The sequence below is a fragment of the Cupressus sempervirens genome, chromosome 8 (assembly GCF_028749045.1).
Source record: "Cupressus sempervirens isolate cs-2001-9-10 chromosome 8, ASM2874904v1, whole genome shotgun sequence".
NCBI lineage: Eukaryota > Viridiplantae > Streptophyta > Pinopsida > Cupressales > Cupressaceae > Cupressus > Cupressus sempervirens.
Window position 1 is genome coordinate 148,931,639 of NC_143125.1, and position 72,089 is coordinate 149,003,727.

The window sequence follows — 72,089 nt, forward strand, 5'->3', positions numbered from 1 at the left end:
TAACTAGAGAATTCTAATGATGATTGATGCATTTCCTAGCTCATATATGTGGTAGTTTTTTATTGTAAGTTGTGTAAAGTTAACCTTAGTCCCCTTTTTTATGGATAACTTCTATCACTAAATGTGCATTATTCATTATGATGATGTTCACGTGATATGAATTTTTTCATTACCCTTAGAAGATTGGACAAGTTCTTGTGGAATTGTCGATCTGGGCAAAGCAAAGCTTGGTTATTGAGAGTTTTTCCACTAGAGAACTATCCATCGATATCATTGCCCCTGTGAATAGCTTTAAATCCTTCTAACCCTTTCCCTTTATTTCAATTGTGTCAATTTGAAGAAGCAACATTACAAGCTTGTGGTATCTAATGAAATTTTAACCGACATCACAAAAGAAGTGAAGAGTGATTCAAATGTAAGGCCCATTGGGTTACCAGCATATCACAATGACCATTGAGCTTATCCATAAATAAAAGGAATCTTGGAATCGCATGTATGGTCCTTCATATTCTTAGCATACACTAGATTTTGTTCAAGAGAGGATAAGATGACTCGATATTTAATTTTGTGTGTTGGTGTGGTCATTAAAACACCCATCAATAAAATTGGCGCTAGGAAGACCAAGCATCAAAATTGTTCATTTCACAATTAGATTTTGTAAAAATTAGAATCATCAAGTGAAGAAATTCAGTTGGTTGAAACTAGTATGAGTGTTCAAGTGTGTTAAATGTTGAATATATCAAAAAATACCAAACAAAGTGAGAAAGCAAAAAAAAACCAAAAAAATCCAAAATCCAAAAAAATAGAAATAAGATCCAAAAATAAATATTACTCGATGAATAAGGAGGTGTTTCCTATTTGTTGTTGTCAAGACAGACTCCTTGTGAATATAGTTCAAATTTGGATGATTTGAATGAACATTTTTAGCCCAAGAGTTTGTCTCAATTTGTCATATCAAGGCATTAGATTCATGAGACTGCCAAACATAAAGAGATGAATTGGTTGACCATCTTGTTAAGAATAAGACTTGTTGCAAGGGAATGTTTTATTTTGGGATATTCTAAAGTTGGAATTATGCATAAGGCTGAATTAGGATTACAATGGAAATAATCTACTCAAGCTTTATGTTGAGAAGTTTAAACTAGGTTGAGATTGGTAATAGGACTAGAAGGTGTGTTGTGTCCCAGTATCAAATTCACAATGCAACTCACTCAAAATCCACTTGCCCAAATTGTGGAGAGATCATCAATAAAGTTAGACCACAACTTGGATTATTAGAAGTACAATGGAAATACATCTAGAACAAGCATTTTGGTTATGCAAAAAAAACAGAAAAAAAGCATTGCAATGTCATCAAGTTGAGGAAGAAATTTAGAGAAGATAGTACAATTAAATCAAGCATTCCAACTAATGGAGAATGTTCTTGTGCCACATGTGAAGAAGTTATTGGAGCCTTATCAAAGAAGTCATATAAGACCTTCAAGAAATGACAAGTTGTATTTAACACTTGGAAGCATTGGAGTATGAGGATCAAATAGTTATTACAAGTGAAGAAAGACAACCACAAGACAGAGAAAATTATTTTAGTACCTCTCATGAAGGAGAAAGTTCTTATCAACATTTGATCTTGTAATAAGAGTATCCAAAAAGGAGAAACCCTTGACAAGGAAGTGCATTCAAATGTTGTTAAGGTGATGAAAATGATGAGTATCTTGGGACAAAATGAAATATCAAATTATGGAAAAGCCACCACAATGCAAGTAGAATTGGACAACCAATTCAAATTAATGCAAGATTCAAGAAGAGATTTTACAAGATATTGTACAAGAAGAAATACTAGGTGATGAGTAAATGGATATGGTAGAAGTAGAATATGAAGAGAGATTTGGGCTAATGTTGATCCCATTACTAAAGTTACAAGAACAAATAGAAAAATGGGGGTTCTACATCCCTAAATTTCTAGTTGAGTTAGTTTTGGATCTCAACAAGCTATTATGCAATGTGAAGATGATATGCATATCTCAAATGTGAGTGGGATGCCACATCACCAACTTAGTCTTCCTAACACAGTACTTGACAACACATAAGATTTTTTGTCCAAGAATAAAGAACTCCAAGTTGTCTATCTTTGTACTCTTGATTTATAAGGTTATGAATTTGGTTATAGAAATTTAGGAAGAACTTGTTATGGATTAATCATGGTTCAAATGAATTGCCCTAGTTGTTCATCTTTCCCAAGATTTTGATTGAGGTTGAGATTTGTATTCTGAATGATTATTTTAAGAGTTTAAGGGTAAATTTGTAAGGTTTTGAAATATGATTAATGTCATGTTGCTCATGCACATCTTGAGAAAACATCTTAGAAGTTGTGCATATTTCAATCTTTTGAGTCTGGTTCATTCAAAGTTTTTGTTTTGTTAGAGTAGGTTTCCTTTTATTTTTGGTTTGCTTCAATGAGTTCCCATTTTGTGAGAAAGCTGGTACATCTCGAGAACACTCTAGCATCAGTACATAGTTATGTTCAACCCATTTGTTGGATAACTATTTATGAAGTGCTTTATAATCTGAGGTTGTTCTTTTTCGACTTTATTATTTGGTTGGGATGTTCCTTGATTTGGAAGTTTAAATATTGTGTCTTAACATTTGAATCATGCGATTACTATATCTTACAAACACAATCACTTACTCTAATCCATTTAAGTATCTTAGGGAATAGTCATAGCTAGTGAAAATTATAACATCTTACTTCAACACCACTAGAATTTTCCAAGCCCTTTGTTAGTTTCACTACTTATGGGCCAACGTGAAAATTGTAAAATAAAAATAAAAAGTACATAGAGAGAAAAATTTATGATAGGAAAGTGAGTTGGTTAGGTAGTGGGTATGCTCTCCATTGATTCTGAATTAGGTCTCAGATCTTTAAATTTAAAATATAAGAAAGAGAGAAAAAGGAGAGCAAAGAAGATTAAAACTAGCAGTCACATGTGTTTGTACATGCAGTAATGAGCTGATAAGATAAGATAAATTTATTAATGTCCAACAAGAGACCCTTATTGTACCGCTAGCTGCAAGAGCACCAACAGTGTCAGGGAAAGAAGCAAACAGGAAAAACAAGAGAAACAAAAAGAAGAAAGGAGCACAAGAACAAGGTAAGAACTAAGTGTCCTTCCTCGGTAAAAAGAAGCCAAGCATCAAAGGGTATGAAATAGGGCGAGCAGGTGCCCTAAACCACCACCGAGAAAAGTTGGGAGGGTGTCATTGATGAGCATAAAAACAATGCGGTCTCACAAATCTAGAGTGGCTGGCGATGGTGGCACTGGAAGGTCACTTTGTCCCACGAGCAAGAGATGAGGAAGAGAAGAAAGCACCAATAAGCTAAATCGGGGTCACTCTCTAGGGGAATAAGAGTTGTAAGGTGTGGTCGTGGAGCTACATACCGGACCAATTTTGTTTGGCGAGAAACCTTGCAATATATAATTTCACATATAAATATACTTACAATTTTTTGAACCTAAATTTCATTGAAACATTCATTATTACACATAAAAGAATACAAAAATCATCAAAAAAGCTCATCTAATTAAATGAAATAAAAAGTTACCAAAATAATATATATGTTTCTTGTATTTAATATCTTATATATACTCAACAAGAAATATCTTCAATATTCAAATATAAATATCTATCTTAAAAATGAAATATTAAAAATAAAAACCGCAACGACCAAACTCTTAACATATATCGATTCAACATGAATTATAGAAAAATCAGTCTCCTTCACACATTATCATCACATTTATATTACATAGAAAATCCATAAATGAAAATTCTACAAATTTAAATGAAGAAAAAAAAAAGCAAGTTAGAAAAATAGTATTATTTTAGGAAAAAGTTCAGAAAAAAATTCATAATGAGCTAACTTGTGGTTGAGGAAGAGAAGAAAGGATGCCAAGTTCTATATTTGAATATGTAATTGAATGAGGGAGCTAGTCTCAAATGCACTAAGTCTAAGAATGTTCAAACGTGACAAGGCATAATGAAAATGATCAAGTCTAAAGAACATTCCTACAAAGCACCTGAAAGTGCAAAGACCTAAAAAAGCACAAAAATAGTGAAGTCCATAAACATTTCTAAAAAGACATTAAAAGACACCCAAAAGAAAATAGGATGTTCATTAAGTATGGTTAAGTGTTGGTCCAAGAAGGTGAAAGAAATGAGGAAATTAGCTAAGTATAGCAAAATTCATCTACGTGCCTAATGTGTTCCCAAACTGGAAATATTGAAATCAAATGAAAATATGTGAAAATTCATGCAAAATCCTTATTCCAAAATTAAATTTATCAGAAACCTCAAAAAAAAATGTGAAAAAAAAACATTGATGGAAGCTTGTCAATAACTGAAATTTGGTCGAGTCTAAATATTTTTAGGATCTTCAGAAATCTATAATCTCCATTATAATTTCTCAAGACCTAAAACTACTCTCAAACATCTTAATAGTATTTATATAAAATATTACTTAAAAAGACTAAAATGTTATATTTTACATGCAAGGAGTGTTGAAAAAGACTAAATCACGAATAAAATCCACCATTGCCAAGGAATTGTGCCCAAGTAACAAAATCCTCCATTGCTACGAAATTGAGTCCAAGGGACAAAATCCTCCACAGTCATGAAATTGCACCCAATTGACAAAAGCCTCCACAACCAAGGAATTGCACCCAAGTATCAAACTCCTCCATTGGTAAGGAATTGTGCTCAAGTCACAAAATTCCCCATGTCCAAGGAATCCTCCTTAAAAGATAAATCTTCCACCCTTAAAGTGTGCCCAAGCATTCAAATGGCATGAAAGTTTAAAAAGATCAAATCAAATTAGCTAAGCATGAAAAGAAAAAATCCTTCAAACATGACTTGCTAATGAAATTTTGAGTATTTTGATGATTTTGATATTGTTGGAAATTTCTATTTTCATAAGTTTATTTTTAATAAGTTTTACTACAACCCAAATTCACCTATTTTGAATTTGGAACAACATATTATATGTGGAAAATCTATTTTTAGTAAATTTCACTACATCACAAGTTGGTTGTAATTTTACTAGCAATGGGTGACTCTAGTTGCTAAAGAGGCAAAAGAGTATCTAGTTTTATATCTAAAAGAATGATAAAGTATGGCAATTCATCAAAAAATTGTAACATCCTTTAAACTTCAAAACTAGAGAGGCATGAAAATATATAGAAATTGATAAGTTTGAAGGCCTTCAAAAAACATCAAGAAAAAAAGGAGATGAGATGTCACTAGGTGTGAAGAAAATCATCATCCACCCTTAATGTGAGCCCAAGAGAGGGAATTATCTTGGTTCAAGGGATTTCTTCAAATGAAAAAATCATCCTTACCCTTCATGTGTGCCTAGGAGAAGGATTTCTATTGGTTCAAGGAAATTCTTCAAATGAAAAAATCATTTTCCATACTCTATTTGTGCCCAAGAAGGGGATTTCCTAGGGTGCAAGATTTTTTTCTCAAAATTTCAAATTCCTTTGTGTCTCAAATGTGCTCAAGAGAACAATGAAAGATGAATAAATGGCCTATGTGTTGAAAGATTTCTCCTCAATGTCTAATATGTGCCAAAGTTAAAGAGAACATGGAAGGTTGTGAAATATGGCTAAGTGTTGAGTTATGTTGTTGAAAACATCCAAGTTTCAAAAAATCCAATTCAAAGCATGCAAGGTTCAAGACTTCAAAAATCAAAGCTCAGAAGCACGTACAGAAAGAAGGATGCAACATCTTGAACTTGGTCCAAAAATCTAAAGATCCATGTCAAGAATGAGGAAGACTTCTCATTCCAAACAATAAAGGAAAATATTCAAGTCCCTGAGATTCAATTCAGATATGAAAGGTTCCAACAATGACATAATGGTCAACAAGAACAACACTCAATCACCTTGGAAAACTAACATGTTGCATTGAAGGAAAGGAATAAATAACACGCTAATCTAGGAGGAAAGCCATTTAATGCTTAGTGAGAATAATTTGCTATTATGGATCATATTTGACCACTCTCCCACTAACTGGATACCCCTTTTTTGATTGGTCCATGTAGACCCACTCATTCATTGTAGTTTTCTCCAAGCCCTAATCCTAATTATGTTGAGTGGCAAAATGTGGGCCCTCGTTGTTCTTCCAATCTAAACCACATAGAAGGTTAGATGAGATAGATTCATAAATAGAAAGGCAAATAGACAAATAGTTAGCTCTTGCTCCTTAATTTAGAAGTAGATTACAAGAAGGGGAAGATGTTGCAAGACTTGGGGAAATAAAATCAATTTTCATTGAAGATATGGTGAATTCATATTTTTCAACTCATTGCATGTTGTCTTTCTAATTTCTCATTTGTTAGATAAAGTGCTTTGATTTTAATGGAGAAAATTAATGGTGTTTGATGAATTTCATAGCTCATAGTTTTGGTAGTTTGGTGATTGTAAGTTGTTTGTAAAGTTAGCCTAACCCCCTTTTATGGATGTCTAACTTATATCATTAAATCTGCATTGTTCAGTAGATGGTGTTCATCATGATATGAAAATTATTTGCATAACCCTTAGAAGGTTGCACCAATTCCTACGGAATTGTAGATATTCTAGGCAAAACAAAGCTTGGTTATTGTGATTTTGTCTACTAGAGCACTATCCATTGATATTGTTACCCTTAGGATTGGATTTAGATCATTCTAACCCTCTCCCTTAAATTTCAATTGTCTCAATATGAAGCATCACAAAATTGTAGTATTTGATGAAGAAGTCCCATCTAGCATCGTAGAAGTGAAGAATAATTCAAACGTAAGGCCCCTTGGAATACCAGCATATCACAACCACCATTGAGCCTATCAATAAATAAAAAGGAACCATGGATATGCACAAATAACACACATGGTCATCACAAAGGAACCTTTTCTATCACTTTAATTGAAATCACAACTCCCACTTTAATGAGATTATCTAGCACAAATAACACACTCAATTTGTTGCCTCTTGAAACAACCAAAGCTCATTTGGTCACCTTCCAAGAGTTTGACGAAAAAGTGATGCTATATCCTTGAGAATCAAGTTGTCTCATGGAAATCAAAATCCTTTGGAGTTTAGGAAAGTGTCTTACATTCTTGTAGAACTATTTATTGGCATTCTTTAAGTGCAACACCATATCACATTTACCATTTATATCACATGGCTCTTTGTCACTAAGATAAACTCTACTAGGGATCTCTTCTTTGTAGTTCTTGAAAGCTTCTCATCATGGAGTTGCATGAATGAAATTATTATAGTTTCACTAGTTGACAAAATTAGAGCACCTTCATCTTGTTCATATATTGTGTTGGCTTCACTATCATTGAATTGATTTTGTATCTTTTTGTATGACTAACAATTCTTTTTAGTATGTCATAGAGTTCCATGACTCTCCATGAGTCATGTGGGTGGTCTAGGTCGATGAGTTGAGCAAATCATGTTGAGATTTTATGACTCAACCTAGGTCTATATATATAATTTCATTTTGCCAAGTAATTGTCAAGTTGTCCCCAATTTGTAGCTGAGTCATGAGTTGCGTTGACCGAGCACAATCCGAGTTTGGGAACTCTAGTATGTCATTTACCACAACCAACCTCCATTTCTCCCTCCAAACTTCAATCTCTTTGTAGAGTTTGATCTCCTTCAAGTGTTATTTCTACCTCTTTCTTGATGCTTCCCTCTATAACCAAAAATCAAGGCATCACCTGATCAAGTTCCTTGTTTACTTATCCTTGTGTTGTCACTAAGAAGAGTGCATGAAATGTCATTGAATTTCAAATTGCTCATCAGACACCAATTTGTCATTACAACTCCTTCTCAACTATTCAATAAAGAGAACAACTGCCAAATTGCTTTGATTTCATCATCTATATTTGCACGTACTGAAATCAATTGATTGGTCTAAGCATTAAATTCATTTAAATGATTTGACATATTTCCCCCTTCTTTCATTTTCAAATAACTTCTTCATGTGAGAAAATTTATCTGAAGTTGAAGCCATTTCATAGATATTGGATAGTTTGGCCCATAATTCTTTTGATGTTGCTTCCGAAGAGATATTGAATTAAACAATGTTGGATAGAGATGAGATTATGGTTACTCTCACCTTTTTGTCCAATTTCTCCCACTCATATCAATCATTGAATTTGGATTATTGGATTTCCTCCCAATGCAAATGAGAGATCTCCCTTAATCAGCAAAAACTCCATCTACATCTTGCACGACCCAAAATTATGCCCAGAAAAAATTTGGCTCCTTTTCAAAAAAAAAATCTTCACCGAATTCCAAACATCTCCTTCATCGAACTCTACTACCAATCTTTGAAATAATAAGAGCTGATAGAACAACTCATAATCAAACAAGACACGAAACACAAATTTATACTAGTTTGCCAATATGGCAATGTCTACTTTCCATTCAGTGGAAGGCAGGTGAACCTCCTAAGGAGATGACCAAGCCCCCAACAAATACAAAATATGAAAAGTATAACAAGATGCAATTGCAAATAACTCGCCTTATTAATAGGAGATCTTCATGCATACACAATTGAATATTGATTGATTACACAACTCGAATACAAAATGATAAGCAATATCTCAGGTTGTAAGGCCTTCCTAGTTAGGGTCGATTACATTCCAAATTATAGACCAAAACTCGCTACTCTCAAGCTTTGTCTCCTTGATCATTTGTAACTACCAAGATAGTACCTTCTACAACTCAAGGACATTACATATAAAGCCATTTGGACACACCAATCAGCTTTGAGTTCACAATCTCCAATAATAGGAAACACATTATACAATATAGGACTGACCCTCGATTAATTAATGACTTGATACATAATACATTACAAAACATTATGCGGCCTCAAGTATAGGTCCACACGTTAACCACCTACCTAGATCCAAGAGTGCATAAGCTAACGCTTAAATATAGATCCTCTCTTAATTAAATATTAGGCATTGTATGAAGAACAACATAAGAAATCAGCACCCAAGAAGATGAAGCATAACTTCCACCAGTTGTAGCATTGAATTATGTGCACTTAGGACAATGATCCACAATAGGTTCACCATTTGAAGCCAAACTCGTAGAATCTGGAAAGAACAAACAAGTGTTCGCCGAAACAAAGTGCTAGAGAAATAACTAGAAAACATAAAACAACTTTGGGTGATGCAAGATTGCCAAAAACCCAAGGATGCTCCTGCATCAAACACCCAAAACAAGAAAAGATGTTCCATAAGGACTTATGAACATCTGAAAGAATTAAGAACACAAATCTTGTGCTCATTCTTTATCTACAAATCCTCTTCATCAATCAATGTAGATGTTTGTCCAAACTCACTACTGCAACCAACTGTTTCATCAGGTATTTTGAATTTACTATTGCTACCAAAACTTCCAAGATCAAATGAATCATACATGTTGCATGCCTTCATCTAATTTGAAGATTTATTTTCTTTACTTTTGTTCTTGATCACAAGATCAAATAACTTCAAGTCAAATCGTCCTTTATCAGAAATAGCCTTAACCACTATATATGTTGTCCTTAAACTAAAAGCCTTAAATACACTTTGGTTCTTTACTTTGCCATCTTAATCGTCCTACAAAGGAAGTAAAACAAATTTCTTACCATCGTTTTCAACTGTAACAATATTTTTTTTGCAATCATGTATAGTTCCTCTATCAAATTGCCAAGGTCTTTCAAGTAAAACATGACAAGCACTCATGTCTACTACATCACAGAAAACTTCATCCTTAAATGATCCAATACTGAAATTAACCAAGCATAGTTCTCTAACATGCAACCAATGATCATCTTGAAACCAACTGATGACATAAGGAGTTGGATGTTTCAATCATTGTAAACCAAGTTTCCTAACCATTTCTTCAGAAACAAGATTATTAGAACTACCTCCATCTATAATAACTTCACAACATTTACCTCTAGACTTACAAATGGTTTGGAATAAGTGTCTTCCTTGCATTGCTTCATTAGCATGCTTAGCCAACATGATTATTCTCATCAAAAGAGATTCTCCAACTTCTGGTGAAGCAAAATCATCATCAAAAGATTCCAATTTCTGATCTTACTGTATTACCAAGTTTTGTTTGTCAACTTTCACACTAAAATAGTCAAAAGCACGATGTCCATCTTTACCACATTTAGAACAAGTTCATCTTAACACAAAATTCTTATTAGAAACCACTTGCTTACCCTTATCAACATTAGTCACTTGTTTACCTTTATTTCTTCCTAACTTTTCTTCAACCTTCAATGCATATTGATAAGTGTATTCAATTGAAGTAAGTTTCAACATACTCAATTCATTCTAAATATTGAATTTCAAACCATTAACATACCTTGCAACCTTTTTTGTAGAAGATTCACGATGGCCAAATCTGATTTGTATCTTGTAAAATTCTTCATATACATCTCTTTCTGCTTCAAGTTCTACAACTTCTTAAACAATTCAAGCTCATAGTCTTCAAGGATAAATTAGCCTTCAATCTAGAAACCATGGATTTCCATCTACTAATGGTTTCATCATCGTCTTCTCTATTCTTCTGCAATAATTTCCACCACAAGGCAGCATGACCTTTCAATTTAGTTTGTATTAACCCTACCCTCTGTGGATCTACAATATTTTCAAGCTTAAAAAAATCCTCGAGTTCATTAATCCAAGCTATCAATTCTTTAAGTTCTAAAGATCTGGAATAATTTGAAACTTGCATTTTATGACTCTTACCAACTTGTGCATAGCTCTCAACAATCTTTCTTCTACTGCAGGGATCTCTACTTCAAGTACTTCAAGATCTGTAGCACCTTCAACATATTCTTCTTTAGTTTTAGGATTTCTTCTCAAGCCATTCAAGACATTTCGGATCTCATTCCTCATTTCAATCTTGAATTCTTCAAACATGTTCTCCAACCTCTTAGGATTCATTCTTCTAGGCACCATACTAAATTACAACAAGGTGCAATTGCCTCAAACTTTGGTGATCTGTCCACCAGCAAGGATCAACAGATTTGTAATAGGACACTAACACAACTTGAACAAGTTCTCTACAATCGTGAACCAAAACCATGATCTGCCACCTCACAACCAAGGAATTCAAGTCTTCACAAGCTCACCACGATCATATTAGCAACCATCAGATCCAATCACTCTCTGATAGGTCACCAACAAGAACAAACCTTCGTTCAGCAAATCAACCCTCGGCTCTGATACCATCTAATGCAGTGCAAGGTAGGTGAACCTCCAAAGGAGATGATCAAGCCCCCAGCAAATACAACACAACAGAAGTATAACAAGATGCAGCTGCAAAAATCTCACTTTATTAACAAGAGAATTTCATACACAAACAATTGAATATTGATTGATTACACAACTCGCATCCAAAATGATAAGCAATAAGTCAGGTTGTAAAGCCTTCCTAGTTAGGGTCGATTACATTCCACATTACAAACCAAAACTCCCTACTCTCGAGCTCTATATCTTTGATCATGAGTAATTACCACGATACTACCTTTTGTGACTCAAGGACATTACATATATAGCCATCAAGACACATAGGTCAGCTTTGAGTTCACAATCTCCAATAATAGGAAACATGTTATAGAATATAGGACTGGCCCTCAATCTATTAATGACTAGACTTATAATACATTACATAACATTATGTGGCCTTAGGTATAGGTCCACACATTAACCAATTGCCTAGATCCAAGAGCGCGTAAGCTAACTCTTAAATATAGAACCTCGTCGAATTAAATAGCAAGCATCAAATGGAGAACAACATAGGAAATCAGCACCCGAGAAGATAAAGTGTAGCTCCCGCCAGTTGTAACATTGAATCACGTGAACTTAGGACATTGATCCGTGATAAGTTCACAACATGAAACCAAGCACTCAAAATCTAGAAAGACAAACAAATGTTTGTCGAAACAAACTACCAAACAAATAACTGGAAAACAAAAATCAACATTTATCTTTTTGAGTGATGCAAGATTATCAACAACCCAAGGATGCTCCCGGATCAACTTTGACGCAAAGTAAACTCTGATATTATTATCTCTATTTTTGTATAGAGATACAACAAGGACTTCTACTATCAATAATTATTTTAATAATTGTATTATCCATAAATATAAAGATACGCATTTGAAGAAACATGTCAAGAGTCTGATAATTGAAGGGAAATATAAGTGACCATTCAGTTTCATATCCAACACCTCATTGATTAGAATTAGAGTTTTGACTAAGCTAAATTTAACATCTAAAAGTATCTCTCAAAACAACTCCATTGCAATGACCCTTAATGGAAATGTGAAAGAGAGCACCTACAAAGTATTCCAACAAAGAAAATCAAATTACAAAAATGTCAGTAGACTAAATAAAGAAACAAATATAGCATTGTCATTATCCAAGGGGACCATGAAATCAAACCTCTCTAAAGAATGATGGGTTAAATATGAATACTGCTCCCAACCTGATCATCAAGCCAACTCATAAGATCTCTTTCCTCAATTGTGTTTTATATGCCACCTTAGTAAAATATATTTTCACTGCCACCAATTAGGGTTATATTTATCTTGAAAACAGTAACATTGCCAATTAAAGTTCTTCTAATGATCAGGCTTCAGCATGAGTCATTTATGTTTTGAACTTGAATAGTACACATTTTGTATCCATATCATTCTTTTTCTCATTTTGTCATTGTTCAATTAGGGTTGGCAGATTTGCATCTTGGAACCAAATGTTTTGGGCAACCTCCCATAAAATTTGATCTTCTTACTGTGTTCTCCATCTTGAGTTCCACTTCTTTATATATTAAAAAGAATATACCAGATTTTCATCTGCTTCCTCAAATCTTAAAGCTGAGCACACATTTGATAAGAACTTTTAGCCCTCTGATGAAGCTCCAGCAAAACTCGTGGGTGCCAACCAGTGTATTTAGTTTAGTGTCATGTTGATCTCCTTCCTACCAATGCTTGTGCCAGCTGATATATTTCCCCATTCCCTTCTTTCTGATAGGATAGACGATATAATTATTAGATTGAAAATCAACATTCTTTCCATATTTTTAAATAGTTTCAGAATAGGAAAATATTTTCCAAAATGAATGGGACCAACCATGTTGTTAGCTATGATAAGGCAACTAGTTCAATTTGAAAAGCCAAGTATGAATGCAGGAGCCCATGGTACCTCTATGTATAAATAGCAAGTCGCACCCATCATTTGGTATAGAGACCAAAATAGATAACAACTCACAAGATACAGAAATTATTGGTTGAGGCACCAAATTTACATTAAACAGAATAAGTTTACCCTTGAAATTCTGCTCAAGTCCCTATTCAGTCTGCAACACTGCAAATGTGTTTGTTTCACTTTCAAATTTTGAGATCACTTAACTGTAAAGCTTCTGCAAATTCTATGTGATTAATCTGAAATAAAACCTTCTCCTATGCTTGCTGAAGATGATCTTTCTTGTTACAGACTTGAGAGAAGAGATGCCAATAATATATTTATTATTCTGAAATCTTTTATATCTGCAAGTGTTTGAATAGGGCAGACTTGCTTGAAGGAGCAGACTTCATGTTCTTTGTGTGTCCTTTAACTACAACCATACTCCATATAAATAAGGTAACCAAAGGGCATTTCCCTTGAAGGGACGTGACCCTATTTAGGTCGGCCCTACATGTTATTCTCATAATTGGCATTCAAGGAGTAATAGTCTTATTTGTTATTCAAACTAACTAAGACTTAGTTAAGTTAGAACTTAAGTACCATAATCCAAGGGAGACGCCGATCATGCCTAGAATAGAACAATTTATATATATAGGTCTACCATGCAAGAATACATCTAAATGATCTGTGCAATTAGATCAGTATGAGATCAAGTTACAGATTTAACATTAACATGGGTGATGTGTAGACCTATTGTTTTTTTTTCAAAGTAGAGACAATGTCTTTGGTGGATTGCTGAACCTATAAGTGTATTTATTAATTTAGTGGGAAGTTTTTTAATCCTGATCATCTCAACAAAAACATTTCACCTAGAATTTTTTCTCTTTCTGAGAACCGTGAGACCATTCAGTAAATTTAGATAAGCTACTCAAGCATTCTTCTATCTATAATAATAATTTGAACTATCTGTTGGATATATGAAGTCCAGCAGTCACTTGGTCTATCCCTCCAATTGGCCATTTGATCTTCACATTCTCAATAAGCCAACTTTGTCAATTCAATATGATGTAAATCTGCTGGTGGATGTACCATAAAAACCACAGATCAATAAGAATTTTTCCTTGTTTTGAAAGTGGATGTAACCATTTATGGTGAACCACTATATCATGTTATGTTTCTCTGATTGTGCGATTGTTATATTTTTCATTTCTGATTCTATGTTATTATTTATTTACACTTCATAATCAACAATTGGTATCAAAACTCGGTGTTCAAGCTGCTTGGAAATCAGAGAAGAATTCACAGAAAAATGGAGGACGCAAATACAATGGAGAATGCAGAAATTCTCATGTAGAACTTCAATTTATGGAAAGTGAACATAGAGTCAGTGCTGATCAAACAAGATCTCTCACTTGTGCTCAAAGGGAAAGCTAATAAACTGAATTCGATGACAAATGAAGAGTGGGAAATTAGACAAAAAAGACAAAAGCCATGATTTTTGTTTTGCTGTCCAGCAATATTCTCTTCAATGTCTCAGCCAAGAAAACAACGAAAGATTTATGGGACAAGCTTTCTGCCATGTATGAAATTGCTTCATCTTTGAGAATGGTTTTCATTTGGAAGAAGCTGTACAATTTTAAAATGAAGGAGGGATCATGGTGAATCATCTCAACGAATTCAACACTCTGATTTACCATATAATTTTGTTAAGCATAATTTTAGATAATGAAATAGCTGCTAACTTGTATTGTGTTCATTACCAAATAGCTGAGAGGGTGTTGTAATGGCAATTAGCACTAAGAAAAACTAGTTTTCAATGATGTAGTTGGTACTCTTCTCAGAAAAGATATGAGACGGAAGAATCAAGGGTTCATCAAGCAATGCCTTGTTTATGGGCAAGAAGGGAATGCCTCAAGAAAGGCAAAAACATTAATAGAAGAACATCAAAATCTTAAAGAAGATTGAGGTCAAAGGCAGATTTGGAGGTTGTTGATCACACTAAAAAGAATTGTTAGTCCTAAAATAGGCAGAAGAAAAGTTGAAGACAGTGAAGCCAACACCGCATATGAAAAAGATGAAAACGTCCTAGTCTTGTCAACAAGTGATATGGCACAGGAGTCATGGGTGCTGGAGTCCACTATCTTTCCATACAACTTCATGTCTTAAGGCTTTCAACAATTATGAAGGTCAGCTTGGGAGAGTTTATCTTGGTAATAACAAAGCATGTGAAATAAATTGGCAAACATGACATGTTGCAACTTTAGAATGGCAATAAATGCTTGTTAAAAGATGTAAGACATGTTAAAAGCTTTAAGACAAGTTCTCAAGCTCAAAAAGAATTTGTTACCCGTAGGACATCTTTAAGCCCAAGGGTATAAACATCAACTCGCTTTAGATGCTTAGAAGGCGACCAATGGAGCCTTGGTGATTGCAAAAAGGAAGCAAATTGGCAATCTATATGTGCTAGAGAGTAACACTCAAGAGGGAGACCAAGATGCATTGGTGGTTACGGACAACAGGACAGATCTTAGGAATAAGAGGCTCAGACAAATGAGCAAAAGGGGAATTGAAGTTATGCTCAACAGGGATCAACTTCCAAGCCTAGAATGAGTTAATTTAGAGTTTTGTAAGCATCGCCTTTATAGAAAATAAAGGTGGCCCAGGTTCTTGAAGACCAATCATGAAGAAAAGGCAACATCTTTCGAGCCTATTCATTCACATGGTCCTACAGAGTAATCTCTATCTCCACTGGAAGAGCAAGCTAATTCAATATTTTTGTTGATAATTGTACTAGACAAGTATGGATTTATATGCTAAACAAAAAAACAGAGGCATTTATAAAATTCAGTTCTTTTACAGCCCTCATTGGGAATCAAATTGGGCAGAAATATGGAGTTCAAAATGTTAGAGTAAATAATTAATTAATTAGTAATTATTTATTCTATTACTTAAGCTTACTTACGTAAATGCATGTAGTTAATAGTTGTAGTGATGAGTTGTTGACAACACAGGAGTTTGTTCCCTTCTAGCATGTTCCACCTTTTGTGGAAGTGTGCTTAGTTGTCAACCTTATCTTCTACCACCTTCCAGCTTGTTCTACAAGCTTCCTTGAGGCCTTTATAAGCGGTCTCTCTCTCATTGTAAATTCATTCACATAGCAATTTCATTTTCCTATTGTGAAATATTTTCTCTTGCATTGTTTGCTTCAAGCTCTTGCTCCTTCGGTTTCTCTTCAGCAAGCTATTTGCATGTAGGTGATCTTGGCAAGCTGTGGAGTTGGATTTCATCAACTCCTACATCGTATGAGAGCCTCCCTGCTGCTTCTTGACTAAAGGATTTTTGAAGCCACGATTCGGAGACACAAACCCTAGTTTGTTTGTGATTTTTTCTTCAATCGGGAGGAAGAACATTTTTTCAATATTTGGAAAAAAATGAGAAAGAGGATTTGACATAACAGATCTGCTTTTTTTGGGCTTTTTTCTTTATTTTTTGGAGGTGCATTGGCGGCAATTCAGAAAAAATAACTACAGAGGTGATTTTCAAACAGCGATATCAACCTCACACAGACTCATTTTTTCGAGCAATTTTTTTTTGTTTTGGGGTAGAATTTCGTGATCTACACATTGGTGTAGGTGATTTGAGATCTTTGTTCCTGAATTTTGCTGCATCTCGCAATTCTTGATTTTTTTCACTTCAAATGCTTAGTACAGGCTCATTTGGACACATAATCAGGTTTTTTTTTTTTTTAAGTGTATTTTTTTTGTCTACTTTCTAGATCTGCAATCTGATAATAAGTTTTGTAGACAGAAATACTACTTTTAGAAATAGGCCCTAAATTAGCTATTGTCATCGCACTTAGTAAAAAGTGCCCAATTTATACATTGTGGGGGGGAGCATTTTCTTTTTTATAATTTACTTCAAAATAAGGGAACGGCTTAAACGTCACACACTAAGCTTAATTCCTAAAACAAAAGTGTTAAATAGTCAAAGTTGACTTTTTTTTTGCAAGCTTAATTCTTTCCTTAGTGTGTGATGTTTAAGGGTGGCGCAAAATAAGACCCTTCTACTTCTGCCTTTTTCTCTCTCAATGGCGGATCCATCTGTGACCCATCTCACACCACACAATTGCCACACCACATCCAGTTGAGGACTTTTCTCTTCAGCAAGATTTTTCTTCTACTCTGCCTGATCCTCCAGCTCCATTCATTAAGACTCCAGGTACACTTGTTGCAGATACTACAGTGGACATTCATGACAGTGTCATCACACCTGCCTTGGGGATTCCATTTCTGGATCCTCATATTTTTTCCTTTGGGCATCAGCTAGACCTTCAAGTTTCCCCTCTCATTCAAGGGTTCCCTTGTTATGTGCCTTTGTTCCTTCCGCATTGGAGTTTCATTGGTTTTGACCATTTCTACAGGAGCTCCATCATTATGGGGGGGCTTTGGTGTCTATTCTCATGGGGGAGCTGGTTGTACTTATGGTTTTGAGAGTCTCTTGAAACATCTCCGGTGGAAGTTGTCCTTGGGGGGTCTTGTTGAGGCCTTCCTTCCTTCCTTTATTTTTTCAGCATGTTTGTACTTACCTCTTTTTGGAGGAGGGTTTTTCCCATGTGGTTTTCCCTCTTTCTCCATTTTTAAAGTTGCATTTCTTTGCATTGTACATGGGTACCTAACATGGCCTTGTTGCCGGGACCCATTCTGCATTTTTTCTTAGTTTTGTGAGCCTACATGGGTACCTAACATGAGTAAATAATTAATTAATTATTAATTATTTATTCTATTACTTAAGCTTACTTACGTAAATGCATGTAGTTAATAGTTGTAGTGATGAGTTGTTAACAACACAGGAGTTTGTTCCCTTCTAGCATATTCCACTTTTTTGTGAAAGTGTGCTTAGTTGTCAACCTTAACTTCTACCACCTTCCAGCTTGTTCTACAAGCTTCCTTGAGGCCTTTATAAGCAGTCTCTCTCTCATTGTAAATTCATTCACATAGCAATTTCATTTTCCTATTGTGAAATATTTTCTCTTGCATTGTTTGCTTCAAGCTCTTGCTCCTTCGGTTTCTCTTCAGCAAGCTATTTGCATGTAGGTGATCTTGGCAAGCTGTGGAGTTGGATTTCATCAACTCCTACACAAAAATAGATAGTGGGGAGAGTTTTGTGCTTCGGAATTTGATAGTTTCTGTGCAGATGATGGTATTCAAATGATCAAAATTGTTCCATTTTGCACCTCAGGAAAATGGTGCAGCACAGAGGTTGAACAAATCAATTTTGGAAAGAGCTTGGTGTATGCTTTCTAATGTCAGATTGTGTAAAGAGTTGTAGGCAGAGGAATCTATCTGATCTATCAAACACTCTCAGCCCCTTGTCCAGTGCAGCAATCATTTAATCCTCCTTTGCCCATACATCCAGTTCAATTTCCAAATAAAGGCATCACCATGGGAAGTCCGAGTGTAAGGCATAAACAATCGACTGATGCCTTCCTCTCAAACAACATTGGATCATGGTCATGATAGTAATAGTACACAGAGGACTGATGTTTATAATATACAGGCAGAAAGGAGACAAATACAAGGGATTGGTGCTAATAACAACACTACAAAACGAGTATCAAGGAATTTGCAGAGCGAGGAAGCTCCACTAGGGACAGAACACCTCAATCAAGTTGGCAAATTTTGACCTTTTGATCACTAATCAGGCAGAGCCAAAAACTTTCAAAGAAGCTTGCAGTGACACAATTAATGGAAAATGGATGGAAGAAATGGATCCATTGATGGCAAATAAAAATTGAGACTTGATTACACTTCTGCCAAATCGCAAAGCTTTGAAGAATCAATGAGTATATTGGTTGACAGAAGATGGAGGCAGTAAAAGATACCAAGTCAAACTGATTGTGAAAGGATATGATCAACAAAAGGGAGTAGATGTCAATGAAATTTTTCTCACCAGTTGTCAAAATGACCACCATTAGTGCAGTTTTAGAATTGGTCTCAGTTTATAACCTTGAACTTGAGCAACTTGATGTAACTACAGCCTTTCTTCAGTGACATAAGTGAGGGATTGTATATGGTGCAGCTCGAAGGTTTTGGAAAACAGGGGCAGGAATATTTATATTGTGCGTTGAAGCAAAGTTTGAATAAGCTCAAGCACACCCCAATATACTAGTACCTCAAGTTTGATAACTTAAAGGCAGAGCATCATTTCACACACTGAATCTGATCCATGTGCGTACTAGAAGAAGTTGCACAATGGTGAACTTATCTTACTATTGCTTTATGTTGAGGACATGTTATTTACTGGCACTAGCATGAGAATCATTTGTGAACAGAAGCAACATTTAACTCAAAGGTTTGCAATGAAAGACTTAGGAGCAGCAAGACAGATAATTGGTATACCGTATGACCATAATCCAAGATAGATGGCAGAAAGAAACCAGGTTGTCACAAGAGAAATATATTAACAAGGTTTTGGACAGGTCTGGTATGGAAAATGACAAGGTTGTAAGCAATCCATTAGCTGATAACTTTCATTTATCCTCTATCATGTGTCCCAAGACACAAGTGGAAGAAGAAAATGAAAGCCATTATGTATTCATCCAATGTTGGTAGTCTCATGTATACAATGTTATGTGCACTCACCCGGATATTGCATAGAGTGGGAGTGGTAAGCAGGTTTATGAGTAATCTGGGTAAATCACATTGGTATGCAATCATGCCATCTAAATTGTAAGCAACTATAATCAGACAATCAAGTAGGCCCCATTTTACCATGTATAGGCTCTTGCAAAGTACCCCAGCTTCGCACTGCCCACATTTCCAACTTTCTCTCCACATTCCCAACTCCCAAAACAAGTTTCATCACTTTTGGGGGAGTAAACGTCGCCCCAACTAGCCTCTTCCCTGGTGTTTTCTCCAAAATTCAAATCGAGAGCCCCTATCATTGGTTTAGCAGAATTTCTAAATTCCAGTCAGCTTCTTCTGAGTTTTGAGCACTGAAATGTTATGAGAGGTATACAAGCAGCCTATCTCTCCTCATTCTGACATATATGATCAAGATTTCGATATAGCATCATAAGGATTCAAAAGATCCCCTAAAATTTTGCATCCAGCATTCTGAGGCTTTTTCAAATCTATCTTCTCCAATGATCAAGCTTCTTTCCCTTACTGAAGGCCAAGCCAAGGGATCCACCATCAAGCAAGATCATAGTACAAGCATCCATCTACATACATTCAAGCATCCACATTCGTTAAAGCATTCAAATCTTCAACAGTTCCATTAAAGCATCCTTCTCTCTCTAAATCAAGCATTGTGGCAAACTACAACATCCATTATGTAATCATTTTAACTTTCATAATTTCCTTTTGGGTTTTTGTGTGGAGTCAAAGTTATTGCATCAACGTACTTGATCACATTCAAAGAAGCATTTGCAATGCTAAGTTATAATACACTTCATGGTTCAGATCTAGCCTCTGCTCTGTGATAGCACAATCTCTTTTGTTTCATTCCATTTCAATGTTAATTCCAAACCAGGGTTTAACTGAGGTAAACAACTCTCTACTAATCAATTTCCTTCTTTTCTCTATGTAGGAACAGGTGGTGCTCACACCATATTGGATCTGGGAAGTCCAGACCTAGTAGACAGTCTGCAATTCCAATTGTCAAGAAGTGCAGGGAACAAGTTGGCCCAAGGCACCCTCTTTCCTCCAAAACTAAACCAAATTGAAATCATGGGTCAGTAGCATTTTCTAGTTTCTATTTCTGATATCTACACAGAGCTTTTTGTCTACTGTTAATGTGTGTGCACAGAAAGTCGATCATTTCCTCCATTTCATCTTGATTCTCATATCTCCCTGTCATCTAAACAATTCTCCTTTTCTCTGTGTAGAAATAGGTGGTGCTCGCACCATATTGGTTCCGGGAAGTTCAAGAACTAGTAGACAGTCTACAATTCCAATTGTCAAAAAGTGCAGGGAACAGGTCAGCCCAAGGCACCCTCTTTCCTCCAAAACTAAACCAAATTGAAATCATGGGTCAGCAGCATTTTCTACTTTCTATTTCTTAAATCTACACAGAACTTTTTGTTTACTATTAATGTGTGTACACAGAAAGTCCATCATTTCTTTCATTTCATCTTTGATTCTCATATCTCCCTATCACTTTTCCATATTAGCGAAGGAAACTTGACACCCATTCAGTGCATGGACCCCTCTAAGCCTATTGGATTATCTCTCCTTCCTAATGTGCCGTAGAAAATGTGATTGATCCTCATTCCTTACTATAGGGCAATTAAGAGCGTTTTACAGCATTAAAACAATACTTCTAGCCATGTCATTTTTCTGGCTGGATGGGATGCTTAATTGAGAGGTTTTGTCGACTTAGATAAGGCCGATGATTTAGACAAGTGGCAATCAACCATCGATTGTGTATTTATATTTATCAGCGCAGTGATCAATTGGGTTTCTAGCTTGTAACAAGTGGTTGCACTTTCTACAACAAAGACTAAATGTCTTACTCTCACAGAAGGAGCCAAAGAGCTGATATGGTTGCGGTGATTGTTTGGTGAATTAGACTGCAAACAACATGGTTCAATTTTGTTTTGTGATAGCAACAACAGTATTCGATTGGTCAAGAATGCTACTTTTAGTAGTTGTACCAAAAATATTAAGGTGTGGTTTCATTTCACCCGAACAGTGCTTAAAGAGGGCAAGTTGCAAGCTGAGAAGATTAATGCTAAAGTAAATTCAGCAGATACATTGACAGACTTTTTTGAGGGAGAAGTTTAAGTTTTGTCAAGCTTCTCTTGGCATAGTAAAGATGTGACACTAAAGAACAATGCACGGGAAAGTCTTTGATATATAGCAGCAGTTGTTGAACTTCAACTGGAATATTGATGGATATATGAAGTCCAATGGTCACTTGGTCTTTCCCTCCAATTGATTGTTGGCTCTTCGCATTCAGGATAAGTCAACTTTGTCTATTTGATATGATGTAAATCTGTTGATGGATGTATTAAGAAAGATAAATTTATTAATGTCCAACAAGCAACCACGGAAGGGGTCAAAGGACTGCCAAGAACAACAAAAGGGCCAGCTCACAGCAGGAACACCAAATGGTGCCCAACAAAGAAAGCTAGAACCACTGAAACAAAAACAAAAAGAGGAGCCCAAAAGGAAAGCGCCTCCAAAACACCACTAAGGGTTATGTACAACCAAGAAGAACCTCAAAACTAAAGGATAAGCAATAGCATTGGACTTCAACTAGGAGAGTGTGGATATATGTCTAATGGTCACCAGGTCTTTCCCTCCAATTGATTGTTGGCTCTTCACATTCTGGATAAGTCAACATTGTCTATTTGATATGATGTAAATCTGTTGATGGATGTATAAAAATAAGATAGATTTATTAATGTCCAACAAGAGATCAAAGGGACTGCCAAGAACAACAAAAGGGACCAAAACACGGTAAGGACACCATATGATGACCCCTACCAAACTAAGCAACAACAATTGAAACAAAAACAAAGAAAGAGGTGTAAAATTTCTGCAAATTCTATGACTGAATATAGACTAGATTTGATCTTCTTCTTCTCCTTGCTTTTGTTGAGAATAACTTCACAAAGTATTGTCTTCAATTGAATTAGAAATACAATTCAGAATTCTGTCTTTTAATTCTGCAATTTGAATGTGGGCAGTATTGACTAAGGTGCAGACCTGTATTGGTTCTTGTGTGCTCTTAGACTTCAACCTTACCCTCTATAAATAAAGAAATCAAGGGACATGTCATTAGAAAGGACATGTCTCTTCCAAAATCCATTTATGCCTAACCTCTAGAAGTCGGCAACTTTCCAAGAATAAATGAGTTTAACACAAACATAAACTAAGGAGATTAAATTAGCATTAAACTATTGCACAAGGATAGACGCCGATGTCTTAAGGAGAACAAGGCAAGGATTTAAATCAATATTTATTCATGCCATATCAGATCAAATCGATCTCTTATCAGATTAGCATGGTTACAAGTTACAGAACTTAACAAAAGGCCCAAAAGAAAAACCCCTCCAAACCACTGATAAGGGTTCTAAACAACAGTGAAGAACCTTAAAACTGAAGGATAAGCAATAGGCTTGTTTGAACCCCTGGACTGCATCAGAGTTGTCCTTGAAGAGGAAGGCTGTGGATGATAGGAGTTCCCTCAAATATGGAACAAGGAGTCGGGGCAAGCTGACACTTGGTGTCATGAGATGAGTAAACTCCTGTGACGAAGGAAGTGATGCGCTGACCAGGTTGAGGCATCACAGGATGCTAGTGCTGAAGTGTATAGTCACAGAGCCTACTACGACTGGTCTGTATACGAGTAGAAGGTGAAGAGCGATCACGCCTCCCTAAAGAAGCAGAAGAATCTTCCTCTGATATGGTAGTATAAAGGGCAGCAGAAGATGAAGTGCTCCTCTGACACAACCTCCTCAATACTGCAAAGATGACAAATCCTGTGAACCCTGTAAATATGATGGTCAGTCTCACACTAGATCCAACACAAATTCACTCTGAAAGAAACCAAGGGGTTTCGAAGGGAATGAGACTAGTAGTGGTTAAGTAGGAAGAGTGGAAAATGAGTTCCTCCTTCCGCTCTAGAAAGTTCTCCGCGTAAAAGGCCATCCTGGAGCGAAGACCCTCGTGGAGCTCAACGCAAATAGTGTGAATGAACTGCTTGAATATGTCATCTTTGATGTACATATTCAGCTCTTGGGGAGAAGGAAGAAGATGGGGGGCATCAAGAGAATATTGGAAGGGATGGAAGCAATCCATCTCAATCCCAATGGACCCAAGAAGGGCTGAAGTCTCAACGGACCACCCACAAGCTTGACTTGAGGAGACACCAAAAGCAACGATAGACTCCAAAGAGCAGTAGACAAGGTAAGGGTATCTGTGATGCCCATCCCCCAAATCAGAAAAGCCCTAAAGGTGATGGAGGTAACTAGACCAGCTCAAAGATGGCCTCCAGCCTGAAGGGACGAGCCCCAAACTTTGCAAGAATAATGGTGTGTGGTATATAGATTGCCTACACCAAATGATGTGTCAAAGGAATATGAACCCTCTTCACAGAATCCAAACACTAGCAATGAAGGAAATCGCACCACCAAACCATATAGAACAGCAGATCTGATAAGATTAATAAGAGCTTTTCCCTACTTTTTCCTGTATTGTAAAAAATAAAGATTGATAAGAGCATTTGCATACTTTGAAAGTAGGTGTAGCCTTTTATGTTGAACCACTATAACTCTATGCTCCACAAAGTTTCAAGGATAGGCACCATGGGGGATGACATGGTTTGTTTCCACTACAAGTACTATTTAGGGCCAATTTTTAGGGAAGATAGGGGACAACTACTAAAAATAGCGGAATTTGTATATAGAGAGGGTAATTTCAAATGTGCACATTGTATATCATAACATTGATAAAGCATTCATCGTAGACATTTCAGAAGCTTAATACAAGTTGAATTGAGATTTCACATGTAATCAATAAGCAAATTAACAAAATCAAATGCTTTCATTGCCAATATATGGCTTACATATAGCAAAAATGTTCAAAGGCTCCAAGTTTCAAATATGAAATGCCATAAAATATTAAAATGTAAATACTATACCAAAACTTCTCAGCGGTAAACATTGAAGTCCACAACAATAGATAACTGTCCATAATCAGTAGATTGTAGGTCTACAAATCTAAATGAAATAGATTTGATGCCCTAACCTCCTCTTTCAAAAGTTGTTCACTCCTTGACCAGCTGGTGCTTCTCTTGCAGCTCTTCTCCTCTGCGAGTGTGAAAATGAAATTATTTTTCTTCTATTAGTTATTTTATGCTTACATTAAGTGTTGGTATTTTAAAATGTGGCGCGCCTTCTTTTGAATTTGAAAATGTGTTTGTTTTTAAAACTGGCTGACCAAAAATGGCTTGGCCCATAGCAGATGACCGAAAGTCCCTGAGATGGCTAGGAGATTCCTCGGAGTCACCTAGCCGTCCTGAGGACTCCAATCTTTCCCCTAGCCATCCTAGGGACTTCTATCCATCCCAAGTCTACAACCTCTCATGGAAATTTAGGGGACCACTTCCAAATTTCACAGAATGGTACAAGGGGGGATGGGAAAACAATGACCCCATACCGTACCAAGGATGGGAGTGGGTCAAAAAACCCAAGGGATGTATCCCCATGGAGCATAGCTATAGATATCATGTTATGCATCTCTGTTTGTGTGAATATCTTGGTTTTCATTTCTGATTGTGCATAATCATTTATTTGATTCTGTGTAGTCATTTATTTGCACTTCATAGTCAACACTGTTTAATACATGATGGAGAGCTCTGCAGTCCTTCCAATGTGAATATTGATATATTCCCTGCAAAATAGAAGATGAACTTTCAGAACAAAACCCTATCTAAGAAACTGAAGAGTCATCCCAGTTTTCAATACAAGATGTCATCAATATTGGTAGAATGTCCCTAACGGAGATCTATGATATTGAGAACCCATCATAACAAAAATTGTAAATATCCCCTATGGTCGTCAATAAAGCTTTGCTCTTAGGAAATTTGAGTGCACTCCCAGCATAAAACTCTGATAATTTACAACTCTCCCTCCAGACTAAAAGCCTGAATGTAAAATAACAAGGCAATTATGTCTTCATAACATTATTGACCACAGGTGAGAATGATTTCAAAAGGCATCTCACTCAACATATTCTTGAGCATTCAAATTCTAAACCAATACAAGTATTTATATTTAGCGATTCCAAGGAGTTGTGTTCACGTATTGTAACTTCTATTTGTGAAGAATCTATTCTCATATCACCATATCCTATAACATTTTCATTGCAATGAATATCCACATCATTATGATCATTGGTCACTATCAAGCAACCATATAGGCCCTCCTTAGGTGGCTGATTTAGCAAAGATGACCTCGAGGCAAGCAACTTATTTTTTGTCACAGCAAAATTGGCTGTTGTTAACATTAGCCGATGCTTTCTACCAAGAAGTTCTTCTACACGCTCAATATTGCCATTGGCTAGAGCTTTACGGATGAGCGTAGAAGATACCTGACCTTTCTCTCTGGTATCTGTTCCCATATTACCTTGCTCTGAAATTGATCCATCAAATTTATCCATGACAGGATCAACAATGTAAGCTTTGAGGCCAAATTCTCCACACAACTGGACTAAATCTGATGCATCTCCTGAAGCTCTGTGCCCAAATCTGTAATTTGAACCTACAAATAACCAGGTTTAACCAAATTAATAACAAAATACTCTCAAAAAGTGTTATCAATCTATGTATGTCCTTGTACAGCATTGACTAAAGTGCAATTTCTGTAACCTCCTCCAGAGAGTAACTTAACATAAAAGTAAGATTCAAATGTAAGAATAGAAAATAATATTACATGCCAATAGCATATATTAAAGGTTAAAACTTGCCTGCTACAACTCCTGTCACTCCTAATTCCTTTGAGAGCCTCTCCACAAATTGACGGGGGCTCAAAGAACGAACATGAGCAAATTGGACATGGTATTCATGAGGTACCATGCCACCACAGAAAGGTTCCCACAGTGAAAGTGCTCGCTTTCGATCACATTTAGCAACCACAGGTAGCCTGCATTTATAAGTAACAACAAATATACTTCTCATAATTAGAAATTCAACTAGAAAACTGAGATAAACAAAACATAGAAAAATACAAAAAGATAGCACTCAGTTTTGGTCAGAACAAATAAAAAATGAGGGAATGTAGAACCATGATCGAGAAAAAACAAGAACATTATTCGTGGATATGATATTCTGGAGTCCATGAAAATGTTTTGTATGCTTTAGAAATAAAATGTGACTTGTAGTTTGAAATGCTCTTGGCATTCTTTGTTAGCCTCTCTTTGTAATAGTCATTTCCACCCTTCTTGAACCTTGACTTTTCCCAGTGGCTTCTCAGCTCCATTAATTTCTTCTTTCCTATTGTCTATTTCTCCCGTCATCATCCTTTTTAACCTCCCCCAACTTATTTTCATCTGCAATCCAATTTATTTATCTTCCTCTCATCACTCATCATGACTAGGGATCGCTGAATTTGATCCAAAAAGTTGATACAAAAAGGCTTCCACAGTTTGTACATTCATTCAAAAGGTAAGATTAATGAAGCTTTTATGATGTACATGGAAAACCCAGGATGGCAGAAACTATGTTGTTGAATGCTACTAGAATCTAATGTCCTAATCCAACCTCACAAATAAAAATGTGTACAACATTTTAGGGCACAAACCCTAAGGAATTACCAATATGATTTGCAGATGTAATACAAAACAATTCTCTCAACAACATGAATGATAGGAATCAGGCAAAATAGACTCACCTTCAGGATTGACAATGATATTCTCAGATTTCTAAAATCACTCATTACAACTCTCAGATTTTACAATACAAACCGACTATAAATCATACTTCACATCTGCAATCTCTGACACATCTGCAACCTTAATATAACACCTTGCTTGGCAATGAGCCCCTTTTGTTTTATCTCTTATCAATGACACCCATAGACTTGCATTTAAATCAATTCTGATTCTCTGAAGTACTACACTCCTGATATCTTAAGTTTGAACTTAATGCTTCTTCGGAAAGATTTTACAGTATAAACACAATCAACTCACATATTCTTTTCAGACACTCATACAATCTGAACAAAAATATAAAATATCACTGCTATCATATATCTCAGTCTTCAGTATACTTAGACTTTTCTCATTTGCAAAGATACATAACAAAAAACTTTCAAAATATTCAATGCAGAGTGAGATGTGTCTCTTACTGTTTGATACTACAATGCCTCTCACAAACTTAACTGTATTAACCACATTTATAAATGATCCTCAGATCATTGAGCAAGTACAGTGGTTAGAGAATAACTCCCAACTTCCCTCATCTATAACGAAACTTAGTTACAACCAATCTTCAGCAAGCAAATTGTTCAATTTGTTTAAGATCGATATCTTATTTAGTGGCAGCAACAATACAGAATTGACTGTAGATCAATATCTCATTATTAGTATTAATCAACTCAATGATTTAATAGACATCTGTAAGAAATATCGAAGGAAATATTAAATCTGACAAATTAAAATAATTGTTGAAACCCAATCAAATGAGATGCCAACTGATAATCCTCAAGACAGTTTCCTGTATAAGTTTCATACACTCAGACCAGTCAACAGAAATGAATGTCTCCATAGTCCATAGCCCATACAGATATCTTTGCTGGCTCATATTGTTCTGTTTTGTAGTTTTTGGATCAAGCAATGTCTTGTAAGCCCATTTTTCTGCAAGGAATCGACTTGGTGAATTTTGTTTACTCTAAACAAGGAAGACATATCTTTCAGTTCTAATTACTTGTGATTGCTGGAAAAGGCCATATAGACACACTTGTAAACATTGGTTTTTTCCAACTGAAAATAAATCAATAAAAGCTTCAGAGAATCTGTAAGTAGCAAATACTACTAACTCCAAATAAATCAATTTTATTCTGAGGACAACATCAGTTCTAGTTCCAAGCATACAAATCATTTTATATTGCCTGATATTAGAATATCACACTTGTATGCTGTATGCTGTTTCCAATCAGTCTAATATATAAGCCTGTTAGAAAATTGATAACCCTCTTTAGAAACTGATAATCCCCAAGTAGCAAATAATCAGGAACCAATGAATGAGAGGACTCTGCAAATCTTATTATATTTCTGCATCTATTTATTTGTTTGAGATCAATGACAAATTTATCCAACACAAACATATTATTTATGGTATTGTCTCATAAAATGTCTCCTAGGAACTAACCTATGTTTTATAAAAAATTATGAATTTGAGTTTCATGATGGTTACATTACATGTATTTCTACACTGAAATCGAAACATCGGTTTCTGGACAAGCAGAAATATGTTTGTAACTATAAAAGAACATATAAATTAGTTCAACACATCTGGATTGTATACTTATGATCAGACGATATTTAAAATTCATGAAATATAACCTTTTTGACTGGAGTAAGAAATAAACTCTATTACCCTAAGAAAATATTTATTGCAATAAGGTTCATACCTTGTGTAGGGTTTAGTTATGCAGTGAGGGACCTGTGAAAGAGAGTTCATGGTGCCAAAAATAAGGTGGTAGAAGCTGCTTAAAATTCCACTGTTTCCAAGTGAAAGGTATTTACACTTTGTGCTAGTTATAAAAACAATTGAAACTGTTTGCATGACTGTTACTTGTTAAAAATGCAAAAATGATTTGGTTTATCCTCTCCTACTAAAATATGTCCAAACAGTCTCAATCTGATAAGGCAGTACAGACACTACAGAATATTTGAGTCATGCCAAAAGATAATATATTAATGAGCAATATAAAGATTTTGCATGGTGAATAGCACAAAATATCGAAGCAATTTCACAGGCCAAGCTGCATAGAGGGAGCTACCTAAGACCTTACTGCAGTGTCATTCACTATTTCAGACTTTGAGACATCTGATTTAGTCATCAATAAGAAGATCCTTTCAAGATAACCAAATACTGGGAACGTGAAATTGCTTACATTACTCCATCCCTGACCTGCACGTCTTTAAGGTCCATTATATATGGGAAGCTCCATGTCCTCAAACCTACAGGAGAAAAGTGATGGATCTCACCACAAAAGAAGAATTCTTGTCTTAATACAGGATTTAGAGTGAGACATTGAATTGACTGGACTTATAGCCTGTAATGTCCAGGTAGACCTTGGTCTCAAGAAGAGAAACCCCAAGGGTGGGTATAAGGTGGCTTATATCTTGGCCAATTTTTATTCTAATGCAACCAGTTTCTGTTGTATGTCTCACCAGGTAATAGCGATTATTCTATGTATCTGTCCTCGTTATGTTTCTTTAAGCCACTGTCTTATTTGTCCATGGCTCCTTGTTACACAAAATTACCCTCAGGACTTTATCTCTATCAGCAGTTGCCATACATTAATATAATCTGTTTTCATGTTCCAAAAAAAAACATTATATTACTACAGGTTCAAGCTTTGGGCAACAGATTCAGAAAACAAGCATTTTGCCTATGGAACAGCAACTAATCAATTGATAAAAATTCAGATTTTGTAATATTCATGTAAACAAGTTATCTTATATTTTCCATACTGCTTTGTATGTAGTGTCCATACTAATTACAAATTGGTTATGTTCCAATAAATTTGAGTTCTGCAATAATAATTCACCAGCAGAAAGTAAAGGGAGTCACCATAAAACCTTATCTAGAATGCAAGCCTCTCCAACAGAGTTTTCTTTTACTGACTGCCATAACCAGTATGGCATTCAAGGCAAAAGGACACAACTATTGACCAATATACTTATTGGAAAATCTTGTAAAAACTTAAATCCTTCTTTATTGGCAACACTTCATTCAAGGCGGTCACTTGATAGAAGCACCTTTGTGCTTCTCAAACTGATTTGTACTTGCCTTTGCATTTATAGATGCCACTTTGCTTCATTCTACAAGGTTATTTTCCCTTTACAAGTTATTAAACAAATTAGTAGAATTGGTAAAATAAAATTTTGCATAATGATTTATTGACATTCAGCTGTGTAGTTTTGAGTCGGTCTCAATTCAATCTACCCAATTTCATGAGTAGTGGTTCACAACCACCCCTATGAACATTCATGGACATGAGAAAATTGTGACCAATATGCTTCTTGGAAAATCTTGTATAAACTTATATTCATTTTTATTGTGAACCTTCTTTTGAGTTGGTCAGTTAGTAGATGCACTTTATGCACTTTTGTGCTTCTCAAATGATTTTGTGCTTACCTTTGTATTCATAAATGCTACTTTGCTTCATTCTATATGGTTTCTTCCCTTTACCAGTTATTAAACAGATTAATTGGATTGGTAAAATAAAAGCTTACATGATGATTAATGGGAATTCAGCTGCGTACTTTTGAATCAATCTCAATCTACCCATAGTTCACAGGTAGTGGTTCACAACAAACCCTATGAACATGCTTGCAAACCATTATTCACAAAATATGAGTCAATTAAGATTCAAGATAAAATACACAGTTAAATTGCATTAAATCATCATTGTGTGCATTATGAACAATGATTTGTGTCTAGCACTAAAGTTCTCAAAGTCTATTTTGCATTCAGTCCCATTGGATTGCAAATGATAATGATTATTTTGAGCTTGAGGGTTTTAATATTCTAATAGAGGCCAACTTTGATTTAATATCCTAATAGGGGCAAACTTTGATAGTGATGTGATCGAATGACTTAGGAGAAGCTATAACCTAGGAGGTTCACCATGAGGACCTGCAATCCTCAAGTGGTAATTTTCTTTGTAATAGCAAGACTCATTGGATATGTCTAGTTTTTTTGAACTGTATACTTAGTTTTATAGTGTTACATCGTAAATAATATATTTTAATCAAAAATTTGTAAACTGACAGGATATAGTTATCATTTAGGCACTATGAAGTATGCTTTGTGAAATGCGAGGTAATCAGTGATATGAACATAGAAAATTAAAAAAATTATATTCTACAATTCAAGGGCTAAGCTATCAACTTTATTTTCTCTTTACATTTCTATAATATGGAAATGCCTTAAAAAACAATTATAAAAGTTTTGTTTCTTTTCCTACATTTTTATATTTTCTATTTTATTTCCAATTTTTCCTCTATATTTTCCAATTTAGTTCCAATTATATATATATATATATATATATGACTTTCGATTGCCGAGTCCCCCCTAAAAGATTTTTTCTGCTATAAGGCATATTGTAGGCAAGGATGTAGCTACTTGCATCATTGAACTCAAGGTAATGAACCTTAGCTCATCGATAAATAGCATATTAAACCTAGAAGAGAGAAACAAGAAAACCACCTTGACCATGGGGCACACAAGGCAGTGCATAGCCCAAGTGATGCCAAAAGCCACCATAATACTTTCTACCATTGAATTGATTACCAGAACAAAGGACCACAGGATAGTTACTAGAATAATAACAGATACTAGCCTGCTACTGAACAAAAAAGCTAGCACATAAGAATGTGAAAACGACTGACCCACCAACAAGAAGAATGATGTCATTTTATGGAGTCAGGAAGAAAGTCTCCAGCACAACCAAGGTGGGGCTTCAAGTATTATGTTTATATAAAGTGAGTCATTTATCACCAGTAGATTGTTGTTTCATCACACTGAATGCACAAAAAAAAGCCGACGTAGAATTGACAATTCTGCATGTGTATTCTTAATCTATATATTTCACTCAATTCAACATAAAAGGCAACCCTCCCTGATGCATTTATTCCATACCAGTTATTTAAGACATTTTGTATTTTATTTAAGGGCCATTGTCTGCTTTGGACCCCTCAGGCAAGAAGGTCGGGAAGGAAAAATGTAAGCCATTATATGACCATCAAGTTCATCTGTGCATCTGTAAGGGAAAATTAAGTATCCCAGGTCTTTTTAAATGTAGTAGAAGTGTTTCTTCACAACATGCAAATCATCTCCAAACAGAATCATAAATGCATTAATTCAACACTCATTCTGTAACTTGCAAATTACATGGGCTGGTTTACTGTGACCAAATTGTATAGACAGTGTATTATACCCTTTCCCCATTGCTTTAGAATTTGATTGAGAATTGTGCTTTTCTTCCATCTATGGAATTGAATAAACTTCTCAAAATAGACTATAGAAATACTGACAGTCTTGGATACTTGCAATTCAATAAAAAATGGCAAAGAAAAAACAAATTATAAATGGGCTGAATAAACTACGAGAATTTGAACCATGGCCTAAACATAATTGACAGTACATACCGTTTCTCCAAGCCAAGGACCTCATCGATTCCTACAAAGGATAAGAGAAAAGGCACCCCTATTTTTGCTGCCTGTATTGCCAGTTCACGATGACCAATGTGCAATGCATCAAATTTTCCAAGTGCAACAATTCCTCCTAGAAAGTTACACAGTCCTTTCACTAGTTAGAATTGTAGAGCTAAGTGCAATAAGAAATGCACAAAGTCCACTTATATTGATTAGCAATAACCACATTGCACTCTGAGTGCTATGAAGAATCCTACCTTTTGAAAACTGTTATCTTAAAAGAAAGTATTGATAAGATGGCCTCACATTTTGGTTTCTCTGAACAGAGATGCAACATCAAGATTAAATAAATTGTGTAGCCTTTGGATAACAACGGATGGTTAAAAACGAACAAGAAAATTATAACATTGCCTTTGGATAACAACAGATGGTTAAAAACGAAAAAGAAAATTATAACATTCACAATTTTTTTCAATTTAATAGATTGTTAAACACAACAATGTTGTAGGAAAGGTGTAAAACGAGTTTAGACTATGGAGTTTGTAATTAAACAGAGGCAGATTAAATGACCCTAACTGGGTGTAAATAGCATCAAAAATGATGTTATTCCCATGGATGTTCTAGTTGATATTTTTATGACAAAAAGTAACATGACCAGTATGAACATCTTAAATACATCTATCTTAAAAATGCTGAGAGAGATCAGCTTTAATTATTATATTCATTTGAGAATTATCTTATTTAACATCAGAACTATTTAAATATTATTTCAAATTATTTACATTGTTTATTTTTATTTGAAGAGTTATAACTCGTAAGAATAAGTTTATTTTGCTTTACTTTTTTTTCAAGCTTTTTTTTCAGAAGAAGCTTTTTCTGGATCAGATAGTGTAGTAGTTTTTGCATCAACATTTTGGGTGCCACTCCATGATCCATCATCAGGATGATTCAGTGCTACATTCACAACACTATGACTACATACATAGATGCTTACAACACAACAATGTTGCAGGAAAGGTATGAAATGAGCTTATTAGGCTATGGAGTTCATAACCAAACAGAGGGACATTAAATGACCCTAAATGATTGTTAATGGCATGAATAATGATGTATCTATTCCCATGGATGTTTAGTTAATTATTTCTATGACAAAAAAGATTATGACTTGTATAGATATCTTAAATACAACCATCTTAAAATAATGAGAGATATCAGCCTTAAGTTATTAATAATTATATTTATTTAAGAGCTATTTTATTTTACATTAGAATCATTTAAATACTACTAACAATCATCCTAGTGATGGATCATAAAGTGTGATCCAAAATGTTGATGCAAAAACTAACACACAATCTGACTCAGAAACAGCTCTTCCAAATCTCATGGATTGTAGAAACTTGATGTCTTTAGTTAATATTTTTATTTAAGAAACTTTATTTTGTAATGTATATAAGTTCTTTAACAGTTTTTGTTAACACACTACACCATTACACTCCATCCCTTGCTGCCACTGTAGTTATACCTCTCAGCATAACATATTAACAAGGTGGAAAAGGCAAGTTAAGAAATGGACAGCATATCCAAGGACATGGTAAGACTAGAAGAGGTAGCGAAAATCTCCATGGTCACTTGCACACCCATTGGAGGACACTGAGAAACCAAGATTTTAAATTGTGCAGTCATTCAAGATGGACATAGCCAGCATATCCAAGATTCAAAGACATGGCAAGAGTAGAACAAGCATGGAAAATCCCCCTGTGGTCACTTGCAAACCCATTGGAGGAAAATAAGACAATAAGATTTTGAATTGTGTAATTCAATATGGGCATGGTCATTGCAGAAGAATTAGTTGACAAGATCCCTCCTCCACTTTCTTGGCCTACCATAAGGAAGTCATAAGAGGTTGGAGTATAAAAGCTGCAAAAAGCTGATACAAAACAACAGACTCAAACATTTGGACACAATCTTGATCAGAAAGAATTAGATTGAAGTTCTCATTAATATTCTGCTTTTGCTTTTGCAGAGTCCTTTATTGAACATTACTAAAAATGGTACCAAACAGGTCCAATATTCCTCACTGTCACAAAAAACCATCTGTATAAACATTTGTGAGGGAGGGTTAATACAATATTTTGTTCACCCTCCAATAGAGAATGATGCAGTTATTATCAGTTCTCCTGACACTCTCGAAAATGGATGGTGCAGTTATAATCAGTTCTCCTGACACTATCAAAAATGGATGAGCATCAAAGTAGTAGAGAGGCTAAATATCAAAATTTGATCTATTAATTTATATTTATTTTTGGGTAGGTACACACTGAGCTTCCATATTCTACACCACTGATAGAAGATTGTTTTGGGCACTTGGAAATGAGATTTCAGCACATAGTTTTATACCTCTCATTTTGTAATATTGCTTAGCATTTTCCTACACTGATGTACCCATTTAATTTTCACATCCCGATTAGGATCGGGCATATGTACGAAGTATTTTTACGTACAGTAAATGGTTGAGTTAAAACAATGAGTGCTCTTTGGCTGTATTTCTCCCAATTGAGTTCTCCAAGGTAAAATTCTCTTCTTATATGCATGCTATTATTTATTTCTATTGCATTCAAGATTTTTTCAGCATTGCTTCTGCAGTATGGGTTTATCAGCAAAACTTTGGGCAAATTAAAAATGGTATGCTAATATGAAGATTGCAACTCAAAAGAATGCTTCCCAGACAGTTATAACTATAGAAAAATTATGCAATCACTCAATCTCTGCCTCAATTAAATGTTATACAACTTACAAAGCATATAGGATAAGGTTTAAATTCATCTCGAACAAGAAAATAAATACAGATCTCTGAAACAGTTAAATGTATAGAGGCACTCAAGAAACATAACAGCAGAAAGCAAACTAAGAACAATTAAAAAGTACAACTAAACCAACACAATAATAATTGCACGCTTAAAAAAAGTACATGCATCCAAAATCTCAAACGAAGAAATCATACACAACAGATTTTTACATGAGTTAATATACACCTAAATAATTCTGACAACAAATGAGAAGGTGCATTGTACAGGAATGACATCGATCTTTGTTTAGCTAAAGGTGCATTGTACAGGAATGACATCGATCTTTGTTTAGCTATAATGAGTTATTTAAACAACCTACCAAGTACACATTGTTGATCAGGTCCACAGTCAATAAGAAGCTTCTCTTTACCACTGGCTTTTGTCCCCATATTTGCTTCATGTGCTCCAAATGAATTCCATACTCTTGTTACATTCCATGGTCTTTTCCCTTTTCCAGAGACTCTAATACATCTTTTCCTATATAAATTATAGTGAGCTCTGCACAAGGAAAGACACCAATTATGACAAAGCTCTACTATTATCTTCAGCAAGAAAGTGTTTACTTTTGTCTGTAACAAGAAAATGTTGAAGTATAAAAGAGGACAAAAGATATTTGATGTGGAACAATGAAACAAGATTTATCATAGATGCTGATATGCAAATAATGTTCACTTCAGAAGCTACCAACACATCAAGAAAAGGTTGTCTGAATTTCAGGGCCATTTGCATCAACTGGTTCCTTAATAAATGGTGGTTCAATATTGTATTCTGTTTCAAATACCTCTAGTTTAACGTGGCAATGCACAAAAACGATAACCACTACACTAAGAGGGAAAGGTGCAACATGCACATATTATTAAAAAAAACTAAAAAGTAAAGTTACGCCACCTTAAAGTTATCCAAAGCATGCTGAATATTAAGTATAAATTTTGCTGTGGTCAGAATGCATTTCCTGCACTAGTAAATGTTTAATCCATTCCAGCAAAGATCATAAGTTTCATCCATATTTTGAACAGTACAAAAACAAAAACATTATCCTATCTTCTAATCCATTTGCTAATCTCTCTTTGAACTTTTACAATGATCAGTAAGATTCATCTTAAAATCTATCATTATGAAACTGATTGAACTTTCTAAATGAGTTGAACTGTCAGAGCACCCAAATTATTTTAGTTTGAATTTTGATCCTAGAGTGGATCATTTCTGTCTTTATAGGAGTTCGCAGTTGCAATGAATGCATTTAGAATGTCTGAGCACATAATATCCATGAAAGAATTCCAATGCAATTGATTCCATGGTTTGTATGATTAAATAATTAAAAACTTAAGATCTATGCAATCAGTGTATAATATTAATCTTACCCCATTATAATCATATGCCTTCAAATATAAACCACGAGAGAGTTTAACATACAACACAGTTTTCATTTTGATTGCAAAATACTTTTGAACAATTTCAGAGAAAGATGCGGAGAAGCTCCATTATTGCCTCTTCCCACGTTCTGAGTGTGAACAAAATTATTTATTTTTGGCTTTCTATTCTTGTCACTGCTGTTTCAATTGTGCTCAGCTGCCTTCCTCTTGTAACTGTCAGTTCTGATTTAGTCTACTTTTGGTTTTTAGTACTGATCTTGGTTGGCTAATGCTGCGCTGACTGGCAGACTATTTTCAGGGAGTGTTTTTGTTTGAATCTGGGTCTAAGCTTAGAAGAAGGGGAGAAAAAGTAGAGGAAACAAAAAAGAGACTCACACCAAGCTGGTGGTTTTATCTAACTGTGATGTTTTATCTATGCAAGTTGGAAGAGAAAATAAGAAGAATATAACTTTTTATTATTAGAAACTGTTGTACCTGAGCTCGCTCATTGCTGAGTGTCTAAGGATCGTTGCAAATGTAATAGCACTGCTGTCGTCGGTTTGTATTTTCCAAATGCATTGATCTCTTTGTATGAAGAATAAATCAAGAAGAGACATGTCCCTTCATGGGCATGAATAGAGGGACATGTCTATTCATTAAGATAATTAATATAATAGCAAACTTAAGTGTGTTTATATATATATATATATATATATATATATATAAACTTGATCTCACAGGTTTATCCTACTAAAGCTACCAAAACATCAACACTCCCTCTTAGCTAGGGAGGATAAACATATGATGATATATTAACTCAATGTAATATATGAATAACTTTGATCAAAAGATATTCAACATTTTGATATCTCATTTGATATCATGAGTCTTGGTCTCCCAAATATCAACGATATTCACCAAATACTCCAAGTAATGGTCTTCAGAGTATCAACACTTGAAACTCACCATGTACTCAATAAGGTAATGGTCTACAGAATATCAACATATGATATTCAACATTTTGATATCATATTTGAGTATTGGTCTACAGAATATCAAAATAAGATATTCACCAAATACTCTTTGAGTAGTGGCCTCCAGAATGAGATGCAAGATATTCACCAAGTGCTGTGAGTAATGGCCTCTAGAATATCAAGTCGTATGATATTCACCACATACTCTATGTAATGGCCTCTAGAACATCAAATTCGCATAACATTCACCATATACACAAAATGTTTATAAGGTATGTGCACACGCATTCTCATAATGCTTACCATATAAACATCCACATTGAAAAATTATAATCTATTATGATCTACATAGACATCGTAAGATATCCATCATAATAGAAAAATTAAGTTATTGTAAGATCGTTATTTTTCAATAACTTTTACAAATACAAGTGATAATCATTTGAAAGTCGTCACTTCCTCATGATGTACACAAGAGGTAGGCCCCTTAGAATCACGGTCTTCTTGATTGTGACAATTTAAAGATCACCGGGTAATCCATTTCATCATGGTTTACTCCCTCTGAATCAATATGATCAAGATCACCAAAGGTTGACTAAATCATATCCTCTATCTCGCTCCCTCTCTTTCAAGGTTGCCCATAATGAAATGTCAAGCTCCCTCTAAATCTCAATCTCCATCTCCCTCTACCTGCAATAACATTCTCAGAGGAAAAGATCAAGGCATATACTTCTTATAGTATTTATTGAAATACCAAAAGTTATTTTACACAATGATAATATCATTCCAATAAAATATAGATAATATCTAATTGAAATATATGCTATGAACATATATATACATATATTCAATCTCCATAATATATTTTAATCTATACTTAAAACATATTATTTGATATTTAATATCACTCTATCTAATATGTAATATCATTAATGTTATCATAACCTAATTTCAATATTTATATATACTTACCATATGCAAGTAACAATAACAATAATGTGAAAAAGGAAATTTAAAATAGTATAACTCTTATACCTATCAATATCTAAAATCACGACTACTCACCTTTTCCTTGGGATGATGTGAGCCCCATCGATTCTCTTCTTAACAATTAATAGTTATGTGCCCACCTAACTCTAGATGCCAAGGTTGTCTGATGATGGATCCTTGTCAGCAATTAATATCCCAATGGATCTATTAATGTCTTGTCTCCTCCTTAAAAGTTGAGGTGCCCTTCTATCTGTATGATCTTTAAGTTCAGACTCCAATGTCTTTATTGACCACAAGTTTCCTTACGTCATTCACTATTTGCCCATTCTCCATAGATACTTTCACAGGCCCAATTCTAATTCACTATCCCTGACTGCCCTTGTTACATGGCAGTGTTTTTTATATTAAACCAAATGTTAATCATTGATATATGTTGAAGGGTGTTAGAACCATTGTATATGTTTTTCGTTTACAGGCGTTAATATTTGCAGGCTCGAGACTCCCTCTCTAGCGGTCAAATCATGACTGAAAATGTGGAAGATATAGTCTTTACTCACACTCTTTCCAGTTCTAAGAGTATCGTGTCTACATTATTAGAATCCCTATTTGAAAGGGAAATATGGTGTCTTGGGTGATCTAAATTTTGAAAAGCATCCACACCTATGAGTTCCTTTGTCACAAGTAAGTTGGTGAATTCCTAAACTAAGACATGGTGCATCACTGAATGAGAAAGTAGAGAACGCAAGCCATTTCGAGATGGAGAAGGTGAACCATATCATCTTCACGGGGGCAGAGCCACTAGGGGGTTGAAGCCTCATCAGATCCATGTCAAACACTTCAATCGTCCACTCCTCTCGCACTACTAACTGCATCCATCTCGGCAAGTCCATGCCCTCTCCGTCTCCTATTCCTGTGGATGTGGCGGTCATGGTGGGTACCTTCCCTGTGAGCATCTCCAAAAGAAACACCTCAAAGCTGCACACATTTGCCTCTTGATATACTCTCCCCCTCTCAATAATCACTTTTGGAGCTTCATACCCTCCAATGAGACTCGAATTCACCATCTAGGCCAACCAGAAATCAAACACATAAGCATCATAGTTTTCTGTTATGAGTACATTGGAAGATTTGATGTTGCCACAACTCATCTTGTTGCCTTGTTTGTGCAGATACTGAATACCCATCGTTGTCCCAGGAGCTATATACATTCAACAATATACGAGGCAATGAATCATTGTTTGTGTCTGAAGATTATCATAAATCTTTCTTCTTGTTAAGTATGTTGATCCCTTATTATTCATTTCTGATATTCTTTTGTTTTTGGGTTCTCTTTCTAATCTAGTTTTACATATGCAGCCCTGCTCTGATACCATGTTGAGTTTCTAAGGATCGTTGCAAATGTAATAGCACTGCTGTCATCAGTTTGTATTTTCCAAATGCATTGATCTCTTTGTATGAGGAATAAATCAAGAAGAGACATGTCCCTTCATGGGACATGAATAGAGGGACATGTCTATTCATTAAGATAATTAATATAATAGCAAACTTAAGTGTGTTTATATATATATATATATAAACTTGATCTCACAGGTTTATCCTACTAAAGCTACCAAAACATCAACACTCATCTTATCTGTTTCTTGATTATTGTTTTCTTTGTTCACTGCAGTCTAATCTGCTTCTTAGCTGAGATGAAAAATGCTATGACATCTCCATAATTGCCTCTTCCCATGTTCTGACTGCGGAACACAAGATTATTTATTCTTGGATTTCTATTCTTGGCACTGTTATTTCCCTTTTACTCGGCTGACTTAATCTTCTAACCACAAATTTCCGTTTAGTCTATTTTTGGTTTTTAGTACTGGTCTGGGTTGGCTCATGCTGTGCTGACTAGCAGACTATTTATGAGGAAAGCTTTTGTTTATATCTGAATTTGACCTTAGAAGAAGAAGAAGAGAAATAGTAAGCTGAGTTTGCTCTCCTGCTCCATTTCTCGGATATTGTTTTCTATTTTTCTGCAATCTGATCTGTTTCTTAGTTGAGCTGGCGAATGACGCAGAGCATCTCCATAAATGCCTCTTCCCACATTTTGACCGTGGAGCACAAAATAATTTATTTTTGACTTTCTATTCTTGGCACTGCTATTTCCATTTTACTCAGCTACTTTTCTCTTCTAGCCACAAATTTTGGTTCAGTATATTTTTGGTTTTAGTGGTGGTCTGACTGGAAGACTATTTTTGGGGAAAGTCTTTGTTTACATCTGGGTCTGGGTCTAAACTTAGATTAAGGGGAGAAAAAGTATGCTGAGCTCGCTCGTCTTCTCCATTTCTTCGTTAGTGTTTTATGTGGTCTAATCTGCTTCTTAGTTGAGCTGTAGATGGATGAGGAGCATCTCCATGATTGCCTTTTCTGAACATTGAGACCAAGATCATTTAATTTTGGCTTTCTATTCTTGGCACTGTTATTTCTGTTTTGCTCACTTTCCTTTCTCTTCTAACCACAAATTTTGGTTTAGTCTATATTTGGTTTTTAGTAGTGGCCTGGGTTAGCTCATTACATGGTGACAGGCAGACTGTTTTGGAGGAAAAAATTTGTTTACATGTGGGTCTGCACTTAAGGAAAAGGGAGAGAAAGTAAGCTCCATTTACTCATCTTCTCCATTTCTTGGTTATTGTTTTTTGCAGTCTTATCTGCTTCTTCTTTTTTTGTATTCAAATAATGCAAAAGAACACAAAGAAAGAGGCAGCAACAGGCTGCCAAAGTATAACACAGTAGCCTAAACAGCAACTTCCCAGCATGTAATTCAAATCTGCTTTGTAAGTTGCAGTATAGATGTCTAACCTGATTCTTAGTTGAGCTGTAGAATGACATCAAGCATCTACATGATTGCCTCTACCGGCATTCTGATCGTACACCACAAGATTTTTTATTTTTTGGGTTTCTCTTCTTGGCACTGTTATTTCCCTTTTACTAGGCCTTTCTCTTGTAACCACAAATTATGGTTTAGCCTACTTTTGGTTTTTAGTAGCGGTCTAGGTTGTCTCATGCTGCACGGACTAGCAGATTATTTTTGTGTCTGGACTTAGAAGGAGGGTAAGAAAAAGTAATTTGAATAAAGAGAGACTCCTACTTATGTTAGAGGTAATTTTATATTCTCTGTGATGTGTTTTCTGTACATATTGAAGAAGAGTATTTCTTTTTATAATTAAAAACTACTGTAGCTAAGTTTGCTCATGTTCTCCATTTCTTGGTTATTGTATTCTTTGTTTTCTGCAGTCTAATCTGCTTCTTAGTTGAGCTGCACCAGATCATTCAACTGTCCACTTTGCTAGGAATGTGGGGAATAACTAACTCATTTCTTATTGTACACATGTTTACAATTGCACAGAAGATGCACATTTTTAGGCTATGTTACCCTGTTTATAAACATGCCCCGAAAAATTCTCATATCAACATGTTTGTCATTTTCCTTTAGAATCAACTGAAAGATGTATGTCTCAAAAGCTCAGTGTTGTGGTCATCTTGGTTTTCATAGTTTTGATCAAATAGTATAAAAACATTTCATTACATTGGAACAACTATTGGACGTCTTCATCGTAAGTACACATATCTCAATGCATCCCTACACACATCTTATGATATTTAATTTTTGTTGTAAATCATCAAAAAGGACACTCTTGATCAAACAAATCAAAGTGAAGGTCATCTCTATATAGGACAAACATGCCTCCATATGAGTCAAAGTCACCTCCCATCCAGCAGATCTTAAATAAAGTAATTTGACGCATTCTTTGTTGACACTCTTGTCAAGTTCTTGACCATTATAAAATGCAAATATAAGTTGCATCTTACACAAAGAAACTGGTACCTTCAATTATTTTTCAAAATGGCAGTCACTTTAACAAAGTTTCTTTAGAAGCCGATATATATATATATATGTGTGTGAACCCAAATCAGGCAAATAGAAAACTTCTAAAGATGGCTTAAAGCTCTGATAAAGCCAAAGGCAAAGGATATTTCCAGTGGTTTGGGTTAGTTTCTAACATTGCTTGAAACTCTGATACATCCAAATATGAAGGGTTTGTCTTATCAGTAAGTTGTTAAAATTATCAAAGATGCTGATATTATTCTCTTACTTTCATTAGCAAGTTAACTGAGTTGCAAAATTGTTCAAATGTCATTTTACATTGATATTCGGATGCTCCCTAAAGTTGGCCAAGTCGCTTCAAAAGGCCGTTAAAGCTAATATATTAAAGAGACTGTAATATGGATCGGTGTTTTTTGATTTTTCATCCAACTAACATAACTCACCAAAAACTCATTGCGGATGGGTGAGAAGAAATGGTTACCATCACTGCCAGTGAGTCCATGTTAAATAGAAGATACTAGTCGCTTTACAAACATTCAAGCAAATGTCTGTAGGTGTAAAATGGTTTTCACAATTGTAATTACCATTTTTTTTATCTGCACTAAAATGTTATAAAACATTTTTATCAGTTATGCTATCTAAAGCAATGGTATACATACAGACAAATATGTAATTGCAGGCAAGGAAGAGGGAAGGCTTAACAAAGAGTAATAATAAGTTTTGCAAAAACCAATAAGTTGAAGAAGGTTAAAAAGCTTCAAAAAAATATAACATGTGGATCGATGCCAAATGGGAATCTTGCAAAAGGGTATAGTAAGCCACTGGTAGATATGTATGTGAAACTGTAAACAAGATCCATTGCCTCCCATCGCATGAAATAACAATGGTTGGGTTCGAGAGTTGTATAAAAGGTGAAGTTGAAACTTGAAACACATAATGTACAACTATAGACAGTGCATGAACTGTTTGACAGCAGGTTCCAATTGTTTGACAGAAGGTTCCAAAGAATGGTGGTCACATGGAATGCCACAATTACACAATACACACTAAACACCTTGGGTTAGAAGTCTTTAAAACTTTTCAAAAAAAATCCTTGTGGGGGAACAGTGCAATACAAGATATTTTGGTTGGCATGCACACAATTTGTGGAATCATCCACAACACACTAAAAAATTGTTTGCCATGGTGCCTAAACCAAATGTTGTCTCAAGAAATCAAATCAAATGATTGCAGAATGTGAACAAAATAGATTTGCTGAGGTGGCTTTTAATTCCTTCAAGTAATGCCATTTGTAGTTGTTCCACATTTTGCGAACACCTTTGTGTAAGTGCCATAATGGGAGTCTTCAAATTGTGTAGACATTCAATGAAAAAATGAAGGTAGAGGATTGTCGTCAGGAAATCTATCAGAAATTCTCTGATTTACATGCATGCTTAGTTACCCAGTTCTCCCCCTGGCCCTTCCAACCAGGCGAATTTTGAATTGGTCCTTGGTTCTAGTCCCGGTTTCCTTTTGGATTCCACTGGGGTTCGAACCCAGGCAGGTTGGTTCCCCCAGGTTGAACCAAAACACAGAGCTTGATAGACTGAGCAAACCAGGTACAGTTCCACTGAGAAACATTCTATAATTTGGTGCAGAAAATGGTTATTACAGAATTTGAAAAAATATTTTTAACATTACAAAACAAAATTTGTTGTAGTTCAGATGTTTATTGCATCAAATTAAACTAGCCCTCAAGATTTATTCAAGTGAAATTTTCATATCCAATTGCTGATAATGACCCCTGCCCGATTAATTGGAAGCTCTATATAGTGATAACTCATATTTTAATTTTTAAACAGTAAACAATATCTTCAATGGGTGAAGGGAGTTGCAAGCTTCTCATACAACATAATTCAAGTAGGATGTTAATTAAACAAACAATCCCTCTGTACAATGAAAAGGTAATAAGCATTTGACAACTTGGAAAGCAGGAATGTTATTAGTGCAGCTGATCCCATTGAAATTGGCATTGTTTGTGAATCAAATAATGCCTTTAATGATTAATAAAAAGAAGATAAAGATTTAGATAGTCCATTAGATGATTGAAACTTAGTATAATGTTCTAATTGTTTTGAAACTTAGTATAATGTTCTAATTGTTGAAAGTCAAAACAATGAAACTTGAACTCAGTATTATTTTAATACTTTGGCGTTGATAATAGATAAATCATATAATGCTATGGTTACAAATTTATCGTGTTTTTGCTCTTTTCGTGATACTATGTGGTATTCTAATCCTAATTCATTCTTCTAGTCTGCATACATATGTATACATATAATTTTTACATGTTTTTGTACTAATGAACCCAATCCCCATTTCAAAAATTTGTCATACCCACAAACCAGTTCTTCATGTCAAAGTTTGAAGCTGCAATAGAGATCTTCAACTCTGATTTTTATGAGATAGAAATATGTTTCTTATGACCATTATGGTCATCTTCAGATGAAAGATATATTTGTGATTATATTATGCAAAAAGATGTGTCATATGTCATGTGAAGAGGCATGCATATGGAAATGTGCGGTGTTACATATGTGGAAATACTAAGGGTCTTATTTTTGGGACTCAAAGAGACCTTATGCAATCTATTTATTTGATTGCTTGGTATATTGTAAGTCAATCAAGAGGAAAGCCATGTACTAGAATATTTTATGATCAATAAAAGACATTTTTAGTGGTGTGGCTGGGTTTTTTCCCTTCTAGTGGAAGGGTTTTCCCAGGATAAATGTATTGAGTGTTTTGTGTATTGTTTATGCTCTTTTATTGTTATTTATTTGTATTTCTAGGCTAAAACATTAACATGGTATCAGAGCCAAGTTGAAAAAAAGCAGTAAAGGAGACCTATCTGTTCAGGTTGTTCAAGAACTTTGTAGGCAATTTGTGAGTGTTGAAGATAAAGGTTGCAAAAATATTTCTAGATCGGTAGCTCTCAGTTTGCTGTATTTATATTATTCTCATCTTTGACTCACCTGGATTGCAATTTACATTTAAATGATATTGATTGATTTGATATCAGTCTTATGTTGAGACCAAATCATCTTATTTGCATGGCATGATATCATCTGATTTTCTCGGTTATCAGGGCAACCTGAGATTGATCCAAGTTTTGGCACTACGTTATGCCATTATAATGGAGCTTATTCCAAAGTGGGAGTTTTATACGAAATGCAGTGAAGGGAAAGATACTATGCTGAAAATTTTGAAGTATATACAGAAGGGCTTTGTTGGGTAATGCGTTATTATCAAAGCTTGTGCTCATGGCAATACGTGCTCTCCAGCGAAGGGAGCCTTTCCTAGTCACTCTTTCTCATTCTTGTTCACTATCTTTTCCTCCTGGCTCTGTGTCTTCCCATCCATGCGGGCTCTGTCCTATTCTGAACTCCCTCTCTTCCTCTCTTCTTGTCATGTCAATGTCTCTGGTGCCATTAAAGGAATGGAAACTCAATGGACAGATTAAAAAAAAATTATTACAATATTTGAATATTGCAGTATATTAAAGATTGAAGGATATGCGTTTTGTTTTTCTTCATATAAGATGTTTCTTCTTATGATTGTGGCTTTATGTTCTGCTAAAAGTTGGGCATTTATCATCATCCTTGAATGGACAGATAATAGATCGTAGGCACTTAATAAATATTAAGTGCAGAGGAAATTCGTAGCACGTCATGCACTAAAATCGTAACTGCAGATCATGCATCATGGGAAGGTGGTCTCCACAGAGCATGCATACAGGTATCCCCCGGAGCGCACAAGTTCTGCAAGATGTAGACCAACACAATCTCACATCGTGGAGGTAGACACAGTAGTCTCATCTCTGATAGCGACTAGCAGATAGATGCATAACAGTTCCTTTTTGTGACTCGAGACTTAAATCTCACTTCTCATGTTGTCTTGCTCGGTTAATGGAATTCTTCCATTTTAGTTTTCTTTTATATCTTTCAATTCCTCCCAGTTTTGCGTTATGGATTGTATTCCTCTTCTCGTCCACGTCATGCCATCTTCTTTCTTTCACCGCTTCTGCTATTCTTTTCTTCCTTTGCTCTCTCTGTTTGCTTCCCAGTTCTTTTGTTAGGCATCCTTGTTAGTAACTGTTTTTATTTCTTTCCGTGAGATATTCATTTTTCTTTGCTTGTGATATGATGCTGATCTTATATCAAATGATTTATCCTTGTCTCTGTATTATTCTCTGCTACCTGGATCCTCTTGATCTATAAGTCCTGTATTTGACCGTTTGCATTCTTTGTATGCTCAATATGATGCAGTGGAGAAATTAAAAACTCTCAATACCTTGTTTTTCAGCTCATGTTGTATTAATCGTGTTTTATTACAATGTGTCTGAAGGTGTGATGGTTGCATGTCTCATGAGTAGACTATATTTATGTGGAATAATATGTGGTGCACTATTCTTTATCTCTCATGATTCTTGTCAATCCAGGTAGTGCTGGTAGAACTCTGATTCAATGGTCAATTTGGCTGAAGAGGGAGTGTAGAATTCAAAATTTCTTATTTGAGTGATTGAGGAAACTGACAGGAATTCTTTCCTCTGCAAGGAATTGATTTTGTTGAAGTACGGGGAAAGTCACACAGGTGGCCGTGATAGTTCACGTCCCTCTTCTTCTGGACTGGCAGATGAACAGTCAAATTCACAGTGAGAATGTATCAAATAGATAATGCTGTGCAACTAACATCTCTTATGCATCTTGAGGGATAGAGTTCATAATATTATTTTTTATTTTTAGGGTTTGTGCATATTTATGGGTCTCTTGACTCCAATACTTGAGGAATTCCCTGTAGACTTTGTATGCATTGTTTATATTCTATAGATAAGTATTGCTCTGCCTGTCAGTAAAAGCATTTTATCTGTGTGAACATTCTTAAGCAGTTTGTGGAGCGGTACACAATTGCAATAACATTAAATGTGCAGGAAGACACATTAGACGACAAAGAGATAAGTATTATGAAGTTTTGTTATATATCTGAGAATAGTGTATGCTATATACCTCTTCATAATAAATTGGTTTTATGAGTTATTATTAATCCCTCTGGATTGTAGGACAAGAAACAAAAGATGCATCAAGATTATATGCAAAGCAATACAGACTGTATGAGGATGCTGCTTGCACTCTTGAACTGAATTGATCTTGTAGGAAATGACATTCAAAGGGAGGTTTTCATTTGCTGCCTTCTTATGATCAAAGTAGTTCTTAATCAAGAGGGAGTCATTATGGAATCCCCATCATTCATATGAATGCTGGTTATTCTAGATTGTGTCAGTTCTCATCTTCCTTTATGGTGTATGATTATCATATGAATGCTGGTCTGCACTTATTCAAATATTGTGTATGTGTGTTGATCAGAGTTTTCCTTGATCTCTATGGATCTTATGAATCTCTCTTGGTTGCAGGATGCAATGGGATGGTGAGAGATTATGCAACGTTGTTTGCAGTGTTGATATTAAACTGGTGGCACTTTATTAAAAGGCGAAGATCATGCATAGAGAGAGAGACTATTCAGCTTCAGAGGGAGATTATGTGACAGAGGGAAAAGTCCAACCCTTTGCAAGTTTATGCAATAGTCAGCCATCTTATTGTGGTGATTAAATTTGTCCCTCTTGAGAGGGAATCTCTGTTATTGAAGTTGTCCCTACTGAGAAGGAGTCTCTATTATTAAAGTTGTTCCTGCTAAGAAAGAGTCTATGTGAAGAGAAAATCTCAATTATTTGTACATTCTTCTTTGGGATAAGTTTGAGGTGAAAGACCTTGTTCCACCCTCTGCGAATAGGTATGGTGGAAATGTGTTGAGAAGAATGGGATAAAAGACCTCATTTCACCCTCTACAAGTAGGCACGGTGGACCACCCTTTGTGAGTAGGCATGGTGGAATATATCCTTCTCAAGGATAAGTTTTTTCAGATAAAAGTCTTCATTCTACCCTCTGCAAGTAGGCATGGTGAAAGTCATGTGTAACTCCATTTTATGTGCTTATGAAGTAACTATGATAAATTATGTTATGCTGAGATAACATATGTTATGTGAGCTTATCAACTTTGGTTGCAGCTATGTGTGCTTGCCTAAAGATCTGTCTCTTGCTAAGAGTGAGTGTTAAAGTTTGTAGCTGCGATAGAGATCTTCTTCTCTGATTTTTATGAGATAGAAATATGTTTCTTATGACCGTTATGGTCATCTTCAACCTAAGTCACAAGGTTCGAGTTCGAGTTCGAGTTCGAGTTCGACAGCTATGAAGTTCGGATGAAATTCGACAAGGCAAAAAAAAAAAAAAAAATTCGACATTAAATTCGTCTTATATAATTTTCAAAAAATAATATGTATATGTCATTTATTTTTAAATGTTAGTAGAAAATAAAACTTCAAAGTTATACAATAAAAATATTTTTAAAATATTATAATAAAAATATATTAATAATCATAAATAAACACACAAAACATTAAAATATTACTAATAATAAAATATCCATATAATATAAATGTTTCCTAAAAACAATACATAAAATGTTTTGCTTTCATAAAAATTAATTAAAATATCATATAATATAAAAACACCATATATTATTAAAAATGTTGAATGAGATCCTAATAAACACTAGTAAACTTGAAACCTAAAAAATAAAATCAAAACTTTATAAAGATATTCCCTTCCCGACTGTCGCCGACTGAGCAAGTTTGAAAATGGCGGAGCTGCTGTGGGAGATCGCTGGCCAAGGCTGAAACAAAGACGAACAACAACAAAAGATAAATGGAAATTTCAAGAGGCAAAAGATTAACCGTTGCCGTTGAACTGGATAAACAACTGCCAAACTTCAGACAACAACAACTGCCAACGTTTGGACCTTCAGAAATGCTTTTGACTGTCAGACGCAAATTAGATACGTCGACCCTTATGCAAAACGACAAGGTGAATATTGCCGTACGAATTTCTTAACGAATTTTATGATTTTTTTTTCATTTTTTAGGGGTTCGCCGAATTTCGAACCTGAAGCCGAAAATTCGGCGAACCCTGTGACTAAGTCTTCAACTGAAAGAGATATTTGTGATTATATTATGCAAAAAGATGTATCATACATCATGCGAAAAGGCATGCATATAGAAATGTAAAGTGTTGCATATGTGGAAATACGAAGGGTCTTATTTTTGGGACTCAAAGAGACCTTCGTATGAAAGATGAAGAGTCTTATGCAATCTATTTATGTGATTGCTTGGTATATTGTAAGTCAATCAAGTGGAAAGCCATGTACTTGAATATTTTATGATCAGTAAAAGACATTTTTGGTGGTGTGGTTGGGTTTTTCCCTTCTACTGGAAGGGTTTCCTAGGAGAGATTTATTGAGTGATTTGTGTATTATTTATGCTCTTTTATTATTGTTTATCTGTATTTCTGGGCTAAAACATTAACAATTCAAACTCAAACTTGAACCAGTAACTTAGCATGCATGTAAAGGTGGTTTCACATGCAATGCAATTGAACAATTTGACCAATTGCTTCAAAAAGAGATGTTATCTCAAGAATAAAACAACATTATTAGAAATTATCTAAGCAAAGTGCAACCCATAGTCTCTGTAGAGTTGGAGAATTCGACCTAGCATATGGAGTCGGCATAGTATTTGTGGAATTCTCAAAATCCAAAACAATTGCCTCAAAGAAAAAGTAATTCATGAAATGCAATGCTACAAAAGCATATAAAGACTTGTCATCACCAATGTGTGTCGAAAGAGTGTCACCATATGATCAAAGCATATAAGAGAAAGGAGGCTCATTTGAGGTCACAAATGCAATGGTATGTGTGCAAATAGCAGACACACAACCCATGTGTCAGAAAAACTTGTCAAAAACATCTCCAAGAAGTGGCTCTCATCACTAACTATGAATAAAGAAAAATTATCAAAATGGATTTAGAGCCTTTTCATGTGTATAATTATAAAGCATAAGGAAATTTGTTGAGTGCGGCTACCATGATGTACCTATGAAGATATAAAATTACATATAAAGCCACAAGTGACATGAAAAAGTAAAAACATAGAGGTTTTATCAAAAGTTTTAAGTATAGACTTGGACCATATTTTCAAAAGTGGGTCCCACAATGACTTTCCACTATTGGTCAACAACATTGTAGTCAAATCTTGATATCAAAGGCCCACATCATGAAGTATAATACCAAGGATATGATTATGCTCCCCTGATAGAAATCACTCTACTAGAAATCACTAATACAAAACTTGATGATATTGATCTTCGAGGTGACTAGAAGTCAATGATAGATGACCTTCAAATAATCTGAATGAGTTTCCAAGGTACAATTGACAAAGGGTTTTTTAGTGAGGAAGCTTTCAATGAAGATACCATGAAAAGTTGTGACATTTTTTAAGCCCTCAAAGCTTCTAATGCCTATTTGCAAACCTTGTAGTTCGAATTGGACTCTATTCATACAAGTCAAAGGGCCTAGAAAACAAGAATGATTAATGTTGTCATCTCAAAAAGTAAGTTAATTACTCCTGCCATTAAGCTTTGCAAGATGTTTAAAGAAAAATCCTCCCTTCAATTGGGCAGTCTTCAGCACCGGCTAGAAGAACAGTGAAATGATTGTAGCTGTTGTTGTAGAGTTTTTGGGTTTGCTTGTCATAAGTCATATTTTGCTTGTTGTAAACATTGTAATATGACTTGCATTTTTCCATAATTTGAAGTTGTCTCTAGACCCTATAAATGTAAAAGTTACGTAAATCCTAACTTATCTTCAAAAGGTAGTTAATCTAAATGCTCGGTTAAGAAGTTATTTTAAGTAACTATTTTAGGAAGTTATCCTAAGTAATTTCTTGAAGTGGCTATCTCATAAAACTGTCGAGGTGGTTATCCTAATTAATCACCTTAAGTGGTTATTCTAAGTGGGTACAAAAGTAATCATCTTGGGTAGTTATCCTATGTAGTTACATAAAGTGGTCAGGAAGTTATTCTAAATGGTTATACCACTTATGCCTATATATATGATGGAAATTGTGGTAGGAAGTGTTCCAAGTATTCATATAACACATTGTCTAACTGGTTATGCAACTTATGCCTATATATATAATGGAAATTGTGGTAGAAAGGGTTCCATATTTTCACATTGTTGTGATGTGAGCCAAATCAGAGTCGAAGGTTAATTTTTCCCACTTTATTCGGCACAAATTCCCCCCAGATTATTACTACAAGGGCCCCCAAGACAGGGTCAAGGAGCAACACCCCTTGCAAGGTCATGTGCTCCTTGTGGCTGTACAAGGTGGGGTCGAGGAGCAATGCCCCCACGGGGGTTGAGGAAGCAGTGTCCTCAAAGCCAAAAATGAATTTACTATTGTAAAAGGCGTCAGCTATTATTTTTCTATTGGATGACTTATTCTAGCCCTAATTTTGTAAACGGCAAAACTACTTGTATAAAATGGGTTAGGGTTAGGGATTTCGTAATGTATGATGAGATTGTAGCTTCTTGCGGCAGTATTGAGCTATAAGGGATTGCGGATTGTAATCACTATAATCACTAGATAATACTAATAATGGACTTCTTGTTGGTGGACATAGCCCAAGGATTGGGTGAACCACGTTAAATCTTTGTGTCTTGTATTTTCTTTCGTGCGATTTATTATTTTATGATATTGGTTATATTTGCATGTAATTATTTCTGTCTATGGTAAATCCTAACAGACATAACACATTGGTATTGTTCAAGTAAAAGAAAATAAAAAGCACGTTGATGGAGGTGCATCCATTTTGTTCCTATGCGTTGTTAGTGATGCTTCATATGTTCATTAATGATAACTCTTGCTTACCTAAATGTTGTATGCGAATAAAAATAACATATCATGCTCTTGGTACCTTGACTTGATATGTTAAAGACTAAAAGTTACTTTTCATTTCCTATCTTCCTTTCTCATTTTCTTATATACATTTGCTTTCAAACCCCAGAAATACCAAATACGAGTACTCCTTCATAGGAGGGAGCTGCCCCTCTCAAATGCAAAGGAAGGTTATTATCCTACAACAATCTCTCCAACTGTTGTAAACATTTGTCACTGCTCACAGGGCAAAAAGGGTCGACCAGAAGAAGCATTGCAGCAACATATCTGTTTGCCAACAGACCGTCATATTGATTCCTCTCCAAAGGGAATGAATAAAGTTATATGTGCCGGCCTAACTTAACCTTAGTTGGATTAGCAGAGCTCAATCTTAGATGAGGCACTTGCTACCAGAAAATCAAAGAAATTGAGTTTCAAAGAGCTTATATGTCTTGTCATCATTCTTCAGGATTAGACTTCAAGCATAGTGCAATGGGGAATTTAAGTTTAGTTATATCATAGAAGCACTTTCTGACATGGTTACAAGAAGTCCTCCCATTACCCCACTTTCAGTCTCTCCATTCAAGCGTGAAGCTTTGGATTTAAAACATGAAAAGGCCACTATTTGGAATTAATTTAGAAAGCTGCAGACAAATTGATTTATGTATGCCGTTGTTAGCAATGTTTGACAATATTTCAAAGTAGTCTTTAAGTGTTTTAGTCTTTTTCAGATGTATGAATTACAGAATTAATACCCTTCAAACTTAGCAGTTAGAAGATAATAGAACAGAAAAAAAATGGAAAAAAACAATGATATAACATATTCAAGTGAACACGAGGCTTCCTTGTTGATTTCCAGGAAATATCCAAGGTTGTGCAAAATCATAAATGTTATCTCAATCTCGCATCTCTCTAACTCATTTTCCAACATATTCAAGAGCTTAGCTAAAAAAAGTTAAAAAACCCAAACAAGTTATCAAAACTATCTTTAATTACTCATTCTCAAAGGCTCAATATATATAGTACTTTTCTTTACCTTAATTATGTGGCCAATCCTGTATCACACACTTGACTTCTTATACATTTGCCAATAACTGTGTTGCTCTTTATGCTAAGGATCCCACTCAGCAGAGAAAAACATCCTTCCCAATTAGATTTTAATCTAGCAGATAACAGGTAATGATGTCCTATCAAAGGCCTCAATGTCAAATCCCCAGCAGCATCTTTTATCCCTTTGTAGTTCCAACAAAGATGTTAGATAAGTTTTCACAATTGCTAGGCAAACCAAATTCTCGAGGGACTGACAGCCTTCATAATATGATGGCCTTTATCTTATACATCACATGTCATAGGTTGGATGGGTGCTTATTCTTTTTGTTTATTGAATGACCTTATCTTTAATAATATGGACAGAGATTTAAGTTGACATATACAAATGTCAACTTTTATCTAATATTATGGAAAGAAATTAAAATCAAAGATAGCTACACATCCACAAACTGCCAAAGTTGATATTCAGGATATGATAGCAAAAAGCCCATATGAATGGCCATTTATCTAAAGTTAAAGATTAAAAGTACTTTTTGGAAAAAATCCTTAATGTTCCAGTCCTGCTATATTAGGTATTTAGTCACTATAAAATATTCCTGCTAAAACCCTAAATCAATATTATACTATAGTGTTTACCCATCAGCAGCTATGAATTCTACCAAAGTCACAGAATACATCAAATTTCATCCACGAGATTTGAATTTCAGAGAATTTTTACCCTTTCCGAACTTCATCCAAATTTTATGATATTTAATATAATATTATTTTATTTTACAACAATATGAGTTATTTAGTTTACATATTTAGAAATTTCAAACTATTTTGACAATTTTGTGGATATATTACTTATATTTAAAAATTAATTAAATTTATATAAGGTATAAATTTGATGTCAAATTTTTTTTTGAATTTTTACCCTTGTGGAATTTCATCTGAATTTTATGATCGACGAACTCAATTTTAAATTTGAACCTTGTGACTCATAATTCTACAAATGCTGGGATGTGGAATCTGAACCAAAGGTGTCCATAGAATATATGCTCCTGTGAATATATGCCTAGTCCATGTTTCTCGGTAATTACTGCAGTCTCTCATTTGCATTCCTCAGATCCGTCACCTTAAATGATATGTACTAGGCTCTAGCAAACAGTACAGAGGATATTACAAGAAAAACATACTGAGACTCAAGTGTTTTCTAGCAGTGTTTTAAATGAAAATGAGCACAAGTGGAATTCTATTGTATTATGTGATCATTTTTATCCTTACAAGTCATGTGATCAAGTTTTTCCTTATAAGTTAATAGATACACATTTTAACCCACATGGTCATCCTTAAATTTCAACAGGTCCCTTCCAGCCAACCACTGGATACCAAAATTGAAGTTAATTTAATATTTATTTATAAGCTCCAATAAATACAAGCATATATATTAATATAAAACTAGTGCACCATAGTATTTCCATCGAGTTGTGAATAGTCCTGAAAAAATGAAAGACTAGTTTCCCACAGTTAAATAACTACAAAGCTGCAGGGTGTATAAAATTCAAAGATTATAATGGAATACATATTACTATATTAGAGACTTCCGTTAAGAAGAAAGGGAAACTGCTTCAAAAATCATCGCATTGCATTCAAAACCCACATGAATGTATACAATTATTTTTTCAGCAATTGCAGTATCATCGCATTAGCCGTCTCCTTTTGTTTTTTCTCAAATATGAACAAACCCTATGAAGATACAAAATTGTTATTGCAAAGCACCCTGACGATATTAATGATTGCAGCTCTGAGCGTATCTATGAGTTAATCTTTATAATTTAAATATTAAAATTGACTATGTTTCTATTGTCATCCATCTTATTAACCTAAGTGAACATAAAAAATAACTAATGAAAAGAAGAAAACAGCATCAGTAGTCACTAACCAATAAAATCGAGACTTACTGCTTATCCCAGCAAAGAAGTTCTTTCCATGCTGTCAATGACTGAAGAACAATCCCCATCTTTGTCTCGAAATTAGCAGTTAGTGCCCAATATCGCACACCCAAGCCCCTTTATAAAACATTGCTTCTTCTTAAGGACCTGATAAAACAGTACATAAAAATAACTCACAAATTGAGGGAAAAGAATATTTACATAAAAAGGATTCCCAAAAAAAAAAATTATTAGTGAATAATTTCCAACTCTAGCTTATATTCCAAGGAAATCTCGAAAACTGGAGGAGTTATACTTTTTTACTAGGGATATGCAGATGAGATTAACTTGCGTCTGTTACTGCCCATTAGTATTAAAATATATTTAGAGAGAGTCAATGTATGATTCTCGTTGCAATAAGTAATATTAGAAATTGCAGAATATATCCACAAGTGAGCATTTTCTACGTCAGCCAGTATAAAGAGCAAGCAAAAATTCTAAAAATAATGATATAAAGGACCTTTTTACTAGCTTAAACTTACAGAGCAAATTAAGAAAAATCAGCCAAAACACAACAGCTCCAAGAGACACAAGAAGCAGAACCAAAATAAATTTCAAGATAACAATTTGTCTTTTTCAAGCCTAGCCTTGAGAAGTACATAACAGGTAGAAGTCTGATGGACTTACGATCCCTTCCAGATGCTGTCGTTGGCTAAAATTACTAAAAATTATCTTGTCCGGAAAAAAGAAACTTTTAGATAACACATTGACAGGAAACCTCAAAAACTTCAGGTAAAGGGCTTAAAGCTATCAGAAATGTTACAACATGCAGGGCACAAAACTAACAGAAAAAAAGACCAAAAGCATTTTTTAATTAAAATTTATATATATCATTCATAATCTACCTTGCATGTTACCCTCAGAGGGGCACAAAACACTTCAACACCAAGCATTCAATTGCTTCTAAGCAAAAACTATTCAAGGTCGGGATATTGTCAGACTCATCGAAGCTTGTGCATTATTTACACTGCACACCGCATTACACAATCGCGACGCTCTGTATATGCTTAAAATCGTATGTTTCTTTCAAAGGCTGAGCATCAATTTTATGAAAGTATCATTATCTATGAACATGTTTCAGAAAAGAGAAAGAAATAATACCCTAAAATTTCTCTATTATATAATTTCAAAGCGAAAATTGAAATTGAGAAGCCCTCAATGATAATATTAGCACAAAATTTTGGTTCGGGAGTCAAAGAAACTAACTTTATACGTACCCCCTCTCCTGTTCCTCAAACTGGATATTGTACAGCATCGATCTCCCAAATTAGCCATGAAATATGATCAAAATTAACAGATTGGTTCCATCAGCGAAGAAATTAACGCCAACAATTTCGTTAGAAAGTAAAGTTTTGAAGATGGTTGTGGGTTGCTATGGTCCACAAAAGAGAGCCTGTTTGTGGTAGCAGTAAAACCACACGCCGTGATTGGGTGTTCCATGCATGCAAGGAATGATCGTGGACACGGTCCCGTGGAGGGGGCTGCTGAAAAGTCTATAAGGGTCCATTTGGTTTGGAAGATGACAGGAATTGGCTTTTTCAAAATCTGAATTTGAAAATTTTTGTGTTTGTTTTAAAATTGGCAAAATGGAATTAGCATACCGGACTTCCAATTTTGCCTCAAAACCAGGGTTTCCAACTTCCTACTAGCAAGTAGGAATTGAAAATCAAAATGTGGTTATGTTTTTTCAGGAGTGTAAAAACAATAGATTGGACTACTCTTTGAAATTTGCCTTCAACTCCAAGCTTACACATAAAAATGTATCATCACACGCATCTTCTGAGTGAAACAAACGGTTCAAGTAAAATCCCAAAAATCAGAATGAAGATTTGCAAAACCTTGATTTGGCTAAACCAAGATTTGTAGAAATCCCAATTTTTCGAATTCCATGAACCAAACAAACTCTAAAGGAAGTCGTGGAAAGGGTTGAAGTGAATGATGAGACACATAAATTACCTTTTTTTTTAAAGGCAACCTTTCTATTTTTTCATTATCATTGACTAGTAATTATATTCAAAAGAGGTGTTAATAGATATTCTAATGGTGATATATATTATGGTATTTTATATATATAGACTAGTCAAAAGGCCCTTGGTCTATTAGGGAAGTTGAGAGGCTTAAAAAGAGCCTATCGGAGATCAAGTCTTGTTGAGTGTAAGGCCCCCAACATGTAAAAGGGATGAGGTTGGGGATCATGCTCCATACGAATTTGGTAGAATGGATACCCCTTAGTCCTTGGTTCTTAACCAAAGAGGATAAGCGAAAAATGTTGAACCTCCATCATATATATATATATATATATATAAAGACTAGGGATTGAAGATTCTCTTCTTTTTTAGTAAATAGTATAAATTTTTAAAATCCAATTTCAATTAGTAAGTTGGCTATGATCTCCTTGTTGTGAGAACCTTGTTTAGAATGGGTTTAGGTTTTGAATTGGAGTGAATGTGGTCACTGCTTTAACTCCACTTTCAGAAGGTTTTACACCAAACATCATTCTTCAAGGAGTTGCACATCATTCTTTAAGGAGTTGATGGCATTGGAAGTATAGCTTTGTGTGAAGTATCAAGCATACGTGAAGGTTCATCTTTGGCTTCTTCTATAAGGTTATCTTGGCATGCTCCAAAGGGGATTGGTAGTCCAAATATTTATTAGTTTGTGCTTACATTCTCTGGATTAGTAATTGCAATGCACCTGATGATTGTCCCAAGTGTAACTATTAGTAACACAAAATAAAAATACCAAAAGTAAAACTAAATGACAATTCTTTTCTAGACTGGAGAATCATTTTACTCGTGGTAATTTACTTAATCATTTTACTCGTGCTAATTTACCTTCTTTTAGGCTACTTACAATAGATGTGTGGCAATTAATATGGTAAAGGCCTATAAATTCATTAGAATGTTTCTTAAAGATCAAACATTATGTTCAAGGGAAACATTTTTAACTTCTTCTTTTATCCAAAAGTCAAACTTGCTAAACTTCTATGAAATTTAAAACAAGCACATAAAAACTTAAAAGTCATTTGTTATCAATGTTATACACATAGAAACACGATTTAATGTTGATGATCTATAATAGCAATAATAATAAATAATTTTACATTTTAAATTTCAATAGGGTATAGTAGCTAATACATGAGCAAGGTTGAATACAAATTATAGAAGGTGAACACAATAGACCTATAGTAGTGTACTAAAAATGTCTCTTCAATGCATATCTCCAAAAGGATGCATCTAAATGTTTAAAAAAACCACTTATATGATGTCACATCATTGCACCATTAAGCATGACTCAGTGCACAATTATTGGTATTGTCACTTTTGGGGACCATGTCATATGCCTTCAAAAAACTCATGCTCATATAGCATCATATTTGACCATGACATGAAATTGTTTTTTTAAGTAGGGAACTTAACAAGTAAATTGTTGTAAAAATTTAAGTGTAATCTAAATTTCTAAGTAAGATTTTGAGAAAGGCATAAGTTAGGGTGAGCATGTATTGACTCCTCTACCCTAGTGTTAACCAAAAGAAATTCAAATATGTAATTTGAAATAATGCAATAATTTGAGTCTTATTATTTTATTTAATCATATTATTGTTATAATACTAGCACTTGCACCTACAGAGGTTCAAGGGAAGGGTCAATGAGAAATTATAGATGAAATTTAAATGTGAAACACAAAAAAGTAATATTTTAATATAATTTATTTTTAAAAGCCATATTAGTTAAAAACAAGATCAATAAACGTTGTTAGGCCCTTTTAAATTTTATTAACTAAAATTAATTTTACATTTTGGGTCCTCTATTCAGTATAGTATCAGAGGAATAGAATTGAGGTCTAGTACATATTCATATGGTCACATTAGGGTCTTCATGGGTAATATTGTTTTTTTTTATTGCCAATTGGTTTGGCGAAAGATGCAATTTCCATCCCTTTGGAGTTATGGATTACGCAACCTAGTCCTACCTATCCAGGTCAACCTCTTAAAGACTCGTCAAAATTTAATTTGAACCATCCTTCTTGAGGGGGTAACCACACACGTTCAACTCTTGCCTTAGGATTTTCATATGATTGATGGTTAGAAAAGGATGGTAATTTGAGACTTTTCCATTGTTCTCACATAAGTCCATCCCAATATGTCATGTTTTTATCCGATCTGGGATAATTTAAGATTCTATTGTGTGTGACTTCAATGACGATTGCATTAATTTTATTAATAAGTTGGGTTACCTTCATTTTTTATCTTTAAAAAATTATATGATTTCATTCTTTCCATATTTCCCATATTAGGATTGAAGGACATATTTTCCATAATATGTCATAAATATTATTTTGAACAAGCACGCAATATTGTTTGGCATTGTTATTATACAATTTAGTTGGGTACATAACCATGTCCAACATTGTTTGGAGTATGGACAGTTTTGGAGAAGATGGTCCATCATTTCACTATCTTTTTTCACATAGAGGGCATATGCTAGGGCCTTCCTAACCCATTTTCATAAATTGATCTGCAGTTAGAATTTTCCTTTGGTTGGAAAACCAGGTAAAAAGTCCTACTTTAGGTAGGCAAATTTTATCAAAACAAAGGTTGAAGGGAATCTTTGTTTTGGGTCTAAGTTGATTGTGAATGAGTTGATAATAACCATGTTTAGTATTGTAGTTACCAGTATTCGAGGCTATGCATATTAGGTGGTCACTTTTTTTTCATATGTACATATCTTTCCTTTAGAATTTTTGTAGGAATGTCTTTTGTTTTTTTTTTGTGGGGGGGGGGGGGGGGGGGGGGGGGCGGGGGGGGTGGTGGGGATATTGATGTTTTCTAATGATTTCCACTTTGAGTCTTCTAATGTGGTATCATATTGAATAATAATATAATCCTTTATGTATTTACCCCATAGGTTTCAAAGATTATTTTATATTTATTCTAATTTAGCGAGTGGGGATATTGGTTTAAGTCCTTCCCATGAGTCTTCCCAAAAAAGAGCTTCCTCCCCATTACCAATTTTCCATGAGAGGTTATTATTAATTATACTTCTGCATTCCATTATGAAATTCCACGATCTAGATCTAGATAGAGGATTAACCATTCTTAATAGACTTGATGGTTGTTTCCCATTAAGGTATTTGTGTCTAAGAATCTTAGCTGATTTTAATTCAGTGTTTGTGTATAATTTCCAAATTAGTTTGGCCCCTAAGGCCTTACTTTGTTCTTTAATGTTCTTAAAACCAAGGCCACCTAACTCTTTAGGGTTGCAAAGTCTATCCCACATTGTTAGTGGTATTTTCTTTTGTTCATTAGACCCTTGCTAGAAGAAATTTCTATAAATTTTATTTAGTTCATCCTTTTTATTAGAGGGAAGATTATAGCATGACATTTGTTAAATAGGAATGACATATGGACCTAATTTAATCATTAGTGATTTGATTGTTGAAGATATTCATTTACCTTTCCATGACTCCATCCTTTTTTCACTTTTTTTATTATGGGTTCCCTTGAATTTGAGGATTTTATTTGTCTATCTAAAGCTAATCCTAGGTATTTGCATGGAAATTCTCTTTTTTAAAAATTCAAAGTGTTACATAATCATTGTTCTAACTTAAGGTTTGTGTTGAGAAAGAAGATTTCATATTTGGATTGGTTGATTTCATGTCCTAAGGCAATAATGTTGAATGAGAGGATTTCTTTGAAATTATTAGCTTCATTGATTTAACTATTTCCAAATAGCATAGTATCATCAACAAATTGTTCATGAGTGATTGGTTCCATGTTTGATGTGATTTTAATACCTTCCAAAAGCCCATATGTTCTTCCTATGTTTATTGTTCTTCCAAGAGCCTCAAACATAATTAGGAATAAAAAGGGTTATAAGGGGATCACCTTGTCTGATCCCTCCTGAAGAGTCAAAGAAGCCCTCAAAGGAACAATTTATTAGTTAAAATATTAATATAATAATTTATTTTAAAAATTAATAAAATAATTTATATTCAAACTAATTAATTTTATTTTTCTTAATATTTGTCATTTCATAAAAATAATTAGTCATCCATAAAATTAATTTAATGAAATAGAATCAAATTGAATGTCATTTGCAATGCCTACCCCTAGTTTACTTTTTATGTTATATTGTCAAATTCTTTTAGGCTAGCTTTTATGGTTATGTGTTATGATTTAGTGGTACTTGGTTACCTTATTTGATTGATGTTATTTCATACTTAGATTAAATATTTGATGAGTTATTTGATACTCGATTATTTCATGTGTTCATGGTTATTCTTTCGACGATGATGCTTTGCATGTTTCATATAGCAATTTCAATTGTTTCATGATGACAGTTAGATGGATTATTTATATACATTTTTTATGGTTACTTACCCCATACTTGCATGTGTATAGTGTACATGTATGTTTTACTTTATGTTTGACGTTTCTGATGTGGTTAAGGGAGGGAGTTGTAGTCACCTGCTAGTCGGGATCTACACGATGTATCACTCCCTTCCATTACCTATTTAGTTTAGATATATATATATATATGCATATGTACATGTTTGACTTTTAGATTGTAGGTACCGAGCATCGACTTCCTTGAATTGCCAAGATGAGCATGCCCTATCACAGTATCACAATGGTAAAAGAGGAGAGATATTTCTCTAGTCCAAATCCTAAACCTGAGCCAATCATCCTAAAACATAGGACAAGTATCTAATTTATTTACCTTATTGAATTCGTCAAGTGATGTGAATTCAAGATTTTTGACCTTTTAGTTTGATTTTGTACTTCATCTTTTATATGAGTTTTCCTTTCAGTTTGTGGGTCGACTATGGTTTTTAGTTATAATTAAATCAAATAAAGATTTTTTTTGGATCAATAAACGACTAAAGCCTAGATTAATTATTGTTATTTATTGTAATTAATTATTTTTATGTGTTAAGCGAATTCAAACCCAAGACCTCCCACTGAGAGGCTTACAAGTTACCATTGTGTTGTAGGCTATTGCCTCAAATAAATATATTATTAAATGGTTTAATTTAACCAAAAACATTTATAAAGAAAAATAATTTTTTATCATATTTAATTAATTGGGAAATTAATTAAATAGAAGAAATAGATTTAAAGATTTAGTTAAAAGACCAAATTTGGTGTATTTATATTTATTTAATTTAATAATAATTAATTTAGAAGTTTCATTGTAATAATAAACTTTAAAAATGAACAACATTGGATCTCAATTTCACTCTGCTCTGCAAAAATGACAAAAAAAGTGAAAGTCCAATCAAAGTTTAGTCGCCTAACTTGAGAGTCATTGCATACCAGCAGAAGACAAGTTCGCAGCCTCCTCTAGCGACCAATAACAAATTCGAAGCCCTCTCACAGCGAAACTTCAACCAAGGTAAATTTTGCGATGCAGGCAAAAACAAATTTGAAGCATTGGTCAGACAACACTCCAGACGAAACAAGGAAATTCATGACAATCAGCCTCACAAAAAAGAAGATGGATGGCAAACTGTGCATAAAAGAAGAAAGCGGTCCCAAATCTGGTATCACCAGAATGGAATGGAGGATAAAATACAAAAACAAAGAGCTTTCTATATCAAAACCAAATATGTGTCGGAATCCAAGCCCAACCCTAGCTCCAAAATGAGAGAAATTTCCTATCAAAAGAAGCAGCTTGAATGACCACGATGGATTTTTTAGGCAAATGCTATCCCCCTAAGGTGGGCATAGGAAAATCCTTCTAAACCCAAAAATACATCGGCTCCTCCAAAGCAAAATCTTGACCACAACCCATGAATTAAAACCCCCTACAAGGGGAAATCAGTCTACATCTCGCCGCAGAGGAAGATAGATCAGATAGCATGGAAAGAAAAAATAGCAGGAAGATCAAAACAAAGTTTCTCTGGAAAGAACATAAACTGCGAAGAAATTATCATCAACAACTCATATAGCGAAGGACGGTGGAAGGACTGTGAAGATAAGGGCATCTACATGTATTGGAATGGTCTGCCAAGGAAAAGATCAAGGCTGGTACGTATCATCTCTAAGCTTTGGGGCGACAAGGTAAGTAATTTCAACTCTTTTGTAGAAATTTTTTGGTTTATACTATGTCAGAATGCACAGGATAAAAAGGAAATTCTAAAATCAGATCTCCTTTTCTATAAAGGAGATCATATTAAACTCCTAACCTAGCAACCAAACTTTGATATAAACCATATTAAAAATATTGAAACTGTCAAATGGATGGAGAGTATAGAAATTCCATCAGAATTAATGGATGAGTCCACTATTAAAAAAATCGACAACTCATTAGGAACAGTAATAGGTTTTGAAGACACTTTAAACAAAATAAATAAAATCAAGGTTTTGGTTAAAACTGATCAACATCTTCCAGTTAGCAGGAAGATCATTACAAACAGATCCATATATAACTTAACCTTCAAGGAATATTTAGGAGAATTTCTCAAAATTTTAGACTCAAACTTTTCAAAATCATATATTAAAAATAACATCAAAGAGCATACAATCATGAAAAAGAGCCCAAGCAAAAAATTAGAAAGGAAGAAAAAGGCTATCATAGAACCTACAAACCTCAGAGAAGGTCAGAATGAAGAAATAGTAGAAAACATTCTTGAGAAAAGAATTATAGAGAAGAACCAGTAGATAATGGAAACAAATTGGAGAGATCGATGGGAATAGAATGGAAGGACAACATTAGCTATCAGCATTCTCTAAATAAATTCAAGAAATGTAGGAACTACCAATTGGAAAAAGAGGTCATTAAAGAAATGGACTCAAATATCATTAAATTAAACAAGCTCATACATGAAACCCTCCTGATCCAAAATGACTTAATAGATCAGAGTCTACTAGCAGAAGAAATTTACAAGGAACATAAAGGGAAGAAGATTAAAGTTACAGAAATAGGGGAGACATCAGGAGTATGTGCAAATCAGACTAAGGATCAAAGGCAAGAGGATGAAAGTGATCACATTGAACTGGCTGAAACAAGGTACAAGGATCAAAGGTCAGAAAGAGGAGAAGAGCAAGATTCAGAAGCAACTATACAAAAGGAAAATCTAGAGCAAGAGGTAACCATCCCACCAGCAGACTCTACCCAGTGGAGCAATATAACAATCAGAAAGAAAGGGAGAAAGAAAAGCTGCAAGTTCTAGCAAACTCCCAATAATGGTAAAGACATGTTTGAAGTAGAAACAGAGAATATTGGATTAGCTCTAAGAGAGACACTCCACTCTGCAGACATAGAACAAAACTGGTGGAATGAAGTAATGAGTAGCCCTAACAATAAAGATAACAGTAAAGAGGCCAAAGTAACGAGGCCTATCCAAACCATTAATGGCAAAGACCAGCAAATCAACAAAATATCGATAAAGGAAATCATCTCAGAAGAAAATCAGGAGGGTAAGGGCTCAGCTATTGCGGAAAAGGTATTAGAAGAGAAAAATCTAGAAAGAATAGGTATAGCAGTGAATCAGGAAGGAATGAAAACACCAATCTGTGGAAAATCAAAGCAAAAGTGTGGCAAGAAATCACTAAAAGAACTTAGAGAAGCAGTAGGGTAGGTCAAGGACTAGACTAAATTTTTTGATATACTTTACAATGGGAAGGGGAAGATCCTTCCCAAGGAGCAATGAAGATAACAAGCTGGAACGCTAGGGGCCTCAATGCCCCTAGCAAAAAATGCTTGTTAAAGCATAATCTCTGTGATGAACCTAGATTAATAAATATATTTTTCTCTTTCGATGTAATGTAATAAATTCCAATATATTGTTTTACTCAAATTATAATAAATAATTATTTTTGTTATTGTTTCAAATATTGTTTTATTTACTTCCAAAACCTTCATGAACATTCATAACTATGAATGTATTATTTCACCATATATTAATATATAAATCCTATTAATATTATAAATGATTTGATTATTTAACATCATATAATACAAGAGAACCCTAAACTTTCCATTATTATTACATTAAAACTCATAGTTGATTACCGCAGCTTACTATATAATAAGCTGACTTATTAATTATAATGAACATTTTGTATTACACGAATAAATAAGATAAAAACTATAACCAAATTAATTTGAAAAGGCACGACGTCATACTCATGACCGTCGGATAACCTATAAAAGGTCATATTAGGGTTAGGTTAAAAAACACACGACACCAGATATCATAAAAGCTAATAAGAGCTTTTGGGATAAATGACACTCTATATATATTAAGCAAACGTAATACTGCAACTGGTACAAGGCAACATTACACCGTGCGGACACTGCCACACCATTATTCTGCAGAGGAGATACAGGTACCATCGCAATTACCCTTGTACGTTTCAAGTAGACAGTGGTATAATATTTGAAGGTATAAAAATAAATGTTAGCTGTGTCTTTCATGATAATGTTAATATATTGGAATTACATAATGCGTAATCCTTACTGCATGGATGACGGGAATAAACAGAATATTTAGACTTTCGCGCGAGAAGATTAGTATGTGCTCGAATATCGTTACATTATGAATTCACAAACATTATCGCATGAATATTATAAAGAACAATAAGTCATTAATGTTATTACAACATTTACAAATTTTATAAGGGCAGTTTATCATGTATATATATATATATATATATATATATATATATATATACCTAATAATCAAAGTCTCAAATGGATATTGATATATAAGATAATCAAAGTACAATAAACTTATACATATAAAGAAATTTCAATAACAACAGGATATACCTTGAATTATAGTGTAGAAGGTTGTACCTTCACCTAAATTATGAAATCCTGAGATAGGGAGTTGGTGGGGGGAAAAGGCGGAGTAATTTCGAGGACTTGTCAGATACACTTGGACCTTGTTTCATGCGCCCTGTGCACCGTGATTCTACCATCTCGGACTAATCATAATCAGGATGAAAGGTGACCTGACACTATGAGGAAAAGTATTCCTTGAAAATCCATAGATTAATGATAATGCTCAACTCCTTGCATAACCAATAGAAGAAAGGATCTTAGGCTGCTTGTTTTAAAAAATGAATGATTTCCTAATTTATACCTAAATTGAATAGTAGGTTTAAGAAACTGAAAAAGGGGTCATCACAATCTCACCTTATTTGATTTAGATATTACATTATTACAAGAAACTAAACTAAATAAAGAAGAAGGAATATAGCTGAGTTAGAAATTGGGGAAATGGAAATCAGAATTTCAGTAGTCACAGGGAGCCTCAGGAGGACTTGGAATAATATGGAATCCTTGGAAAATCAATATTGAAGTACTCCCCTCACAAACAAATTGGATGGGAGTAAGAGTTGTAAGTATAAAATCAAATTTGCAAATAGTAATAATTAATGTTTATGGGTCGTCATCAATAGAAAACAAGCTAGTAGTTTGGAATGAGATCAACTCATTTATTAATTCTATGCCCCAAGAGACAGTCATTATAGGGGGAGACTTTAATGCGATCTTAAGCAAGGAAGAGAAACAGGGAGGAAGAAATCAAGTATGCAGAGCTATGGAAGATTTTAAAAAGTGGATCCAGCAAGACTCTCTTATGGATATCAAAACAAAGAATGACATCTATACTTGGAATAATTGAAGGAAAGGATTCTATTATATAGCAGAATGATTGGATAAATTTCTTCTAAAAGGAGAACCCAGTATGGCTAAACTTATTAATGCGGAAATATTACCTATGGCCAGATCATATCACTTCCTAGTGAAAATGGAAATCAAAGAACAGATCAAACCTAGCAGGAATTCCTTTAAATGTGAGAAAATGTGGTTTATGGATAAAGCTTTTATGGATCAGATTAGAGATTGGTGGTAGGAAGAACAGTTCGAGGGTTCAAAAATGTTTTGCCTGGTCTCCAAACTGAAAAATATAAAACAAAAGATTTTAAAATGGAATAACCTACATTTTAAAAATATTTCAAAAGAAAAAATATGTAGATTAAATAAAGAAATCCTCAAGAAAGGAATGAATAATGAATCTTACCAGCTAGAAAAAGAATACCTTTTAAAACACGAAGAAATTCTAGCTAAAGAAGAAATATTCTGGAGAGAAAAATCTAGAGAAAAATGGCTCCTAAAAGGGGACTGCAATACAATTTTTTTCCACAATAGCACTATTAATAACATAAGTTACATTAATATATATAAAATCAAGAATTCAGTGGGGGAGCAAATTGAAAACCTAGAAGAAATTGTTGATATTTTCATCAAGTGCTTTAGCGATACGCTTAATAATTTTGGATCATCAAATAAAATAGCCCAAGATGAGATGGTAAAACAAATTCCAAAACTGATCTCAGAGGAGGATAATAAATTCCTTAATGAACCCTTTACCCTCAAAGAGGTCAAAACTGCACTTTTCAGTATCAACCCAGATAAATCACCTGGTCCAAATGGCTCTCAAGCCTTCTTCTTCCAATAATGTTGGGATATTCTAGGAGAAGAGTGGTGGCAAGCCTTAGAAGCTACACGCAACGAAGGATCAATATTAATTGAAATCAATCACACATTGCTCACTCTCATCCCTAAAAAGAAAGAAAGTATAGTGCCTAGGGATTTTAGGCCTATTGCTTTGTGTAATACTATCTATAAGGTGTTCTCAATTTTTTTAGCTAACTACCTCAAAAGATTCCTCCCTAAACTCATCTTGGAAGAACAAACCGACTTTTTCCCTAGTAGATCTATATTAGATGGCATCTCCATTATACAAGAAACTATTCATTCGGCAATAAAAAATAAGTAAGCATGTATGCTGCTTAATCTAGATATTCAAAAAGCATACGATAAGGTAGATTGGAGATTCCTATGTAAAACCTTAGAGGCCTTTGGCTTCTCTAAACATTGGATCAAAATTATTTTTCAATGTATCTCTACACCCAAAATCTCGATCCTCATCAATGACACTCCGAAAGGTTTCTTTAACATCTCGAGGGGTATCAGACAATGAGACCCGATTTCCCCATTTTTGTTCATCATAATGGTGGAGGCATTTGGAAGGGCAATTAAAGTAGCACAAGTAGAAAGTAAAATTAAAGGGGTGAGGGTCATGAATCGAGTAGAAAACACCACTCACCAACAATTCACTGATGACACTATACTTGCTGGAATTAGTACCCTACAGGAGGCAGATCATATGAAACAAATCCTGGAGGCATACACAAAAGCATCAGGGCAAATGATTAATGCTGAGAAATCATAAATCTTCTTTTTAAACACTGTCGAAGAAATTGAAGATCAAATTTGTCACAAATTAGGATTTAGGAAAAGCAAGTTCCCATTCAAATACGTAGGGATATACCTCGATAAGAGCAATCATACTAACCTAGGTTGGGAGCATATTCTCAGGAAAATCGATAACCAAACAGAATCTTGGAAGGGAAGATGGTTAACAAAGGCGGGGAGAACTACAAAAATCAAAGCAGTCCTAGCAACTATCCCAACATACCAACTTTCTTAGTCACATCTACCCAAAAATATTAACTCTAAATTGGAAAATAAATTGCACAACTTCTTTTGGAAAGGATTGGTGGAAAAGAAAAAATTAGCCTTAATAAGCTGGAGTAAAATATGCAAACCAAAAGAATTTGGTGGATTAGGAATAAAAAAATCTAGAATGACAAAACAAAGCCCTAGGTGCTAAACAAGTATGGATACTATATCAAGAAGGAGATAGGAAATGGGCTAAAATCTTATTCAACAAATATCTTAACCCTTCAGACAAAACTTCAATATTCAGAATCAAAACCACCCCCCAAAGGCTCTACAGGTTGGAACTTCCTTATTAATAGTCGAAGTTTGATCTCCAAATACCTTACATGGGACATAGGGAAAGGAGATGAAGCTTTGTTCTAGGAAGATTCTTGGAATGAATATCCCCCTCTAATTAGTCTAGATATATCTTCAGAAACCATTTCACTCCTTAAAACTTTACGGGGAACAAAGGTGAAAGATTTCATAGAGGAATCCGACTTAAACATGGACAAGACATGGAAATGGAAAGCGTTACCTAAACACGGAATTAACCAGTCAGATAAGGAGAGATTGGAAAACATTCTAAAGAATTGAACTATTACAATCAAAGATAGGGACGACAAGTTAATTTGGGTTGCATCTAAAGATGGGATATATAAAGTTAAAGAAGGATATAGAATGATCACTAACTCGTAGAAATGGGAAGTCAGTACCCTCCCCATGAACTTATGTTGGGATCCAGCAGGTCTTCCTAAAGCAGGAATGTTCCTTTGGGCAGCCATGCAAAAGAGAATATTAATAGCAAATAGAATTAGGAAAATTGGATTTGAAGGGCTGTCAAGATGTATTTTATGCAAAGAAGAAGAAGAAAATGCAGAACACCTCTTATATGCATGTAAATTTACACAGGAATGTTGTAGGTGGCTACAAAGTAAATTAGTGTGGACGTCCCCACTAGCAGGCAAATGAGTAGATCACTTATTAGTCTGGCCTAAAGATGCCTCAAAGAGAATCTATGGTAAACTTTGGAATATCTCCCCAGCTATTGGCCTATGGAAAATTTGGAAAGAATGAAATCGTCGAACTTTCCTAAATCAATGTATAACTGAGCAAGCTCTTTATGTAAAAATAGAAGTGGCAATTTTGGAAGTAATGAATAGTGATCTTAGGAAGAGACCAAGAGAAGAAGGTTCCTTCTTTGAATGGGATCCAGAAATCAAAAAATGATGGCCACTGTTAATCAACCCTCCCCTCTATTACAAAAAGAAGAATGACCTGGCTAGACAAACTTGTAAATGGGAACCTCCCCTACCAAGATGGAAGAAGTTGAATTTTGATGGGGCTTCAAGAGGAAATCTAGGTAAAGTGGGAATTGGATGTATCATAAGGGATGAATATAGTAATTGGATAGCAGAAAGATCCAAATCTCTAGATTAGCATCAAACAACATAGTAGAACTCGAAGCAGTAGAAGAAGGAATCAACCTTTGCATAAGACTTAAAATTAATAAACTTATGATTGAAGGGGATTCCCAAATTATTATTAATGCTCTCAGAAAGGGAGCAACCCCAAATTGGATTCTAAGTTCTAAATTAGAAACTATAATCAAAACACTTTTAGTATTCGAAGAAGTAAGATTCTCACATATTTACAGAGAGGGTAATAAGGAGGCCGATAAATTAGCTAATTTAGGAATCGATGGTTTTAACACCCTAACTTTTAATCATATCCTTAATCCCTCATTGCAATCGGAGTAATCATTTTTACTTTATTTCTTGCATGTGAAGTGATTTCATATGAATTGGGTAGAGTACCCATCTTTATGGGAAATCTTACTTGTGAGTGTTAATAGCCTCCACATGATGATTTTAAGTGGAACCTTAATTATCATTTGAATACCATCCCAGTAATTACGCATCTAGAATTTTTGACCTGTCATATTAATAAGTGAATTTGGGGGCTCATTCTCATTTTAACTTAGCTTGCGATTTGCCTTGAACAGAGCCATAGATAGAGGTCTACTTTAGGTCTTCATGGATTCCAATATTTGCCTCTTCCATGGTTATGAAAATCATACAATGGCCTTATGTGGGTCGATTAAACAGGAGAGATGGAATCGACTCCTTCAACCAATAGATGATATGACTCAAGTTGCAGTTAGTCAGGCATTAGGAGAGGGGACATTTAGTTATGAATACTCCTAGAGGACCAAAAGTGACATCGTAGGCCTCTGGGTTGGTTGCTTAGCTAGGGCTGGAGTGGAAAAATGGGATATTATCAAGCTTACCCATAACATTTTTGACCCCTATTGGTTAGTGGGACTGGAAATTACAGTTGCCAATATAGATGCTAGGCTCCAAATCCCTCTCCCTGAGGCTTATATGGAGTTTGAAGTGAATAGCCCAGAAATTGGTAGGAGTTCAAGGTGCCCATGCTTGGTTATTAGGGATAACGTCCAGTTCTTCCATTAATGGCCAATAATGGAGTCAAGCATCAACTTCCTATTAAGGTGG

The 72,089-nt window shown here is 34.6% G+C and overlaps 1 protein-coding gene across 5 annotated transcripts; it reads right to left on the reverse strand.

The window, feature by feature from the left end:
* Positions 1–25,736: 25,736 nt before the first annotated feature.
* Positions 25,737–57,531, reverse strand: LOC149541983 (FAD synthetase, chloroplastic-like). Of its 5 annotated transcripts, none has more exons than XM_089797036.1 (6): positions 57,271–57,531; positions 56,005–56,161; positions 36,307–36,485; positions 33,136–33,271; positions 26,722–26,897; positions 25,737–26,516 (listed from the first exon to the last, which is right to left on the reverse strand). In XM_089797036.1, the coding sequence occupies exons 3-6, from the start codon at positions 36,374–36,376 to the stop codon at positions 25,981–25,983; spliced, it is 918 nt and encodes a 305-aa protein (XP_089653162.1). In that variant the 5' UTR covers positions 36,377–36,485; positions 56,005–56,161; positions 57,271–57,531; the 3' UTR covers positions 25,737–25,980. The 5 variants fall into 5 exon arrangements, with proteins under 5 accessions (XP_089653162.1, XP_089653163.1, XP_089653160.1 ...); XM_089797037.1 differs by having other exon boundaries at positions 57,260–57,531; XM_089797034.1 differs by having other exon boundaries at positions 56,024–56,161; positions 57,260–57,530.
* Positions 57,532–72,089: the final 14,558 nt, after the last annotated feature.

What these genes read in the sequence shown, in the direction of transcription:
- LOC149541983 (XM_089797034.1), bottom strand. Translation starts at nt 56,082, where the DNA reads ATGGGGATTGTTCTTCAGTCATTGACAGCATGGAAAGAACTTCTTTGC. An exon ending in CTTCTTTGCTGGGATAAGCA is followed by an intron (nt 36,486 to 56,023) that starts GTAAGTCTCGAT and finishes TTCCTTGTGCAG; the next exon opens with AGCTCACTATAATTTATATA. An exon ending in TGATCAACAATGTGTACTTG is followed by an intron (nt 33,272 to 36,306) that starts GTAGGTTGTTTA and finishes GTAACTTTCTAG; the next exon opens with GAGGAATTGTTGCACTTGGA.